The 72,089-nt window shown below is 38.2% G+C and overlaps 2 protein-coding genes across 2 annotated transcripts; both read left to right on the top strand.

Annotated features, from left to right (window-relative positions):
* The first annotated feature begins 236 nt into the window (after window positions 1–236).
* LOC139725060 (antiviral innate immune response receptor RIG-I-like) lies at window positions 237–28,536 on the top strand. Its single transcript, XM_071636149.1, has 8 exons — window positions 237–603; window positions 20,285–20,656; window positions 21,296–21,415; window positions 24,339–24,869; window positions 26,074–26,256; window positions 26,914–27,079; window positions 27,529–27,652; window positions 28,417–28,536. Exons 1-8 carry the CDS (start codon window positions 426–428, stop codon window positions 28,456–28,458), a joined length of 1,716 nt encoding a protein of 571 aa, XP_071492250.1. The 5' UTR covers window positions 237–425; the 3' UTR covers window positions 28,459–28,536.
* A 5,760-nt stretch (window positions 28,537–34,296) lies between these two features.
* Window positions 34,297–45,348, top strand: LOC139725079 (uncharacterized). The gene is made up of 10 exons (XM_071636167.1): window positions 34,297–34,383; window positions 35,085–35,166; window positions 35,845–35,965; window positions 38,707–38,823; window positions 39,408–39,505; window positions 40,559–40,639; window positions 41,478–41,609; window positions 42,727–42,876; window positions 43,945–43,992; window positions 45,184–45,348. Exons 2-10 carry the CDS (start codon window positions 35,089–35,091, stop codon window positions 45,346–45,348), a joined length of 990 nt encoding a protein of 329 aa, XP_071492268.1. The 5' UTR covers window positions 34,297–34,383; window positions 35,085–35,088.
* The last annotated feature ends 26,741 nt before the right edge of the window (window positions 45,349–72,089 follow it).

Consider the following 72,089-nt stretch of genomic DNA (forward strand, 5'->3'; position numbering starts at 1 on the left):
CACAGTGCATTCGTAACACTGCCTTGACGTCGACATAGGCATGTGAGAAGTGGGAAATAGAAAGTCCTCTGAAATAAACGTAAATATCGAATTAAGTACACTAGGGCTACCAAGCCAAGCAACATCTGAATGGGGATTCCCCTGATTGGGGATTCCCCGTGCCACGTCGTCTCGCCGTTTCCTGCAATCAGCTGCGTTGCTGAACGCCACTTGCGCAATACGCGTGGAGGAGTCTGACGTGTGACTGCAAGGTATACAACGCAACTGACTGCTAGCTTCCTACCACCTGCAATAGCCGTGATAGACACAGAAGGATTCATATTAACAGGAAATACGACCGAGGGTAAAGGAGAGGAAAAGACCCGGGGAAGAGACAGACGGAGTAAGATCATTCTGTGAGTTAATGTCACGGGGTTTATGTGAAGATGGCAGCGATCCGGGGCAAGGTGCTACGGGGCTATCAGAGAGAATTAACAGGCCCTGGTCTCAAAGGGTTCAACTACATCATCTGCGCCCCGACCGGATCGGGCAAGACGCACACGGCTGCCTGGCTGTGTCATCGCCGCATGCGTGAGACAGAGGCTGAAGGAAAGCGTTTCAAAGGTAAGCGCGGTAGGAGGTATACATTTGAGTGAGTGGCCACCAAGATAAGAGGTAAACTGTAAGTTTATGTGACAAGTGATAGGGATTTCTCACGTGATTCATCACTAGTGTGGCCTGCAATGGCTCTCATACACGTCTAAATCCACTATGCTGTTTTTGTAGTTGTATGCAAGGATAAAGACGGTTTGTTTTTGTTATTCATTAACCCACTTTTTTTTTTGGTGCCTTGGCTTTCTATGTTTTGTCGGAGTTCAGCAAACATAAATGCTTAATCAAACCGAACGTCTGCTGGTTAATTCAAAGCAAGATAAAAGTCACAGAAGAGAGGTGTGAAATTACATGTAATGGGGGGGGGGGGGAGGGAGAGAGAGCAAACGAGGGTGCATCATAACAACTATAATGGTTATCGTCTGCTATTCAAGCATTCCAGAAACCGTTCAAGAGTAATTCTACCAACACCAGCTGTAGCCGAGGAAACAGAGTTAAAGACAGAGTGAAATTTAGCTTATCCGTATACAATTTTACAATACAATTCTACCATTAGGCCTATTGACTAAAACTTTATAATACCCCCATCTCACTAGACGGCGATTCCGTTACGATCATCAAAAATCGACAAAGCGCGGGGAATCGTGGCTTGATCGCTTTAAATCTTCTCCATCGACGGTATCTTGAGCGGTTCAGAAGCGCGGAGGATCGCCACCATCGCCATGGTCGGCGACCTCGCTATGGAAGTTTTGAAACATGTCCAAAACTTCCGTAGCGAGGTCGCGACCGATCGCCGTGGTTTTAGAGCGTATCACCATCGCCTCACGAGCGCATTGAAAGCGCCACATTCGTAGACTTTCTGACAGGGTAGCAACGCGTTGGGCGTAACTCACGCGCATCGAAAGCGGCCCCCATCGCCCATGAAAATTACCACTTTTACAGTATTACGTAACAGGAACCAACCATGAACGATAGAAGTGTTGCACAGACCAGGAAGGTGGAGATGGAGAAAAACGTATAAAATTCACTTTTCTACGTATATTCAGTACAAATCTACTCTGTTTATTAAATTGTTTGAATGTCATACACCATTCCAAGTCAATGAAAGTGAATTGAGTTGTAATCTTTTCAAATGATATATCTTCGTAGAATTGCCTCATTGTAGGATACAATTTGTAGTTTGCTCGTAAGCCGGTTCTTTAATATTATATACATATATTATTATACCCTTTTAATTGAATTGATGACTTAACTAATACTAGTAGTGCAATTTCACATCAGGTTCTAACTGATGTGTTCTCGAATGCTAAGATGTAAGGGTAAAACCATATTCTGCATGTCCATGTTGGTTTGACACTGACATCTGCCTGAAGAAATTCAATCATAAAACACATTTTATACCCCGATTGCTTGAGATCGTAGCAAGAGCCCGGCGTAAACGTATCACTGTCGCTCCGATCGTATCACTGTTGTAGCGACGTTTTGATAAGCGTACGAATATCGCAACACAGTCGGTTCGATCGCAGAAGCAGCGCGACTTGTCGGCCTGGAAATGCGGCAACAACGTGGCAGAGTCGTATTATCATCGTGGCGCTATCGCCTATAAAAGCGCGGGTTGAGCGTGGAGAAATCGTGGTGTAATCCCCTCGGGGTCAAAAAATGGAGAAGGACGGCTATCGCGCCACGATTTGTTAAATCGTCACAGATCGCAATGGTCGCCATGGTCGCCTTCCTAGTGAGATGGGGGCCTAAGTTTACTAGCCCGATCAGACGCCGTGCTGTTGGCTGTGCGGCGACAGGACTGTGTATAGCCATTTTATTTACAGCTCTAATGAATATTGGAGCCATCTTTAGCTTTCAAACCTTCCAAACCATTTAGAAGACAGGATTTTAGTAATTTATGAGGAAATACTCAAAGCATACGCAGGAATTGTGATTATCAAGATCTTTGTCTCAGCAAAAAGAAGTTCTTCACTTTATTTTATCAATCACATTTGATGTGGATAATTAATTGATAGGTAAAAATTTCGAATAAGTCTGTATAGTCAAGGCGCTAATTCCTGTACGGGCCTTAATTAAGGAGTTCGTTCAACCCACCCCGCAGAAAAGGTTTGACCACACAGAGTGGTAGATGAGACCTCCAGGAACACCCCCAGGTAGTATGTGAGTCGAAATTGTGGTATCAATAAAATTTTACAGGCCATTTTAGTTGCGACAAGACCTTATTGTTCGAAAAAGAGTCTGCGCACGCCAAGACTACTACACGCACCACTAGCACTGCTACAGGCGCCAGTGCCAGTGGTGCGTGTAGTAGTCTTAGCGCACGCAGACTTTTTCCTCGGCAAACAAGGGTTTTTGCCAGCAAACTCACTAGCTGAGGTCAGTGTAGTTTAGTTTCTAGCCGTTTTTATTTCGTGTATATTTTTTCCGAGTTGCAGCAAGCCGAGTGAGGTTGCATACCCAGTGATTGTGACCCCAAACCGTTCGGGCGTCGCAATCACTTGGTATGCGCCTTCGCTCGGCTTAGCACAATAAAGTGGGCTTCTACACTCATGCGCAAGCTGCAACTCGGAGAGATGAAAACGAAATAAAAACGACTAGAAACTAGACTGGGGTGGGTTACGGCTGGCACTGAAAATTACAACATAATCACAGTTTTTTGCAGTTATTTCATGAATAATTCCTCAAAACACCGTAAAACCATATATATATATATGTTGCTAGAGATGTCAGCAAAACAATGGGATACATTGTAAGTTAGAATATTGTGCATGGTTACCATGGTAACCAGATGTATACAGGTGATTGATAATCCAAAAAATGCCTCCAACTGCTGCAAACTTTGGTATTTTTTGTTCAGTTTTTTTTTGTAGATAGGTGAATTAAAAACAAACATTTCTATTGATTATTGTTCAAAAAAGTTGCCATGGCAACCAGTAATATCCAATCAAGATTCAGCTGTCAATACTTAAAGGGAAGGTAAACCCAAAGAGCAATGTGGATTGAGTGAAAGCAGCAACATTAGTAGACCACATCAGTGAAAGTTTGAGGAAAATCGGACAATCGATGCAAAAGTTATGAATTTTTAAAGTTTTGGTGTTGGAACCGCTGGATGAGGAGACTACTAGAGGATATGACGTATGAGTGGACAACAATACAAAGAAAATATAAAGGAAATTCAACAAAAATTCACTTTTCTAGAATTATGAAAGAGCAGTGGACCAACCGCTTTCAGAAAGCAGGGGGAATAATTGCTACCCTTAACATATGTCAATATCAAGTTGATGGAATTTGTAATTTTCATGAAAAATGGATTTTTGTAGTATTTTCTTTATTTTTTCTTGGTATTGTTGTCCACTCATACGTCATAACCTCTAGTAGTCTCCTCATCCAGCGGTTCCAACACCAAAAATTCATAACTTTTGTATCGATTGTCCGATTTTCTTCAAACTTTCACTGATGTGTTCTACTAATGTTGCTGCTTTCACTCAATCCCCATTGTTCTTGGGGTTTATCTTCCCTTTAAGAACTAATGCCCATATTTTCAAAAAGCTCAATAAGCATGTCATTCTGCATAATTGTACCATTTACCGTACTTTTAACACATATTTGACTTCAAATTACAGGCAAATGTTGTTTCCAGCAATGTATGGACACAAAATTCCCTTCAAAATCTATGTTAATACAGAGAGCAAAGCCGACGATATTCTGATATTAGCTTTTTAGAGTTTATATTTACAGAGAAATGGTTATTCGAAACAACCTTGGAAAAGAGCAGAAGAAAGCAATTGATTCTTGTTCTTAAAGGAAATTTATTCAAGAATGCAGATAAATTCCTTTCTAAAGAAGGAATATACACGTACACTGCATTATCCATCAATGGAATTAAAAGCGTACTTTTTCGTTGGTAAGCTAGGGTTAAAAATAAAAAAATAAAATGAAAAGTCATGACATGTAAATTTGTATTAAAACGTGCAGTAATGAATTAATGCTATATTAAGGAGAGAATGAGGGAAAATCTTAGGGGTCCTATCCGTTTTATCCAGGTTAACTTTGTAGTGTTGAGGTGAGTAGTTTAACCCTATAAAGCCCAAGGGGGGGGGGCACATTGTGCCCCCTACCATATCTTCGTTTGCCGCTCCTAAACCCTTTACCCGATTTCAACCAAATTTGGTGGCTTTTCCTAAAATCTTATTACAAACATTTTGATATATAATTTAGGTATGTCCGATATTCCTCTTTGCTATGGCAACCGTAAACTGACAACCATGTTAGTCAGATTTTGTATGATTTTCTGTTTCAATTTCAGTAAACAATGTAATTATGGATGAAATTGGGGTTTTCTTGGCTATAGTTTGCTAAAGGAAAGAAATGTGAAGTAATTATGGTTGAGAATTACCCTGAAATGGTCTTCTTATTATTTCCTTTATTTTTTATATAACATAGGCATCAAACAATAGATATAATAGAAATAATCGAAAATACAGCATTTTTCAAAGATTACCTTTTTATTTTGTGTTATCTTCACACAAGCTTTGCCTGGAATATCATTTTTTTATCATAATATCAATCTGTAAACTTAAAATGTCAGTATTTTGGAAATATAAAATGTGATACAAATATATGCACCCATTCCAAGCAATACGTAATAGGTTTCATATATTTCTTTATATTGTAATGAATTACGCCCCCACATGTTGACCTTGAGAAATTTCAACCATAAAAAATAGTGAAGGTTGACTTGCTCTTCCTTTGTAGTAAATATGAAAATTATTAATATAAAATAACAACATATTTACTGGGGATAAAGAAATAGAAAGAAAAAACATGATTTTAGCATATTTTCTATGTATTTTTTATATTTTGGGAAATAGTGCCCTCAGTGGGTAACCTTGAGAAATGTTGGGTCATGTAGAGCATGAGTTGCTCTACCCATGTGCCAAATATGACGGTCATACATCATATAATAAAGAAGATATGTAGGGGGCACAATGTGCCGCCCCCCTCCCTCCCCCCTTGGGCCTGGAAGGGGTCAAAATAGCTTGGGCTTTATAGGGTTAAGACCCGACCTACAATGGGTGATCATGAGCACGTAAGGCAAAATAAACAAACGTGTCTGGATTCCAGACATTTTTTTTTTCACTTTATCCTACTTTGTTGTGGCAAACTTATAGATGACTGTGGAAAATAGAAAGTTATCTGAGCCCGAAATGTCCTTAAAATACCCTGATCCACATATAAAATTGTTGAACAAAAAAGTTACAAAACTTGTACTGTAATGTATAACATTACAAAGTACTGAAAGTCAGTCACACTGTGAGCTCTAGTAACAGGCATAACAAGAAATTCATATCTAACAAAGAACTGACGATTCGAACTTGGTTATGAAATATCACCATAAGTTGTCCAAATAATGATACCCTATATCGACAGAATGAATCAAATTTCGTGCACTTACAGTCCACGAAAAGCACGAAAAATGTATCTACACTTTAGATATAGCCTATAACAAACAGAATGATTCAAATTTCGTGCACTTACAGTCCACGAAAAGCACGAAAAAGTATTTACACTCGAGATATTTTTTTTCTCACTTTTATCGCACGCTGGTATGGTACAAACATAAATGCTGATGGTATATTTGAGACAGAAAGTTGTCTGATTGTCTGAATTGTCTGACCCTGAGACGTCCTTAAAATACCCTGATTCACAAATACCTCGATCCACAAATAAACTTGTTGAAAATAAAGCTAAAATACTTGTATATATATATATATATATATATATGTATAACGAAGTACTGAAAGTCAATCCATCACACTGTGAGCTCTAGTAACAGGCTTAACAAGAAATGAAAAATTGAATTCATATTTCACAAAGAATTGGTAATTCGAACTTGATTATGAAATATCACCACAAGTTGTTCAAATATATATAGCTTACCAACGAAAAGTACGCTTTCAATTCCATTGATGGATAATGCAGTGTACGTGTATATTCCTTCTTTAGAAAGGAATTTATCTGCATTCTTGAATAAATTTCCTTTAAGAACAAGAACAATCAATTGCTTTCTTCTGCTCTTTTCCAAGGTTGTTTCGAATAACCATTTCTCTGTAAATATATACTCTAAAAAGCTAATATCAGAATATCGTCGGCTTTGCTCTCTGTATTAACATAGATTTTGAAGGGAATTTTGTGTCCATACATTGCTGGAAACAACATTTGCCTGTAATTTGAAGTCAAATATGTGTTAAAAGTACGGTAAATGGTACAATTATGCAGAATGACATGCTTATTGAGCTTTTTGAAAATATGGGCATTAGTTCTTAAGTATTGACAGCTGAATCTTGATTGGATATTACTGGTTGCCATGGCAACAGGAAAAAACTTTTTTGAACAATAATCAATAGAAATGTTTGTTTTTAATTCACCTATCTACAAAAAAAAAACTGAACAAAAAATACCAAAGTTTGCAGCAGTTGGAGGCATTTTTTGGATTATCAATCACCTGTATACATCTGGTTACCATGGTAACCATGCACAATATTCTAACTTACAATGTATCCCATTGTTTTGCTGACATCTCTAGCAACATATATATATATATATATGGTTTTACGGTGTTTTGAGGAATTATTCATGAAATAACTGCAAAAAACTGTGATTATGTTGTAATTTTCAGTGCCAGCCGTAACCCACCCCAGTCTAGTTTCTAGTCGTTTTTATTTCGTTTTCATCTCTCCGAGTTGCAGCTTGCGCATGAGTGTAGAAGCCCACTTTATTGTGCTAAGCCGAGCGAAGGCGCATACCAAGTGATTGCGACGCCCGAACGGTTTGGGGTCACAATCACTGGGTATGCAACCTCACTCGGCTTGCTGCAACTCGGAAAAATATACACGAAATAAAAACGGCTAGAAACTAAACTACACTGACCTCAGCTAGTGAGTTTGCTGGCAAAAACCCTTGTTTGCCGAGGAAAAAGTCTGCGTGCGCTAAGACTACTACACGCACCACTGGCACTGGCGCCTGTAGCAGTGCTAGTGGTTCGTGTAGTAGTCTTGGCGTGCGCAGACTCTTTTTCGAACAATAAGGTCTTGTCGCAACTAAAATGGCCTGTAAAATTTTATTGATACCACAATTTCGACTCACATACTACCTAGGGGTGTTCCAGAGAGTCCAACCGACCACCCTATGCAGTCAAACCTTTTCTGCGGGGTGGGTTGAACGAAGTCATTTTTTCTGGGTCCCTGCGCCTGGACTAGTAATATCACCTCTAGCAATGTCTAATAGTGCTATGTATGGAAACCGATGGATCAAGTATTATGGGAAATAATGTAAGGTCCGTTTGAAGAGACTACATTTGGGGGATTCCAGATCGGTAGTTGTCAAAAAAAAAATCTCCACTGACATCGAATAATGTCACTGCTGACTTAAGATGCCTGACTACGGTAGGATAAGATATAGGAGATGACTGAGACCTTCTGAGACTGAACTGGACCGTAAAACTTTCAACCAAAATTTGCTTCTCCATCTCCCCGACCAGACAAAGAAGTGCACGCCTTTGATACCGCTGCTCTCTCATTGAGCTTGCAACGAGAGCATGAGTGTATCACTCCTATTAGTAAAATGTAATATCAACGCTAAATGTAATATCGACCCTAAATGTAATACACCTTAACCCTAAATGTAATAACAACCCTAGATGTAATACATTGTAACGCTAAATGAAATAATCGAGTCAACCCTAAATGTAATACATTTTAACGCTAAATGTAATAACCGGAGACAACCCTAAATGTAATACATGTCAACCCCAAATGTAATATCGACCCTAAATGTAATACATCTTAACCCTAAATGTAATATCGACCCTAAATGTAATACACCTTAACCCTAAATGTAATATATTTCAACCCTATATGTAATATCGGCCCTAACTGTAATACATCTTAACGCTAAATGTAATATCGACCCTAAATGTAATACATCTCAACGCTAAATGTAATAACAATCCTCAATGTAATTCATGTCAACCCTATTAAATGTAATACTAGTACATTTCAACACTTGATGTAATTACGACCCTAAATCTAATAAACCTCATTATAGAGAGTGTAACCAACGCAGAATATCGGGCTAAAGGTAGGGGGTATACGAAGGGGATATGACGCAACTTTCTGTAGCACTCTTGAAAGAGCAGCAGTACTTGCTTATATTTGTTTTTGTTGTTTACCCAGGTAAAAATCACACAGTTTTATTTACTCCATTGTTTGCTGCAAAGTTAATTTGGTCCATGTGACATACTTTTTAAATCTATTACCTTTATCATACTAGATCACACAAACATTTTATATTCCAATCTTTATTCAGTGTTCATAATTGCTTACAGTTTTGTTGAAAAGGAAAAAAATGGGCAAAAGTTAAGTCAGTTTGCCTTACTCATACATTCATTTATCATAGGAAAGTCAATATACAAATGGTGACTCAAAAATGATAAAAAAGACATCTATTTCCTTTTGCTTTAAGGGCGTTTTTGAAATTATTTCGTGTACCCTCCCCACAACAAATTGTCCCAGTTTCGTGTTACTAAGTATAGTAGTGATTGCCAGGAGTCGTGAACAATGTCATGAGGCTAATATTTCGGCCAGTGATTTGCTGCCATGTCAATGTGTGACAGATATTTCGTCATTGAAACATATAGATAATGATAGTTCATAAAAGTTTTGCGAAATCTTTCTAAATCTTTCTAATTCTAATTTTCGCAATCTACTCGCTCTATCATCCCGTTTCATCAGTAGGCATATGTTTTTTTTCTTGCAATATTATTCATATTCAGAATTTCCTTGCAAATAATTTTTGCCCATTTTTTTCTTTTTCAACAAAACTGTAAACAATCATGAACACTAATTGAAGATTGGAATACAAAATGTTTATGTGATTGTATGATAAAGGTATAGATTTAAAGACTATGTAACATGGACTTAATTAACAACATTAACTTTGCAGCAAACAAAGGAATTAATAAGACTATGTTATTTTTACCTTGGTAAACAACAAAAACAAATCTAAGCAAGTACTGCTGCTCTTTCAAGAGTGCTATAAAAAGTTACGTCATATCCCCTTCGTATACCCCCTGACCTTTTGCCCGATATTCTGCGTTGGTTACACCCAGGTTTTTAAATTTAGGGTCGTAATTACATTAAGCGTCAAAATGTATTACATTTGTAGGGTTGACATGAATTACATTTAGGATTGTTATTATATTTAGCGTTAAAATGTATTACATATAGGGTTGTTATTACATTTAGCGTTAAGATGTATTACATTTAGGGTCGATATTACATTTAGGGTTGAAATGTATTACATTTAGGGTTGTTATTACATTTAGGGTTAAGGAGTATAACATTTGGGGTCGATATTTCATTTAGGGTTAAAAAGTATTTCATTTAGGGTCGATATTACTTCTAGGGTTGACATGTATTACATTTAGGGTTGTTATCACATTTACGGTTGACGCGTATTACATTTAGGGTTGTCTCTGGTTATTACATTTAGGGTTGACTCGATTATTACATTTCGTGTTAAAATGTATTACATCTAGGGTTGCTATTACATTTAGGGTTGAGGTGTATTACATTCAGGGTCGATATTACATTTAGCGTTTTGGGATGATACATATGAGGACAAGCTCGAAAAGGGGGAAATTTTTTTTTGCTCGACATAGACTGCGGCGCTATGTCACCTCGGAAAGCTTTGTATAGTATTGGGGGTTGTTTAGCACACGCAGAGAACAGCCAAATTTATCATTGATAATTGATCATGTACAAACCTATAAAGTTTCGATCACGATATTAAGTTTATTTTACAAAATAATTTGTTATACAAAACTTGTAGAACCATACATGATATGGGTGTAGGGATTCGTTTGGCGTACACTTTAACATTTTCATCGGAAAATGCATGTCGAATTTATACTTTTTTGTATACATTGTATACTGTTGAAAGAAGTGAGAATAAAACCTTTGAATTGAATTGAATTGAATTGAATTGGAAAAGAGAAGATGAAGAAAACATAATTCTGTCACCGTTATTACTGTCCAAATATTCTGGATTTGACACTTTGCATTCATCATGTTTTCTTTCATGAAATGATGGTAGTTTCTTGTCGAACCCACCGTAGGTGAGGGGAGACTAAGGGATCGCCTGCGGCGTCTGTCCGTCCGTCGTCCGTCCGTCCGTCCGTCGTCTGTCCGTAACGCTACAAAAACTTAAGTAACTCTTTACTCTGGGCTTCAATTGCAATCAAACTTCGAGGGAAGAGGAGTCATACAAAGTTTCACGTTTTGCCATATGTGAAGGTCACCTCAAGGTCAAAGGTCACAGGCAGGGGTCAATGAACTTTAGGGCCCAATGTTAAGTTTTTATGGTGCATTTCTATTATGGGTCGTAACTACTGATCCATAACTCCATTCGTGACCAAACTTGGATGGTAGATGTCCCTTGGGGAATGGATGGTCACCACAAGGTCAAAGGTCACAGGCAGGGGTCAATGAATTTTTGGGGCCCAATGTTAAGTTTTTAGGGCTTATTTCGATTATGGGTCATAACTTGTGATCCATAAGTCCGTTTGTGACTTAACTTGGGTGGTAGATGTCCCTCGGGGAGCTGATGGTCACCACAAGGTCAAAGGTAACAGGCAGGGGTCAATGAACTTTTAGGGTCCAATGTTAATTTTTTAGGGTGCGTTTCGATTATGGTCATAACTTTTGATCCCTTGTTTGTTTGTTTGTTTTATTTCCGTCATAAACATACATACAGATATAAAAGACAACATATGAGGTACAGGGAAAATGATACATCATGCATAAAAATGAAGCATACATACATAGCAAATGAATAATGTGACACATCATCGATATACCAAAAAAAAAAAAAAATGAGGAAATAGAATGTACAGTAGGATTATATAGAGAGATAACGGCTGGATAGCCCATAATCAGCTGCACTTTACTGGTGCCGCTGGTCTTCCATGGGGACCAGTTATAAAGGGTTGTGGAAAAGAAAAAAAAAGAGTAGAAGATTACATAATTATATAAATACAACATTATAATACATTTGTAGTCTCATGAAAACTTATAATGCAATAATCATACAAAATCTCAGGGCAAAGTACGCTTTATTGAAAAGTGTAGATACATTTCTCGTGTATCAGACAAAAGTATATATATATATATATATATATATATCTAGATATGTTTACGCAGATGAAATTAAACCAATTCAAAAAGGGACCGTTTAAAATCCTTCAGTGACTTGCAGTCACGGACAGCATGAGGAAGGCTGTTATATAGTTTGGCTCCCCTGTAGAAAAATGCACGTTTGCAGAAGTTTGTCCGAGGTTTTGGAAGGCTGAGGCTATAGTACCGAAATTGGTAGGGTTTGGGGGAATAAAATATATTTTCGTGTAAATAGGTAGGTGTTAAATCATTCAAAATCTTGAAAATCATTACTCCGACATGAAATTTTTGACGGGATTTTAACGTTTCCCACTGTAATATATCATGTATTGACCTGACAGAAAAATGTAATTTAGGATTGACCTTCAGAATAATTCTTCCTGCTCTATTTTGCAGTTTTTGCAATTGATTTATATGTTTTTCACAAGAAGACTCCCAAATAACATTTGCATAATCCAAATGAGGAAGAATAACATTGCGATATATCAAATTCAAAAAATTTCTGTTTATGAAATATGTCAAACGACGAAGGAAGGAAATCATACGGCCTACTTTTTCACACAGATAATTTACATGAACGTCCCATTTGAGTTCATCATCAATGTACAATCCTAAATACTTCAAACTTTTAACCTGATTAATTTCATATCCTTTTATACTTAAATCCAAACTATTATATCTTTTCAACATATATCGATTACCAATTAACATACTCACAGTTTTATCATAATTAATTTTCAATTTGTTCTTAGACATCCAACTATCTAATACAAATAATTCCTTATTCAATATTGTTTGTACTTTTTGTGGGTCTTTGTGAGAAAAATAAATAACAGTGTCATCCGCATATAAATGCACATTACATGAATCAAATATGGAAGGTAAGTCATTAATAAATATGATAAACAACAATGGACCCAATATCGATCCCTGTGGCACACCGAGCTTAATATCCAGTTCTTCAGAGGTACAATTTCCTATACTAGTTACTATTTTTCTTTCAGATAAGTAATTTTCAAACCATTTAAGGGTGGGGCCGTTAATACCTATTGTGAAAAGTTTATGCAGCAGACATTTAGGGTTGATCATATCAAAAGCTTTTTGCAAATCTACAAAAACTGCACCAGTGTATAATCCGTTATCCAAAGACTTCAACCATTCATCGGTTACTTTAATCAGTGCCGTGGAGGTTGAATGTTTTGGCCGAAATCCGGATTGTTCCATTATGAGTATATCATTTCTACTTAAATGTTGAAGTAATTGTTTTTGTATAATCTTTTCAAGAATTTTTGATAAACACGATAAAATAGAAATTGGTCTGTAATTATTTGGAATCAATCTATCACCCTTTTTATGTAGAGGAATGATTTTTGCTATCTTCCATTTATTTGGAACTTTTCCTTGGGTTATAGATTTATTAATCAAAAAAGTTATTGGTCGAACAATTGCATCCTTTGACATTTTTAGGATCTTTACTGATATTCCATCTAATCCGACTGACTTCTTATTTTCTAATTGTTCTATTTCCTTTGAAACTTCACTTTCACTTACAGTAGAAAACGTTAATGGATATTGCACACATGGTTCGCAAGTGGCAGTATCAGTACAGATTCTGTCTACAGGTTCTACTACAGTATCAGCTGATTCAGAAACCAAACTGGTTGCAACATTGGCAAAATGGTGATTAAATTCGTTTGCCATACTTTGACACTGACTGGGTGGAGGCTGAGAGGAAGAACATTTTTTGGGTAATACTGATGATAATGTTTTCCATGAGTTACTATAACTTTGATCTTTAGTTAATTGTTCCGTAAAATATTTGCGTTTAGACTTCATAATAAAAGATGTTACTTTATTTTTTGATTTACGATATTCTTTCCAGATACTCTCATCTTTGGTTTTTATTGCTTTCCTTTTTAATAAATCTCTTTCCTTCATTAGTTTAAAAATTGTTTCGTTTAACCACGGTGATTGAGTTTTCCGAACTCTCTTGGTTTTTACGGGCATATGCTTATCAACAACTTCAAATAATAATTTTTCAAATTTTCCAGTACATTTATCAATACAATCCTCCTCTTCAACTTCCACCCAGTTCTGTTTTGAGAGATCAGCCTTGAATATATCTATATCTACATCTTTGGTTTTTCTGTATGTAACATATTTCACACCTGAATGAACCTGATGAGCTTTCCAGATTAGGTAGCTCATTGAGTGATCACTTACTCCATTGTGTATAACACCATGCGATTTGATCATCTCAATGCTATTTGTTAGCATATGATCTATTAAAGAAGCTGTTTTGTTTGTTATTCTGGTACATTCGCTGTAATTGACGAAATGCAAAGAATAAATACTATTAATCTGTTTGTATCGATTCACAACATAGTCATCTACCTCTTTACTAATGTCGAGATTTATATCTCCCATAACAATCAGATGACAATCGATGCTTTCGGTGAATTCTAAGAATTGTTCATATTGATCTAAAACATCACACTTAGAGTTCGGAGGTCGATACCAATTTGTTAGTAATATAGGTTTGGAATTTTTGATGCGTAAAAGAATAGGAATGGCTTCCAAATCAGAAATAGGAGAGTCATTCAATAAATCAAATTCTAAACTGTTATGTACATAAAATGATACACCGCCACCAGACCTGTTGCGATCTTTACGAACTATGTTATAATGAGGAATCTCAATTTCACTATCATAAATTGAATTATCAAGTCTTGTCTCATTAAGAGCGAGAACATGTATGTCGTTATGATATAAGATTGTTCGTATCTCATCGATGTGTTTCGTCAGGCTAACAATATTCAATTGAACAAATTTCAAACCTTTAACCGAGAGCTTGTTATACACCATAGTTTCGGCTGAATTGGGTAGGGATTGAGCATCGGTTTGTCCTTCTGAATTAACATTGATTACATCATTTTGTTCACTATGATTTTCGATATCTGATTCATAGAATGGTAAAAGTTTCATGATACACTTTGGGCATTCCCATCCAGCGAACTGATGAGAAGCATCATTGTATAAATGCAGTGGTACACTGGCACACGAGACATGTACCCATTGGTTACAAGATATGCACAAGAGACCCTTTTGACCTGTTTTGACAGCACATTTGCATAAAACACAGGGAAAGTTGATAACCATGAGACAATACGAGGGGAAACTCATACACACACTAAAAAAAAAAGATAAGTAAGAAAGTATAAAGCTTAAAAGGGAGAAAAAAAATACTGACACAGAAAAATTGATTATGTTCACAAAGTTATTACTTTCGAAAAAAAAGTGATAAGTTGATAATATCAATATACAAAACAGTTACAATGTAGTCAGAAAGTCACATCGCTTTAGTGAAGCGTGAATATTATTTTTTGACTCAATAAATGATTGCTTAAAACATGATGTCCGACTATCTCTAACGTATACTATACATAGGCTTACACACATTTGGCTGAAACAGAAATGGGCGAGTAGGCCGAATTGCTGGCCTGCAAGGCATGCACATTCAGCGAAACCGGGCATAATCTAATGACAACACGTTGTTACAAAGGTTGTTGACCCCTTGCTATATAAAAGCGGAGGAGATATAGACTTACACGTCTAATTCGACTGTATATTGTCCATAAACTAACGCACAATATACTTGAACGAAAATTGGGCAAATAGGTTGTATTCAGTAGCCTGCAAAATATGTAATACATTCAAAGAAACCATGTAGTATCTATATCACATGTTGATACACATGAGGTATTGACCTCTTGCTATTAAGCAGTGCAAAAAAAGGTTTGCACGTCTAATTCAACCGTATATTGTAAACTAACACACACATTTTGCTTGAACAAATCGGGCAATATATTGTATTGAGTAGTCTGCAAGACATGTACTGCCATAACTTTGATTAGTACGAGAAGACAAACCACGTGTTATCTATATCACAAGTTGATACACATGGGGTATTGACCTCTTGTCATTAAGCAGAGTATATAGAAACAGGCTTACACGTCTAATTCAACCATAGTAAACCAACACACAAATTTTGCTTGAACAAAATCGGGCAATAGATTGTATTGAGTAGTCTGTAAGACAGACACGGTCATAGCTTTGTCAGAACAAAACAACAAAACAATGTATTATCTATATCACAAGTTGACACGCATGGGATATTGACCTCTTGCTATTGAGCAGAGCAGAAATAGGCTTACACGTCTAATTCAACCGTATATAATAAACTAACACAAAAATTTTGCTTGAAAAAAAAATGGAAAATAGATTGTATGAAGTAGTCTGCATAACATGTACGGTCAATAGCTATGTCAGTATGAAACAACAAAACCATGTATTAATTGTAACATAGATTGACACACGTGGAGTAATGACCTGTTGCTATTAAGCAGAGCACGTATAGTTCAGCCGTAAATTGAAAATTAACACATAAATTTTGCTTGAACAAAATTGGGCAATAGATTGTATTGAGAAGTCTGCAAGACATGTACTATAGTCAATAGCTTTGTCAGAACGAAAACAACAAAACCATGTACAATGTATTATCTATAACACAGATTGATACATATGGGGTATTGACCTCTTGCTATTAAGCAGAGCAGAAATTGGCTTGCACGTCTACTTCGACCGTATATAGTACAATTACTCACATCTTTAGCTTGAACAAAAATCGAGCAATAGATTATATTGAGTAGTTTGCAAGACTTGTATGTACACACATGCAATAGCTTTTGTCAGTAAGACACCAATCATTTTTTGGTTACGTCAAATTGACACAAAGTTGTTGACTTGTTGCTATTAAGTGGAACAAAAAAAAAAGTCTATTTGTGACCAAACTTGGGTGGTAGATCTATGTACCTTGGGGAGTTGATGGTCACCACAAGGTCAAAGGTGACAGGCAGGGGTCAGTGAAGTTTTAGGGCCCAATGTACTGTACATTTGATTATGACTCCTAACTTTTGATCCACAGGTCCATTTGTGAACAAAATGAAAAAAAAAAGTGTTGTACGTTTGTGGGCGAGACACATTACGGCACTTGCCTTGTTTTTTTTCCTGGTCGATTTCTGAAGCTTTTTGTCAACCCCCCCCCCCCCCCCCCCAATATTTGCCTAGTGTTCTTCAATTTTCAACCTTTATTTTGCTAGTTTTTCGAAGTATCATGAAGTCCATATTGATATTTCAATAGCTCCATATCAGTTTTTAATTGCATATTCATCTTAGTGACGTTTATATCACAACTATAATACAGACATGAAACAGGCGGATGTGATGAAGAAAATTATTTATCATTAATTATTTTGTTTACACGTATAAATGGTGATATCGTGATCATTCAGTTTAAACCCTTTTTTTTATATATACACAATGGAAAATCAAATGGCTTAGCTTTCAAAGTCATCCGAATGTCTGCAGCTTCCAGGCGTCAATTTCCCCTAACCGATTGATTCACTTTATGTGGGTTTGTACAAGGAAGTGGCAGTCTGTATTACGGGACCACCCTTAATGTCAACATTGTGCACTCACTCTAACTTTTACCTTGTGTAATCGTAAACTCACAAACTTTGATATGACAAAGTTCTCGTGACTCTTTATAGTGTAATTCTGCTCGTAAAATCACATCGCGTTTAATGAAATACAAAGAAATGTTCCAGTGCCATTAATATATAAGGGTGTTTGCCTATAAAGTTAAATTTGCTCAGACATGCATTCTTTACATGATTTAATAGTGTATTCAATAAGGACGTGTTTGTCGATGATCTTGACTTTGAATATCTAATTATTCACGCGCAGTGTCGAACTTTGTGCTATGTTATTGCAAGAAATCGCTATTTTTGTCGTTGGAGTTGCACATCTCCTCGAAACCTTTTTCTACGTCTGACTATACTGTTAATTTCAACTATAGATATAGCAGGAGAGTGGATGGAAAGAAGTACATGGGTTACCGTGTTTCTCGTTTTTGTGTGTTTTAACGCTAGAAAACGTGAGATTCTGAAGATGTTATACGCTGCGTTGATTTCCTTTATGTAATTCAAGTCGATTCATTTTCACAATGCTAACATACACAAGCATTCCATTCAACAATAACAAGACACACACACACACACACACACACACACACACACACAAATATGCATCGGTGAATGAAGTAATCGTGGAAGCAAAATTATTCCGGAAATGAAATTGTGTTTTCATCAGATCCTTATAATGCTGTTAAGAAATTTTGAAAGATTTCATTGAATACAGGCATTACTTCGTCCCAATCAGATTGTAAACCTACAAAAACTGCGTGAATGACGTGCATTAATGTTGAGGCTTTACTGCGTCTCACTCAACTTGAAGATATTTTGGACAGCAGAAAATGGACAATATTGTTGTTTGTAGTTTTGACTGACCTGCATGTAATTATACATGTACTTGAAAATGCAAAACGCTACTTATACTGTGCCATAAAATGATAATTCTACTGAATTGAGACGCCTTCTCAAAACGATTGCATTGACACTTTATGTATACCATAAGAATGTTTGTGTCCGCGTCTCGTGGCCTATTTGCTCTTTATCTCGAACCACGCTTTCTCTTTCTTACCATATTGATTGACTTTGCCGTAAATGTCCATTTCTGGCATTGTACATACCCAAGCTCCATTACCACTGCATCAAAGTTTTCCCGCGACAACTTCTCGCTCTCTCTTCCTCTGTCTACTCTATCTCAACCAAACTAGATTATGTATAATAGGATGATATATGTATTCCTTGTGTGTTTATTCCATCTTTGCAGGTGCTCTCTTCATGCTTTTCTCTGTGAGAGCATTTTTGTTAAATCATGAAAGGACGACTAAATTTGTAAACTTTGTTAGACACCTCTTGCGTTCCCGAGCCATTATAAGCATTGTTTGTATCTCTGTGGTTATATAATTCTTAGTATTCGTCATGTGTCATGATCTAATACTTTCAATTATTATTTTTTCATTACAGCAGATTAAAATCAAGAATGATATTTAGTCAACTAAAACGAGTTCTCCGTCAATAGCCCTTCGTTATTGAAAAGTTATTCATTTGTTTTTGAATTGTAGGATTTGCTTGGATTTCGTCATCTGTTGTGGGATAAATTGTTTTTAAAACAGATTTTTACAATATCAATAAAACATGTAATGAAGTTCGAAGCATTTTGCAAGGTGATAAGAGAAGTATTGTTGTTCCAAACTAATGTTGTACACGATGCCATACCTAACTCAACCTTCCCTACATGATTTGAGTATACATTTTATTTGTGGTTCCTGCTTGTTGTCCCCGCCGAACGAGTTCGAGCAGGGGACTATGAAACGGGCTCCGTACGTGTGTGTGTCCGTGTGTCCGTCCGTCCGTGTGTCCGTCCGTGTGTCCGTCCGTGTGTCCGTCCGTGTGTGCGTCCGTGTGTGATCAAAATGTTCAAAATGCTACTCCTTCGCCATTTCTAACCCGATTTTGATTCTGTTTGCTTTATATGATAGCACTACATGGGAGCTTTGAAACTTCTATACAGAATTTCAGTTGTGACCTTTGACCTTGACCTTTGACCTATATTGTACATTTTGCTTCAAAATGCTACTCCTTCGCCATTTCTAACCCGATTTTGATTCCGTTTGCTTTATATGATGGCACTAGGTGAGGGCTTCAAAACTTCTACACAGAATTTTGACCTTTGACTTCTTTGACCTTTGACCTTGATTTTTGACCTATATTGTACATTGCCTACAAAATGCTACTCCTTCGCCATTTCTAACCCGATTTTGATTCCGTTTGCTTTATGTGATGGCACTAGGTGAGGGCTTCAAAACTTCTACACAGAATTTTGACCTTTGACTTCTTTGACCTTTGACCTTGATTTTTGACCTATATTGTACATTTTGCTACAAAATGCTACTCCTTCACCATTTCTAACCCGATATCAATTCCGTTTGCTTTAAGTGATGGCACTAGGTGAGGGCTTCAAAACTTCTACACAGAATTTTGACCTTTGACTTCTTTGACCTTTGACCTTGATTTTTGACCTGTATTGTACATTTTGCTACCAAATGCTACTCCTTCGCCATTTCTAACCCGATTTCGATTCCGTTTGCTTTATGTGATGGCACTAGGTGAGGGCTTCAAAACTACTACACAGAATTTTGACCTTTGACTTCTTTGACCTTTGACCTTGATTTTTTTACCTATATTGTACATTGGCTACAAAATGCTACTCCTTCGCCATTTCTAACCCGATTTCGATTCCGTTTGCTTTATGTGATGGCACTAGGTGAGGGCTTCAAAACTTCTACATAGAATTTTGACCTTTGACTTCTTTGACCTTTGACCTTCATCTTTTTACCTATATTGTACATTTTGCTACTAAATGCTACTTCCGGCGGGGACATATATTACGCACCGCGTAATTTCTACTTTTCCTTGTTGAATTTGGTACAGCCCTATTCATTGTGCCGACGCGGCACCTGAAGAGTCAACAACGGGACGCTTTCCTGGATCTCTTCGATCAAAGTGCCGCCATCATCGTCACCAAGACGCAGCAATTCCGGAAAAATTTCGAGCACCCGCAAACCAAGGCACTGATGATAACCGCTCAGATCTTGGTCAACGCTATCCGTGAGGGCAACTTCACGTTCCAGGAGTTATCCATGCTAGTGTTCGACGAGTGCCACCACACTACGCTGAATCATCCCTACAATGAGATTATGAGAGAGTACATTCTGGAGAAAAAACGACTCATCGATCAGGATAAGAAGAAAAGAGGCAGTTGGTTAGTCGGGAGACCGTTTGGTCGTCTACCCCAAATCATCGGTAAGCTTCCCTCTCGCCGAACCAACCGATCCAGGATTTGCAGGGGTGGGGGTAGGGAGAAAGGGGAAATTAATACTTTGTTGCAATTTGTTTTGTCCCTGCTCTCTTTCAGCATAGTAAATTTGATGTAGGTGGATGGAATTACTCGACGCATCATTCCAAGATGATTGTGGCGACAACCAATCCTCCCTAGTTGTTTAATGATGAGTCGTTATGTATATGCCAAAATATTAAATCTGTGAATACTTAACGAGTCACATTCATTCATTCTCAAGATCCATAAAATTACAAAGTTGGTCAAGTCATGTATGAGTGTGTTTTTATGGTGTAGCCAGTCTTGTCATTTTACAGCATTATAATGTCATAACGATGTTTCTCGCGGCTGTTGATAATTCTGCACTAAATATCAATTATGCTTAGAGGAGGATTATTGGGCAGCTTGTCTTTAGAATCGACCTAAAATTCATATTTACTTTCATATAAGATTTAGAATTATAGATTTGTAATGAGAAATAAAAAACGTGTATTACTACCATTCAAATTCAATCTTTTTCGGGACAAAACAAACGAGAATTTACTGCGGAATACAATCCATGTACATTATGTATGCATAAATTATACTTAATGTCGTTTATCCAGGACTGACTGCATCAGTGGGTATGGGTGGATCTAAGGACGCAGTGCAACACATCATCGATCTCTGTGCGAACCTGGATTGTTCTGGAGTGAAGACCGTCACAGAAGAGGCCAACCAAAGAGGTAAACAATCGATTTCACTTCTCCACTTAAGGTTGCAGTGATAGATTCAAACAAAAAGGGGAGAAGTGCCATTAAATATGGACAGAAATCAAGAAATATACGAAATTCGAAACTTACACTTGTTCTCACGAAACACTGATCGCAACTATCATGTGCAGTTAGATGAGTTACTGAGAAAGTTATGGAATGTGAAACTTACACTTGTTTAAACTTATCGTTCCATGATGCTGCCATGATTTTGGGGCACGAGAATCTCATTAAAATCATGTGTCGGTAATTTTTTTTTAATTATGACAACCTCTACCTCGTGAAAAGTCATGATTGCTTGGTTATTTTAAAAAAAAAACCTATGACAAAGTGATGAACATGGCTCTGAACGTTCGTATTAGTCTTACTGTACTGAAAAAATAGAGAACCTGAGTGAAGATTTATGTGCAGGTTTATATGCGGAAGCTCGAAGGTGATGACAATCACATCATTATACCCCCGCCACACGTAGTGTGAAGGGGGTACTAGTATATAGGAATCACCGTGATGTTGGTCGGGCAGGCGGGCGGTCGGTCGGTCGGTCTGTTGCAAAATCTTGCGTCGCGAACTCCTCCTACAGTTTTGAAGCAATTTGAATGAAACTTAGGGTAAATGATGATATTGAGGTATAGATGTGCAAGACATGTTTTTTTGTGTGTGTTTGTCGGACAATGCGTTGCCATGGTAACCATGATCTTACCAAAACCTTGTGGATTGAATAACTTCCATAGTATTTAAGCAATCAATTTCAAAATTGGTATCTGTGATGATCTATAGGTGTAGTTATGCAAGACACTCTTTGTGTTTGTACTTGACAAAGCGTTGCCATGGTAACCGCATGTTTTCGTCGAAATCTTGTGGAGTGAACAACTTCCACAGTTTTGAAGCAATTGAATTCAAATTTGGTAGGCATTATGGCCTTGAGGCATGAATGTGGAACATATAATTTTTGCGTTTGTCGAACAAAGCGTTGCCATGGTAACCATAATTTTACCATAACCTTATGGATTGAATAACTTCCACATCATTCAAGCAATTAAGGTCAAATTTAGTGTGTATGATGATCGGGAGGTGTAGTTATGCAAGTCACCAATGTGTTAATATAAGAAAAATGTGTTGCCATGGTAACCACCCATTTTTGTATCAAATTGAACCATTTAATCTATGAAGGTGAAATTTGGTGTGTATGATGGTCTTTAAGTGTAGTTTTGAAAAATGTCCTTTGTATTTGTATCGGACAATGCGTTGCCATGGTAACCGCATTTTTTTTAAATCCTGTGCAGTGAACTTTGCATTGCCATGGTAACCATAATCTTACCAAAACCTTGTGGATTGAATAACTTCCATAGTATTTAAGCACTCAATTTCAAAATTGGTATCCATGATGATCTATAGGTGTAGTTATGCAAGATACTCTTTGTATTTGTACTTACAAAGCGTTGCCATGGTAACCGCATGTTTTCGTCGAAATCTTGTGGAGTAAACAACTTCCACAGTTTTGAAGCAATTGAAATCAAATTAGGTAGGCATTATGGCCCTGACGTATAGATGTGGAGCACATAATTTTTGTGTTTGTCACACAAACCGTTGCCATGGTAACCACAATTTTACCAAAACCTTGCAGATAGAATAACTTTTCCGTCATTCAAGCAATTAAAGTCAAATTTAGTATGTATCACGATCTAGAAGTGTAGTTTTGCAAGACACCAATGTGTTAGTTTAAGGAAAATGTGTTGCCATGGTAACCACTCATTTTTTACCTTCATTCAAGCTATGAAGGTCAAATTTGGTGTGTATGATGGTCTTTAAGTGTAGTGATGCTGGGGGAAAGCATGTTTCCATTTGCTGTAAGTTTTATACTCAGTGTCAACTCTGTAATTGTGCAGTAAACTAAAATTATTCTGTTTCCAATTCGACAAGTGCACAAACTCGACGTCATTACCCTCGACATCACATACTATAAAGCAACACTAGGGGCGGGGGTATTAATCACCTTCAGTGATAATTCTAGTTTCACCTGATTTACATACATTGTGGTTGCGATGGGCAGAACCACAATTTGGAAGACATGTGAAATTTCGAAATCCCTTAATTTTCTGGTTTTACGTTCAATTTTAATGTAACTTCTACCATTTTGCTAGTTGATTTTACTCCATTTATCAAGTTCAACGTGGAGTGACTGTGCCATCACATAACTAAAAAAAAAAAAACTACTTATACCATGTAACTTATGTTCTTATATATCAAAAATATATGAAGAAAATAGTTGCCTTCAAATATATTGAAATAATGCTTCATTCAAAATCCAGCATTGCTCCCTGCAGGAGCACATGAACACTGAGAGGCGATCTTAATACTCAAAATTGACTCGATAACTTTGCCTCTAATTCTCTGTAATAGATTGCGTTTGATACCCAGAAGAAAATTCTGTGGCCGTATTGAAGGGTACACTCTTAACAATTGCGACAGCCACCGACAGGATGACTTGAAGATCAGTTACGTTTTGCAGGCTCCGAATTAAACGTCGTCAAAAATTATTGATACATTATTTCGTTGATAAACGTAGACCGGTGTGGTAAGACTTTTTGTAGCTTCTTAAGGAAAGCTACGAATTCATTTTTTTTTTCAGAAACCAAAAATTTGGCAAAGTCGTAAGATAATGGTTCCTAATGTAATTACGATTCAGTCGAGCCTTGAATCACTATAGGAAAAACTTTTATCTCCTGCACTGAAGCGAATATCGACGCAACAGATATTGATATACAGATATGCTGTTCCTTCAGCGATGAGTTCTAGTTTCAAGAAAACCCCACTGTCATTTAACTGTCAAAATGTATTATTTTGTGTTGAACTTAGTAATGGCTTTAGTTTAATATATTAATTTGTACCTACTCAGAACTTCAAAGTATCAACAACCCGCCGGAACTCGATGACATTATTGCAACAGAGCCTCGGCGGCCATCAAAAGTTTCGAGTACTTTCATTAATCTTCTGAAAGAAACTATGATGGAAATCGAACAGAACCAACTTCGACGATACCTAAGAGTGGACATCACTGATAAGACACCTAATTACGGATCCGAGGACTACCAGTCCTGGATTGGACCAGTAATGGCAAACGCGCGGGAAAAGCAAATTTCTGGCTATCTTGCTGTTGCTTCTTACCTTTTCAAACTCAACCTGGCGTTGATGACTTACGAGGATCTACCGGGACGCTATGTTCTGCTGGCCATGGACAAGTTCCTCGAGCAGGCTCGCGAAGACTTTGACTCTCTGCGTGAAGGTAAAGCCTGTCGCCAAACATATGAGAAGCGGCTTCCACAACTCAAACGGCTTGCCGAAATCGAGCATCCGCTAGAGATACCCAAGCTGAAGTCTCTAGTACAGCTTCTTGAAAAAATGTTCCGACAAAGGGCTGATGCAAGAGGTATCCATCCTAATCTATTTCTGATCGCACTTTGACATTTTAATGACTGTAGGCATGGCCGGCGCAGGTATGGGGGCCGTGGGGGCTCGGGCCCCCACACTTTTTGTGCACCATACAAAGGAATACATAAGGTGTCATCACTTTGGGCCCCCACATTTTTTTTCAACCCGGAAGTACGTAAGTGGTAAGGTTATGCTTTTTCTCTGAAGACCTTTTTTTTTTTTTTTTTTTGCTTGTCAGCTGAAGAAACCCGGAAATGGACGGGGAGAGATGAGCTGAGGACCTGTTTTTGTTTTTTGTTTTTTTTTTTTGTTTGTTTGTTGTTTTTTTGGCTTGTCAGCTGAAGAAACCCGGAAGTGGACGGGGAGAAGAGATGAGCCGACGTGGTTTTTTTTTTTTTTTTTTGCTTGTTAGCTCATGAAACCCGGAAGTGGGCCCCCACACTTTTGAAAACGCTGCGCCGGCCCTGGTAGGATCAACTCGTAGAGCTTAGATTTACTTTAGCTTATCAGGAGGAATTATAATGTTCCGTAATAAAACCATGGTGCCTTCGTCATTTAGGAGTATGCGTGACCCCATTGTTTCCGTTCTTGTTCTTGTTATAGTCTTTTCTCTCTGTCCGTTTCGCCTGACGTCATGATGTCAAGCTTTTCATACATGGAGTCCTTGACTTATCTTGAGATGCCGTTATCTTTTAGAGTAATCCACAAAATTTACAAGCTTTATTTTTTTTCTTTTTCATAGACAGTTCAAAATGTAATTTTAGTTGCTTACGTGTTCATTGATAGAACAAAGACCAAATCACTATGACTGTATTATGTATTATTGAAATTTGTGTGATTTGAAATTCTCTACTCTAATTGTTTTATAAGGCTTATGTAATACCTTGTATTACTTTATGTGGAGATAGAATCATCTGAATTGAATTGAATATAGCTGTACTTCATCATGCCGGATTTGCTGCGGAAATCTGACTGAAATATTACTTTTATTGTTGTTTATTGGATCAAAGGATAACATTGTTGAATAAACGAAAGGAATGAAAGAAAGATAACATTGTTATTTTTTCTGCCATACAAGTTTAATAAGATTGATTACTTCTCTGTTAGTTGGTCATATCGTATATTGGTATTACAGGACGCAACCTGTGTAATTTACTTAGCAGTTTGATAAACAGTCGCTGTCTCTGTACATTTACCTACAGGCATTATCTTGGCTCGTACTCGCTTTGCTACGACTGCTCTTTTGGATTTCATTAATCACAACATCAACTTGTCGAAGTATAAGGTAGTATTGCGAGCAACCAGAGTGGTAGGTCAAGGAAAGGCGGTGGAGGACGCCCAGACACAAGCTAAACAGGAGGCAGCGCTCCAAGAGTTCCGAACAGGTGTGGAAAATCTGGACTCAATGTCGACCAACCTTCCTTGCACTTTCTAGTTATGAAAATATTAAACAAAGAATCAGCATAGTACACTCTAAAAACACAAATGTTGAATTAACATTTAAAAGGGCCGAGGAGTGACAACATTTTCAAAGTGTTGGTTTTCCTGCTAGATTCAACATTTAAAATGTTATTTTAAAAGTTGGATGCAACACTTCAAAAATGCTGTCACTCCTCGACCCTTTTAAATGTTGATTCAACATTTGCGTTTTTAGAGTGTATCACGATAATGAGCACATATAGACACCATACAGTATACACATACTAAACCTCTATCAATAAACATGACAATGACGATTAGAGGACTGTGAGAGTATTTTGTAAATGCAATAAGTAATAAACGTTGCAGAAAACCAATGCTGTTTTCTTTTTTTAAGTTCCCCCAATGTTCTGATTTGGTGTTAAGTTTATTACCTTGATCCTTAGCTATGTACAATACCTATCATGGATTATGATTATGCGTGTATCACATGATCCTGTCCAAGTACCATCAGGATATCGAATGGCCGGGATATGTGTCAATTTTTGGCTTTTGCTTCCCTCTGTAACGTCATTTCATGAACCACTATTGGATTCTTATTGTCATTTTCCACGATGTAACAGGTCGGGCTAACGTTCTGGTAGCCACTGACATCGTGCAAGAGGGACTCGACGTCCCTGCCTGCAATTTCATCATCAGATACAACTTCGTGAGCAATGAAATCGGCACGGTGCAGGCCAAGGGGAGAGCCAGGGCGATCGATTCGCAATGTTTCCTCATCGTTGAAAGGCAAGTCGATCCATTGAGAATTACAAGCATGACTGTGGTTGTAGCCCTTAAATTCTGTCCTTCATCTCCTTACAATCTCAAAACTCCTTTTCCCAAGCCCTCTTTGCCCCATCTCAAGCGAAAAGATTTTAAACACACAAAAACCCTGCAAATTATAAAAATTGAATGTCATTGCTGTCTTGTGACAAAATGACACATATACTTTCCTTGAATCTGATCACTCACTGTCTGTGTGACTGTCTGTGTGCCTACTTGTCTCCGTCACGTATATTCTCACTATGTCTCTCCTTTCAGGTTGTATTTGAACACTATTCTTTCACTTTAACAGCATTTTAGTTTTTCCCTTAAAATTTGACAACTTTGTACTACTATGATGTATGGTTGATCGTAACAGAAGAGAGAGAACTCGTGTAACATCTTTCTGATGGTGTTATTTTACGTTATTGCAGTAATTCGCTGAACGAGCACAGGGAGCAGAAGAACAGGAAGAAAGTCCGTGACATAGAGAGGGCATTGATGAGAATAAATTCTATGGAGATAGAACAGTGGCTCGGGTCGGTGGCGCAGAAACAGGTGCGTATTCGTGACAATGCAAACAGGCCATATAGGGTTATCATTTGCCTATTTATAGGTGTGGTTTAAGATTTCTGTAGCTTCCGAAAGTATGCATGTTTACCTGTCTGAAATGATATTTAGAATTTTGACAGTATTTTAATGTTAGAATGAGGCACATACATGTCCGGTTGTTGATGGGTTTTTTTTTTTAAATTCAATTCTGATAACTACATCACCATCAATGAAGAACAAATAACCCGTCCCATGACTTGATAACAATATTCTACGAGCTTGCAAGAGATTAGAAGTTCCCACAACAGGACATGGTGGGGTAAGCATGGACACCACCATCTCTAAGCCCGTAACTTTGACAGTCTTAACATTCAGCACATGATGTCCCAGCTAATGATCACTACGATTGGGCAATGATTACATGTCATGAGCAACAGTTAACTCAAAATCCTATATTCACAATTTGATTCACAAAGGAAATAAGGGACAAAGTGACGATCGTATTAGAAGAACCCTACAATGTACCACCTTCGCACATAGTCCAAATTCTTATTTCTGAAGTCATCTCCTGGTCATTTTTCCGTCTCAGATGTGTTATTTATGTATAGCTGTAGATATATTCATTGTATACAATACAGTGTTACGTTCACGAATCCACTACTCTGACGAATTATCCGAAGCACATACTTTTATTTATTTATAGCGTAAATGGAAAGATTTAATGATTGATACAAAGCCATTTAAAAGTCATTGTTTTCTTTGCTCCATAGATCACCATTCTAAGAGAACTACAGCGACAGGAACTCTTATAGGTTACGGCTTTCAGTGACACGCTGCGCTAGGGATTACCCATCGAGTGCAGTAGAGAATGATATATGATGACTGTGTGGGGGCCACTATTCTTCAGTGATTCAAGGAAACCTTGACTCCACGTTTTAAGTTGGCTTTATGCTCTGTATGTATACACATTTTCACTGAAGAAACTTTTGGGAGCGAAATCCAAAGGAAAACTCTAAAGACCCAACACTACTATCCACCTCAAGGACTCTTACTCGTAAAGGAGACAAAGCCTTCTCCGCTGCTGTCCCGCGCCTATGGAATCAGCTCCCCAGAGTATTCAGGAATCACCATCTCTGGCAGCTTTCCCAAAGTCCTTAAAGACTGCTTTTTCTTCTATAATTAATCAATCAATCAATTATGCATACCAAACTATTCAATATATTACCCCATCCCCTTAATCTAAGTTTGATATTATTTTGTGAACTGTGATACAGTAATGTTCATGCGTTGTATGTTCAGAGCATTTTATAAATACCAATATTGTATTGTATCGTAAGGTATTGTATTATTGCATTGTACATGACAATATTGTTTTGTAAAAAAGGCTCATTAAATTATGGTGCAGTTCCAATGACATGGCAATGATAAGTTTCATAGGAGAATTTACCTCAAGACTACAGCGATTCCTAATGTCACAGTACGGTAACGTTATAAAGAAAATGTAAAGAGAATTAACAAAAATATATAATTTTCATATATTTTCAAAGTGAAAAGTACACATTCTTCGACTTGTTACTGGTTTTAAAGGATGAAATCATTCCCCCTTCTGAAAGAGGCAAGCAAGTGTGCTTATATTATGTGTAATACCAAAATGAAAATGCTGAATCTTCGTTATATTTTCTTTACATCGCAGAAATAGAAATGTATCCTCCCCTGCACTCAACTTAAAAAAGAAAGAAAACAATTGAACAAGGAACGGTGTGAAATGACAAAGGGTGTCACAACATGCGTGCGCAATAAAGATGTCTTACAATTTGATATTCTTACAGAGATGACAAAGACAAGTTCCGACAATTTTATTATATTTTACTCTGCTTGTTTTCATCATTTATATACAAGTACTACGTACCCATAGATAGTCCTTGCTTTTCGTTTGGGGAGTTCTTCGCTTTTGCAAAACTACGTGATCAAGAATAAATCGAATCAACACATTCATTCTTAACACACTATTTTACGCAATTCTAGTTATTGGTTGAACTCTCATCTGAAAGGGAACCTTTATGTAAGACTTGAATTATAGGGAACAAGCTTGTTCCTCACTTTTGAACGAAAATTCATAAAGCTTTCACAGCTGACTTTGTTTCATGCCTGTAGTTTCTTCGAATCAAATATTATAATTGCATTATTGCAACGGTACAAAATTACGACACAGAAACTGATGCTCTGTTGCAGGAGGGCCGCTATATAAGAGAACCAAAGATAACTAATTGCAGAGATATGACATAAAAGACAAAATATTATTGTGAGTACAGCTATAATGAAAGATATTCACAACACAGATTTAGGTAGTTCGATTTATGAAAACGTGCAGAAATCATGATAATGTAAATGATAATAAGGAAGAATGCGAAACTGATGTCGATTGTCAAGGATCACGGTGCTGTCACGACTGGCACAAAAAGAAAAATGATGACAATTTAACTGATTTAACGCTGACATTAGTTCGTGCAAGAAAGAACAAAGATCCATAATAAATATTGATATTAGACTGATTCTTCTCCTATGAAAGAGGACAAAGACTGAGGCTAATTATCAAAAATTTCGCTCAAACATAATCTTTTCAACGACCCTCCCGCTGTGATGATTGCAAGAGGAACAAGCAGAGGGTTACTATTCTAGAGACCTATCAAGCCACCAGTGAATGTCAAGACCCAGCAAGAGACTCTTATGGAGATCTGTTCAAATCTCTTTAAAACAAATATCACATCTAATCACAGCAGAGCGCCGTTCGGGGGAAGTTATGATCTTCCCACTGATGGCCAACTGACGAATCGAGAGTAATATTCATTGGGAGTACAGAGCGCAGGCGAGTTTGTCTTATTACAACCAATAATGTGTCATAAAGACACAGCCAATGAATAATATTGCATCTTTACTCACATATAAAGTCACATCACCTGACGCACAAAGTCACAGTAGTGATTTTTCTATTAAGTAGTTCACGGCCAAGGAACTAAATGAGCTTGTGGAAATACTAGTAGATATCCGTTTCCAGTCAAGTTGTTACGTGCAATGATAGTGTCTGATCAACAGGAGCATGCAGTTGGTAGTAAATTTAACTTATAAATAGCCATATTGTACCAATGTCTGTTTAAGTTCTTATTGTTGTTTCATCAACAAAAAACAATCGCTTTTATTTTGGCTGTATTTAATATCAGGAAATTATATTGTCGTTATCAATAAAGTCCCTACAGTTTACCTATAGTATAAAAAAAAATATTATAGTGCAGACGGTAGATGTATGATTATTACTTCTGTCTACTCACAGGGATATGGTTATACTTGTTCTCAATACACTGTTTTTAACCTGCTTGTCTAACATGTGTGAGTGTGTATAAGGTTAGTGTGATGGACGCCAACGAAGACAGCACTAGGATTCAGGCAGGACATACTGCTGTTACTACTGCAAGTGTACTACTACTACCATAGAAGGTACTGATACAACTTGGCAAAAGTAGCCTGATTGGCAGAGTGTTATAAACTTTAATGATTACGCCCTTCTTCTAATTCGCCTTGTTCAGATTACATCTGCATGCCTCCTGCCAGGCTTGAAGATTCTTGCAGATGGTTGACGTAGTGCTTGTGGAAACTGAGTTTGGTGCATTATGCAAGGAAGTTGCAGTAAAAAACAAACAAACATACAAACAAACAAGTGATTTTTATAACGGCTCTTTATTACCTTCCGTCATCCTTAGATAGAAGGCTATTGCAGATGGAGCATTTATTTTTCAGGGCCCGTTGCATAAAAGTTACAATTATGATAACTTTGCCATCCAGTGGTAACTACAATGGCAACAATACTCAACAGCCAATCAAAATCAAGAATTCCATTGAAGTTACCATTGGATGGCAAATTTACCATAATACAAGTACATATAGTAACTTTTATGCAACGGGCCCCTGGTTGAGAGAACGCGTTCCATCATAGTGTGTACTTTACCCCATATATCCTTGGAGAGAAGGATTTGTTGGGGTTCTGTCCTGGACAGTGGATGTGCAGTCCACCTTCATGCACTAATCGAGTTCTCGTTCGATCAGTATGTAGTAGGCATGGTAGGGTGATGTACTCTATCGTAGAAACAACAAATCACCGAGGTTATTTTGGAGTTTGTTCAGGAGTACCCGTCGAGAATCGTCTCTGCCACCAAGTTGATCGAGCATGGATGTCGCTCTTGAGATGTTGCGTTATCTGTTCAACACAATTTAGGACACTGAAATGCACGAAGAGAACGCGTAACCCTTATCTGTGAAAATTGTGATATAGATACTAATTCAGGGATTTCCGGGGAATTATTTGTGGGAGCTGACTGAATCACTTGTAAACTACACGAATGCGTGTAATACCTCCTGCACAAACAAACAATTAAACAACGGGTTTTTTTTCTTTTCCCGTTATAAACATCTTTGGGGGGGGGGTTGCTGATGAATGCGTGAAACATAATGATGCCCATACACGTCATGACATTTTCCTGAGAGTCAAGATTAGTGCAGGTCTGTTTTGGGGTAATTGATTATCATAACACAAGTATTCCCTCCAAACAGCGTCGTAGTGTACTGTCTCCCTCCCCCCCCCCCCTCCCACGCTGTCTGATAATGCATATGTATAATAGTTATGTGATTATTGGGTATATAATTTACATGACATGTATAGGCATATTAATGAATAATATAAACATTGTACATAGAAAATATGTATTTCATTTTCAATTCATTTATTTCATTGATTAAGTATCCATGCAAATTACAATCGTAACATACGTACTTACACAGACCAATGAATTGATATTGAAAATTCAGAGTATACAAACTTTGAATAATATGGCATAATACAAAATGGATTTAAATCAGTCTATGTATTTTATATTGGATAATTAAGATTATGTGTGGGGAACCTATACAGAATATATTTGTGGGGGTTTATGGCTATCAATACATACATTCGTGTACGTAAAACAAAGAATATCATTATACAACAACAGTAACTCTTACAACATAATTCAATTCATTAACCAAGTCCATTTTTGATAGGCCTATGTAATTAAAATATGCGTATTATCTTACCAACCCACTAGGCCTAATGCACACACACCAACAAACACACATACGTACACACACAGAGATGCTTACAATGAAAGCGACAGGTATAGAGGGAAAGTTGAAAGTGGAAGGTTTATTTTACTCAACAACCCATATTCTAGGTATCAGAGTCCAATGTAAAAACAATATACATTATAGCACATTATTAATTCAATAATACAGAGTTGCAAATAACTTTAAAAAGATACAAAACAACTATAGGGCTAATAAAATGAGAGTGAAATACGATTGATGAAAAGAAAAAATAAGGAGAAATATACAAGTTCAAGTTCAAGTTCATTTATTTGTCTCTCTTCAAAACAATTATCAACAAAGAATACACATATTCTTGCAAAAGAAATAAACACACAGTACAGAAATTAGACAAAAATAAAAAATAATGTGACAGAGTAGAGTCGAGAGGAAAGAAAGACGAGATAGCCTTGGTTGAAGCAGAGCTTGTATTATAAGGCTCCTCTGAAAAATACAAGGTATGTGATATTAGATTAAACCTTAAGTGGTTTCATTAGCAACTGAGAAAAAAAAAACCCGAATATAAAAAAACCAAAAATATATATAAAGAATACTGCTTATCAAAGTACATACAATTTAGATAGGCAAGAGTATAAAAGGTGGCTTGAAAATAAGCAATCTACACAGTACAAACGCTTAAACATAAAACATATATATATATATATATATATATATATATATATACATATATATATATATAGGAATTTTCCACGTGTTGGACTTCGAATGTTGTAATTATTAGAAGAAAGAGTCTCAAGTACGCCATGGATCCAACGATTACAAAATTTGCTTCAGACCTTCATCAGTGCAAAGACAATGACGCGTCATTGTCATTGTCATTGTCATTGTCATTGTCTTTGCACTGACGAAGGTCTGAGGCAGACCGAAAATTTTGTAATAAAAAATTTTGTAATCGTTGGATTCATGGCGTACTTGAGACTCTTTCTTCTAATATATATATATATATATATATATATATATATATATATATATATATATATATATGTTATACAAAAGCAAGAGTATAAGAAAAGCTTAAAAAAGAAAATACAGATAGTGACAAGAAGAAGAGATAAAAATAATAGAGATTACAAAGGAGTAATATATAATTTTGAAACTATTTACAGAGGTCATAAGAGCATAAATATTTTTTACATAGGGCCTATACACGATACCTATAGGCCCTAGTGAACAAAAAACTAAGGAAAATATGACAAGAAGTGGGGGCGGGGGGGGGGGGGGGAGAGAAGGGGGTAGATACAGACAACTTTATACTCAGAACTTTGTACTATACTGGTATTGCATGCGAGACCTAAAGAAGGCGAACTGATGATGAGCGTCTGCGTTGCTATGCTCACCGACCGTAGCCCTACCATACGCCACGGCGTACGCGTCGCGCCGGCCGTGTGTGTAGTGTGCGTAGTAGCGACAGTTATGCAGGAGGACGCGTCGAAGGCATGAGCTACAAAAATAGTTCTATTATTAATTGCAATGAAAGTTGTGCCAAGGATCGGCTGATGGCCCGGACGGGATGAGTTGATAACTGTCGGGTCATGCACGACATTAATGTAAGTAGAAGAAGATGAACATGAAATTTAAATTTATTAACCATCATAGTCGACTCTTGGAGGGGTTCTTGTAGTTTCGTCGTACCTGGCTGGAATCCACAGCGAATTACTTGGTCCCGCGTACTAAAAAACGTGTGATTTGTAATTCTACCTGTTTCGTAATAGTGGCCTAAGAGTATTAAGACAAGTTATCGTTAATTTAGCAAGACTAGTGAGTGCAGCCATGACCTAGACCTATATAGAGTAAGCCATGTCGACTCACCACTCTGTGTAACGTTAGAGTAAAAAAAAATAAAAGAAAGTCTAGAATGTCTATCACAGCTAAATCGTTGACGTGAATCGGTGTGTTCATGTGATGTGTAAATTTGTGATCTCATCTCCGCCTGAACAACAAATCAAATCATTGTAACTATTCAACTCAGCTGAGATCATGTTTGATTCTAAAACTTCATTGGAAGAAGTTGAAAAGGATTTGGCATTTGTAATATATTTCTGTCCTTATATTTATATTAGGGCAAAACATTTTGTAATGTCAAGGTGTAGAAAGTTTAGATGGGGGTCAGACAACTATGCGCCGTGCTTCGTCTAGATCTTTCGCACGGCGTCTGGTCGGACTAGGTATGGGGGTCAGATTGCTTGCTGCAATTATTTGTTTTAATTCATTCTAGATATCTTTGTATGTGTGTGTGTGTGCAAGACAGCAACATGCTCTCTGCTCAGTTGGAACTGGAGGGCACATTTGATGTCTCCAAGAAGACTCGCTATGACAAGCACAAAGATGAGGTAGGTTCATGAATTCCTTCGTAATCTGACAAATATTTGCTTTACAGCTGTTCTTGAATTGCTAATATTTAATGGTAAGAGCTGTATTTATTGTTTTTGACATGTTGTGTTTCATGATATCTAAATCAATCTGGAATTCAATGACAATGTCTTTATATTTATGTGGACGTTGACCTCATTTTAATCCTTGTAGTAGTTTTAATGTAAGCCAGTATTCATGTGGTCAGATTTTTTATCTCAAGGGCATGTGAAAATACCAGAAGTCTTTACCCAGCTTTGCCATTTTATTCATTGATGCTCTTTATTGGTTGACTCTAGGTCAAGGCATCAATGTCGCCAGGAAGAATTTCCAGATCAGGCGACCTAAGGGCTTAGCAGTTGAAATGTGATTTGTGTGCAATACTTTTTGTACAGTGTGAACGCTGAAGGCATCGTCAACCCCCCCCCCCCCCAAAAAAAAAAAAGAGAAAAAGAAGTAAATGTAGTATTTCTATAGCAACACTATACAGTTTGTAACAAGAATGATGTAACAAGATGATTTGTAGATATTTATTAAGCCTGTTATGTGTGGGAGAGGAGAGAACATAATTTTCATCTTACCCATGGTACTTTGGAAATGAGCACTTGCACCACACATTATTTTGAATGCTAATCATGTTGTATCTGTGTATATTTCAGGTCAACTGTGTGGCTTTCTCCCCGGACATGGAAATGATGGTCACAGGATCTGATGATGGCAGAGTGAGAGTGTGGAACAGACCCCAAAATATCCTTGTCTGCAGATTTTTCGGACATGAAGGTAAAAAGAAAAAAAAAATTATTGTTTTTCCAAATCCATGGCATCCTAATGACTAATGACTTCTCATAATGTGTCATCCAATAATCTCAATTAAGTTGTGTGCATGACTATACCTTGTCTTCAAGGTCATTGATTGCACAAAGGAATCAAAAAATGTGCAACCAAGTTGGCAAATTTCTCTACATTTCTGCATCTTTTATATATATACATATTTTTTATGAGCATAGATAGCTTGGAATATCTTGGGGAATTTCAAGTTTCTACATTGAAATAGACGAAGCTGCTCTCCTGCTTTTAGATTATTCTGCAGCGTTTGACACTATTAATCATGTAATTCTCCTTAACAGATTAGAGACTAACTTCGGTCTTACGGGAACAGTCTTGAGATGGATTGCATCTTACTTACACGACCGCCACCAGATGGGTACCGTTAACGGCACACTTTCTCAGTCGTTCCCTCACAGACATGGTGTCCCCCAGGGGTCTGTGGTTGGTCCTTTACTATTTCTTCTATACACAGCCCCTCTGTCTTCGAAAATCAACTGTCACGAAGATATTCTACATGTTATGTATGCCGACGATACTCAAATTTACATAATCATAAAACCAAATACCCAAGTCGAAGCACTCTGCAAACTTAGTAGATGTGTTGAGGATATTAAGCAATGGTCTTGTGATAATCATTTGAAATTGAATTGTGTCAAATCAGAATTTTTATATGTTTATTCTCAGTTCAGACTGGGTGGTTCTCTCACAGAATTTTCCCTCAAAGACAGTACTATACCCACCTCTCAGTCCGTCAGAGATCTCGGGAGTTATTGTAGATAAGCATCTGAATTTTCAACAACACAATAAGAACTCATGTCGTTCTGCTGCTTGGGGTATCTGTAAAATTGGTAAAATCCGAAAGTTATTGGATCAGTCTTCCACTGAACGTCTCATTCATGCATTTGTTTCTTCCCATCTTGACTACTGCAATTCCCTTCTTGTTGGTCTCCCTGCTTCAAGTATTGCACCACTTCAAAGAATTCAAAACAGAGCTGCTAGGCTTGTGACCCTTACAAAAAGATCTGACCACATTACTCCTGTTCTCCAATCCCTCTACTGGCTCCCCATACATCAACGTATCACCTTCAAAATCCTCCTTATTGTTTACAAGATATGTAGTAATCTTGCTCCATCCTATCTTAACCCTAACTTACCAGGGGGGTGTTTCATAAAGCTGTTCGTAAAGTTACGAACAACTTACGAGCGACTGGTGATCAGTTGCGATGTGCTATACTTACTAGAATTTGAATAATTCACCACAAGAACTGATCACCAGTCGCTCGTAAGCCGTTCGTAACTTTACGAACAACTTTATGAAACAGGGCCCTGGGCTATTTAGCGAGCTTGAATTCCTGGGGGGGGGGGCCATTATGGCCCCCCCCCCCCCTTCAGATCTCAGCCGTTGATCACGCGATCGCTGCAAAATTTTGCATGAATATAAAGCCGGATGTAATCTACAAGACTGTCGTGTTAAATTTTCAAAAAATTTGCATTTTCTATTTCAAATTAATTATTCAAATATATGCAAAAAACCTCATTTTCGTCTGTAATTGGCTTATAAAAGCTTATGGAATGCTGATTTTTGGTGTAGATATTCCTAGTGACATTTCGAACATTTGTGCGCCAAAAAAAAATTCAGTATCAAAATTAATTTCTTATGTTTTTTATTGTTTTATCAATTTTTTATGTATTTCTTTGTTTTTTTGAACTTTTGTTTTTGTTGTTTTTTCAGCAGAATTTGTCATACACATTTTTTAAAGCATAATTAGGAAAGCATAATTATACTAAAATAAATTTATTTCAGCAATTGAAATTAAAACTATGAATCTTTATATGAATTAATTGAAAAAACACAATTTGTATTGACTTTGTACACAAAATCACGCTTTTGAGCAATTTTTGGGTTGCCGAAAATTTTTTGAAGGGGCGTGGCTTCGGAATGGTATGCCCGGGTGCGACAAATTTGGTCTCAAAAGTAGCGCGATACTTGAAAGTAAAAAGTCAGTGAGAGGCGCGATCAAAAAATTTTGCGCGCCGGAATGGTCGCGGAATTCGTCGAGGGGGGGGGGGGCATTATGGCCCCCCCCCCCACGTAAATTAGGGTTAAAGACTTAATTTCTTTCCGCCCCTCCACTTCAACCCGTTCTCTTCGTTCTTCCTCCACTCTCCAACTATGACATGGTCCCCGCACCTGTACCCGCTATGGTGATAGGGCTTTTTCTGTTATTTCCCCGTCTCTTTGGAATAAACTCCCTCTCCATATTCGTAATGCTGAAAATGTTGATAAGTTTAAGTCATTGTTAAAAACTTATCTGTTTACTCAACTTTAATTCTGTTGTTGTTGTTGCTGTTGTTATGTTATAATATTTACATGTACATAATGTTGTGTTTTATTTCAATGTCATACTTCTTTTTTCCGGATCGTTGCGCTTAGAAACATCGGTATTAAGTGCTATATAAATGATATTTATTATCATTATCATTATGTGATGTCCAGTTCTATGATGTAGTGAAGATACCTTATTTAGATGGTTTATTCTTTTTTACTTTTTGTTGTGGTGATTTGTGCATTGAACTCTACTGCTAATTTACAACAAATATCATTGCCTGTTAGAGCATTGCTCATCAAAGATATTGTACATTGCCCTAATACTTTTGTTCTTATTCTTATGATCCCTGTGACACATTTGTAGGGGCAGTAAAAGGAGTGGCAATTTCTCCGGATAGTCGCCTCATTGCCAGTGCTTCCTTTGACAGGACAGTGATAGTATGGAGAACACGGAACTCAGAGATCATCTACAGATTGACTGGTGAGCTCTGCTCCCTGTGATACAGTCATTGTGTTAAGGATGGTGATGCTATAGAGTATATCTTGTCATGAAAGATAGATGTGAACAAACCTGTGAATAAATAGAGAATGGATAGACAGGTATGCCTGTATCATGCATATGTAATCGTTCCTAGGTTATAATGCAAAGCCAATATTATATTCCTATCTGAAAATTTGTGGGTCTCCCTTCTTCATCAGGGATTGTGAATAACAATTGAATTGATAGCCAATACATATCACATATCAGGACTCAACATTAGCGGTGGCCCAGGGCCACTAAAAATTGACATTTGGCCATCATTTTTTTTTTTTTTTGGGGGGGTGGGGGGAGGGGGTTGGCCCAATTGGGCAGTTAAAATCCAAAATGAGTAATTAATGTGGGAAAACTGTTGTTCTCATGATAGCAAACTGAATCTCAAACTCAATAGGTTTGAATATGATCAAATTAAGACAAATGGATCAAGCTTTGGAGGTTTTGACTTCAGAGATCCCAGGTCACTGTTTGCACAATGTAAGTCCTTGTTTCTCCTCTTTCTTTTATTTTCTCCTTCTTTTTTTTTACAGGTCATTGCAGGTGTGTGGAAACTGTGTCATTCTCAAACAATTGTCAATTCCTGTGCTCTGGAGCCTGGGACTCAACTGCAATAGTGTGGAACATGAAGGTCAGTGACATACATTGTACAGTACCTTGGCTCAATGAAGACACTGTGTTTAATGGACAGGTGTCACATGGAAACATGAATTATGTATTCACAAGTGTGTCATGTGATTGCATGAAGGAATATGTGTGCTAGAAAAAACAATCCAGTTTACCATTATGCAATCATTGTACTGCAGCAATAAAACATTTTTTTTTCATTAACCTAAAATGTAGACAAGGGGCTATCTTAACTAAATATGTTGAAAAATCTAAGATGATTGATATAAAGACCACCAAGAAACGAAATGAACCTAGCTTCATAGTGTAATTCCACACCATTTTCACATTGATTTTCATCAAAATAGATCGATCTCATATTACCAGAATATGTGATCAAAATTGATATAAAGTAAAAATAAAAAGTCACAGAGTTTTAAATTTTTGTGCTTTCACCAAACACACACAAATAGGAGGAGGTGATGATGTATCACTATTGGTCTGTGCACTAAAAATTGTTATCAAAATCATGTTTCTGGCTGTTGGTGGAGTGCCTGCAATTGCTCTCACCCTAAAAATTATTGTTGTTAGGTTTTTGCAAGACCACAGTAATATGATCCAAATTATACAATTATTATGACCTTTATGTCAAAATAAGGGAAGACCTGTGTTGAGTTGAATAAGAGGCTTGTACTGTAAAGCAATCATCACTTCTGTAAGTTTGAGTACAGTGCAATCCCGTTATAACAAACTTGGTTATAGCAAAAATCCGGTTACAACGAAGCAAAAAGTAGGGCTGTAACGTTATTCACTCTAGGTGTTTTTATTGTTTCTTTATTGGTTATAATAAAATTTCAATATAATCAAAGAAAACTGCTGGTCCCGAGGACTTCGTTATACCGGGAGTCCGCTGTAGGTGGTTGTGACTATCATTACTAATTTGGTAAACACATTGGAAGCTTCATAATCTCATAACTTGCTTGAGTTATATCCAGTGATATTCCATTGTTCTTGAACTACAGACAAGTTTATTTTTTTGTCATTTTTATTTTTCATATCTTTTTTTTTTTCTTTGCAGACTGGAACTCCAAAGAACATCCTAACTGGTCACAGAAATTTGGTGCAATGTTGTGCATTCAATGCCAATGACAAAATGTTGGTAAGTAGGACCTAAGCAACAAGGAATGTAGATTTGAGAATCATATTACCAGCAATAAGTGTTCATCATTTCAGAAGAACATGTACCCACAGATAATAGATATAGATAAAAGGCCACTGAAAATAAAAGCAGAAAAGACCCTCCACTGAAAGGGAAACATGGTATTTGTGTTTGTTTGGTTAAAAGATAATATAGATTGGGTGTAGAATATAGGGGGAAGTATATGGTAGTGATCATACCATGTAGTCCTCTTGCACCTAACTCCAGTCCATATAATGCTGTATTACCTGGCTCTTATTCTTGAAATATACGTCAGCAGTGTTACTGAAATTCTAGTCCCCAAACAGCCTCTTTCTCCTATTATTTGTTGGGGGTTTTTTTAAGAAAAAAAAACAAAATTTGTCCTGTGTTAGGAAATAAAGTCATGGTTTATGTATAGCCTTCTTCAGAAAATCAAATGTGATATGTCACATAGCATATCGTCGCTGGGGTGACAAGACCTTGTATCTGCAATTTTAGGGAAAATGACTTTTTTTGATTAATAGTCAAATATTGGGTTAAGTGATGTCCTGTCCAAATCCCAACTGTCTTACTCCAAAAATGAAGCCACCACAGCATGTCAAAGGAAAGGCTATCCCATTCGCTATAGTGCTTTGGCCGCCATGTTTTTTGGCTCTCCTGAACATTTGACATTTTGTAGATACGAGGTCTTGTTGCCCCAGCGACGATATATGTGTTCGTAGCAGTGTGTGCATCTTGTGCTGTACAGTACAGTGACGTGAGTGTCAAGAAGTCTTATGTTGACGATAAGATTCTTCTACCATGAACCGTTTGTTAGGCCACAGGCTCGTGGGACCACACAGTGCGGCTGTGGGGCCTCTGTCGGGAGTCTGGAATGGACCAGGTCCGAGTCTTGAAGGGCCACACGGGCAACATTCATGCTGTAGCATTCTCCAGGATGGGGATTCTGGTGGGTGGAACTTGCTTACTTTTTTTCCTTTTCTCTCTGCAATGTTGTCTAAATTTAATTTCTTTGGTTTTATGGGATGGAGATGGGTAGTGTCTTGCCACTGAAGCCTTCCAAAGATTTTGTCAGGAAAAAAAGAATGATACTTTGACAGTAGAACAATGGAAGTTGTTCTTCCACTGCTTAAAAGTCTTGCCACTGATTATCATGTCAGGGAATAAATATTTTCTTGTAATTTTATCACAAGAATACCTGTTTCCATTTATGATCCCATTTTCAGTTAAAGGACAAGTCCACCTTCATATACATAAGGATTGAGAGAATGCAGCACTATTAGAAGAACACATCAGTGAAAGTTTGAGGAAAATTTGACTATCCGTTCAAAAGTTACGAATATTTTAAGTATCTGCGCAGTCACTGCTGGAAGAGAAGCCTACTACAGTGTATGATGTCACATGCGTACAACTATATAAGGAAAATAAAAAGAGAATTTCACAAAACTTTACTTTTTGAATAAAGTGCACATTTCTTTGACTTGCTACTGACGTATGTTAAAGGTAATATTATTCCCCCTGCCTTCTGAAAGAGAGAAGTCGAGTGTTTTGTTATGCGAGAAAAATGGAAATATGTTGAATTTTCTTTATTCTTTCTTTATATCGTTGTACTCATGTGACATCACAAGCTATAGCAGTCTTTTCATCCAGCCGTGACTGAGCAGAAACTTCAAAAATTCATAACTTTTTAACGGATTGTCGGATTTTGCTCAAACTCTCACTGATGTGTTTTACTAATATTGCTGCATTCACTCAACCCACATGTCTATGAAGGTGAACTTGTCCTTTAAGTACATCTTCAGTTGTATTGATCAAGTTTCTCACACTATTGTAGGCTCCCTGCATACATCAAAGACACTGAAATCTTGCAGGTAAAACATTTACCCCTTTCAATATCACATCTGATTCCCAATCCTCTTTTTGTATCTGAATTTCTTATCCAAATTGTTATAGTAATTATCAGAAAACAATTTTTCTCTGTTTTTGTCCTTTTCTCTGTAAAGTCAATATAAGATAGAACTGCAGAATCAAGTAGATTAGATTTTATTTTGTCATTGTGCCATTAGGCATCAGGATCCTGGGATAAGACTGTTCGTTTGTGGAACTCCAGGAATGCCCAGCTCATCATGGTGCTGTCGGATCACTCAGGCTGGGTGAGGGCGCTAGCCTTCTCTAAGGATGGTGCTATGCTGGCCAGTGCCAGTGATGATGAATCGGTGAGTACAAATGCTCTCATGATCTCAGTATGAAGTACACATGATGAAGGTACATGTACTGTAAAACGAGCATTTTGCCGACATGAAACTATCGCAAAAATTTGGGAAGAGCCAAGATTTGCAAAATTGAAATGCATGCAAAAGTGTTAGTCTACACAATGCAGTGAATGCCAGTGGCAATTCGCAGAAGTTTCATGCCACAAAAAAAGGCTGTCAGCTCCAATTTTGAAAAACATTCATGCTGCGAATGTTTCTTGTTGATACATATATGCTGTTTGATGACGATGATAATGAAAATCTTGATAGTTGTCTAGATCATATTGACAATGAATTACTCTATTAAATTTGTTGCAATGAAATATTCATCTTTTAAAGCTTAATCTTTCTTAGGTATACCCAGTGCAAGCTATATGTAGTTATGACTATATTATTGTGGATTATGAGTTTGATGTGAGACCTGTATATATGTGTAATGCTCAGTCTAAGCTCATATTGACAATCAGTATAAAGTTTGTTGCATTCTTGCAGGATGTATGAAAGTGTGATGTATAAATACTCCTCTAAAGAATTGTGAATTACTACAAGGAGAGCAAACATGGGTCACTAATTGCAGACTGTCCTCAGAAACACTTCAAAATAGCAGTAATGTTTTTTTTTGTGTTTTTTTTTTATGAAAATATTCTTTCCCCTAAGGAGATAAGAATTGTACAAGTGGACCCAAATTTCATGTGACTGGCAGGTTTAACATCACGCACTATCACTTTCGCTCATAGGATTATATATTTTTGTCATTCTTTTTCATCTTTCTGCAAGAGAGAGAAAAAACATGACTGAAACAGATTCATGCAATAGGCAAATATTGCAGTCATGTGGAGTGCCCAGCAAATATCATTGAAAGTGATTGATAAGTAGCAGTATTCAATTGATGTCCCTTCTCTAATGCATTCAGAACATAGTCCCAGGTTTCACTGATCTATTCATTTCACTAGAATTTCTTAAATAAAACCCTTTATTGAAGTAAATGTAATGTCTTCCTTGCCATATCTTCGTTTCTGTTTCTTGTGACAGGTGAAAATCTGGGATGTGAGAACAGGGGAATGTGCAAAGACTCTTGAGGTAAAATGATTCACCTGAAATTGTATCAATGTTGTTTATTTATGTGTCGGTTTCTCTGTCAAAGTAATGATGAGAAAGAAGTACATATTGTAATTGTTATATTCAACTTTGTGCTGAGCATCAGTTTGTTTTCAGAGGATGCCCAAGTATATTGTGTTTAAACTATGAGACCATCAGTGGTAATGATGACTATCATTTTGATATGTAACCCATTTTACATGATGAATACTATATGCTGTGGTTTTGTGCAAAAGATCACATGGGAAGACAATCACTCACTGTGTATTTAGCCGTTGAGGACGAGTCCCGAGTATACTCTGGCAAGTGTCTATGGAAACTGCGTGTTGTAGCAAAATCAGCCCATCCTCAACTGGTTAAGACAGTTGCACCATACTTATTTCCTGAGTGGATGCTGTAACTTCAGACATAGAGTAACTTTTTATAGGTGAATGTTTATGATTGTTGATTTTCAAAAGACAAAGAGATACAGTACTATCCTATTAAAACAGTTTGTTAAGTTGTCAAAGAATAGTATCCAGATTCGCAATGAGTTTCTGTTTGATTGATATTCATATCCTGTATAAACGTGACATACACAGAACTTGTATGGGCTCTAAATGGAAGATACTTTAGATTTTATACTCCTTTCATCTGTAAAAATAAATCAACTGAAAGGGGAAAGTTGAGATCGACTGAAAGAAGAGAGAACCAGCAAGATATAGATTTTGTTCTGAAAGTCATAGAGTCACAATTTTCACAGTATTTCAAGAAACATACTCCTGAGCAGTATACATTGAAGCAATTGGTAGTCTGTTTGTGCTATGACATCCTCTGGTGTTTCACATGCAAGAAGTCTAATCTTGTATTCATGCCATGAAGAAAAATTTTATTAGCTGAAGTTTGAAAAAATGCTACTGTAAAAGTGGATATTTTTGTGCAACTGATAAGAAGAGTTTCGCGTGTCTTTAGTTCCGCGGTATGAAGACATCAACTACAGGAACATATGGCAAGCAAAAATATTCGCGTGCTTTTATTTTCGTGCTAGTTTCTGATTGCGCGAAATGCGCGGAAATTTCAACACCGTGAAAATTTCCACTGTTACAGTAATTGGAAAAAAAAAAACTAACTTCCTTCGCTGTAATCAACAAGTGTGTAATCATAACACCACAGTGCATTCATTTTTTATTTCAGAGCGACCTTGAGCAACTCCAGACTTGTGTATTCTCAACTGAGGGGGCGCTGTTTGCATCGGGAGCTGCCACCATGGCAGTCATCCCAAGGAAGGAGGAGAAAAAGGGGGATGACGCAGGGAATGTCAAGGACAGTGTGGATGGCAGTGGAGATACTGGGAGATGACTCCACCAGGACACATGATGCATCTCTCACTGAACTATCATTGGCCTTGTGCTCTCTAGTACAAACCACTGTGCAGACGTTGGGTGTGTTGGGGGTCAGGGGACCCTGGTGGTACACCATATCAATCCAGTGCCATAATTTAGCAAGATGTTTTGAATAGCAGGCATTCAGCCAATGATGTGACAGTTTACCTATGTGTCTTGTTGTTTTTTAGAGTGACTGCATTTAACATTTTGCATAACAATTATTATTCAAGCTATTGATTTCCTTACAGTAAACTGTATTTCAGTAAAAGAGGTTCATGAATCAGATTTTCATTTCTGAATTCATGCGTGATACGTAACCTTCCAAGTATGTGTGTGGACATGATACAATATCAAGTTGCATGTATGATACACTTGTTTGTGTAAAATTCACTTTCCCATTCATTTGATTCTTTAAGCTAATGCACCCTTCAGTGTTAGTGGGAAGCCTTATTGATAGTCAATAGCTGCATCCAGAAGGATTAAAGAATACAAGAATTTATAGAGGTTAAATGTTTCTATTTACACCTATCATTGTACTGGTGCCCATCACTAGTGTTGTCAAATTGAAGGGATGGTTTAGTTTTAGTTGAGATGGGGCTTTGGGTTTCCAGCTTTTTTTTTTGGGGGGGGGGGGGGGGTAATGAAAAACATCTGTTGCAACCTCTTATAAAATATGAAAAAGCATACCATTCTAAGAGGAATTCAAAGTTTATTTGATAAAAATTGCTTGTAATATGGCTGAGATATCCAAAAACAATGAGGTCCTAATAAAAGGTGGGGCTCACCTTTTATTAGGATCACTTTGTTTTACTTTGTTGTTGTTTTTTAATATTTCAGCCATTTCAAAAGTGATTTTCATCAAATAAATTATAGATTAATTCCCCTTAGAACAGCATGATTTTTAATAGTTCATGTAAGTTGTTTCTAAATGTCTCACAAAAAGTTACAAAAAGTTAAAATGAGAATTCCCATCTCGGTCAAAACTAAACCACATCTAAAGCACCAAATCTACAGCACAAGACTTCAGCTGGTTTTATTGAACTTGCTTTGCTGTGTACTACATGTAGTATGTTAAGCTTACGACGGATTTGTGTTTAAGCATCCACTGCAGTACAACTTTGGCACACTCCAGCCAACATGAGTAAATGGTCCACTGAGGTGTGCATTTGTGGCCAATCTGGTACATTATGGATTATGACTGCATGCTGGCTGAAGGTACCAGCATGCAGTCATGGTTGAAGTTTAGCTCAGTGATACGATGTTATAGTATGTTTTAAAAGTGTGTTGAAATGCAAAACGAGAAGCTACTTACAAGAAGTGGGCTTGGTCATATCAGTGGTAAGTGAAAATGAGGGAACTGTCAGAAGGCCACACCTAAAGAGTGACTTTGACAGCTCACACTGTAGTCTGGTTTTTAGACCCTTTGCTAACTTTAATCCCTTCCACAAAATGCACCCTCAGTGGAAACAAAGGCAATGCCACATCCAGCTCAACCTGCTATTTCTTTCTACCTTTATAGAGGGCATTAATATTCCAGGAAGCAAATTTATACTGGCAAATGGTCTGGAAGCCAGACTACACAGACTGATATGTGTTCCCTGCTGCACTCTGTAATACAATAGTATGGACCATTCCATGTGATACAGACACTGGTGTCTTGCTTGTAACTTGCATAATCATGTTAGATGTATCATTTCTGACTAGGTTTTGGTACACTAAATGATCTAATCTCTGTCATTAGACATGTAGCATTTGTAAGATTCTGTGAGCTGACTTCCTTTCCCACAGCATGCCTTAGATGAATTGTGAATTGTAATTTTTTGTCCAGGAAAAGTCACAATGATTTTAATTACAATTGATCAAATATTTATACCTGGTATTACAAAGAGTATATTTTTTCATGTACTTACAGAAATTGTTTAGAATTTGTATATGGGATGAGCAATAATTGTTTAGAATTTGTATATGGGATGAGCAATAATTGTTTAGAATTTGTATATGGGATGAGTAATTTGTGTTATTTGTGAAGTACATTCACTGGTTTGCTTTGTTTTCCAGATGAATTGAAATTATTATTCAGTGAAGTGAGCCAAGATTGTTCTGTTTAACAGTGTTCATTTGTTTTCATCTGAAATTTTTGCATTGTTTCACATGTATATGTTGTGCAAATCGAGTTACTGCAATTTTTTAAAGGGTTCGTTTCTTTGCTATATCAATTTTGGTTTATTTTGAGTGTTTTTTGTGTGTTGGGATGGAGAAGGTTAACTAAATGCCAAGAAAACAGCTTGGCGAGGATTATCCAAGTTCATTAGTATATTCAAGCTTACTAGGAGGACTGTCATGAAGAAATGCAAAATAATGATGACACTTCCTCCATAAAAACAGAAAGCAAAAACCAACATAACATAAACTAACATCAATTTGAGTCATCCACATTTCTGTGGCCATCTGTATTAGCAGGATTGTTCCAAGCAATCAAAGACTGAATAGTGTAGTCGTGAGAAATTGTGAGGTTGTTTGCTTCATGTCTCCTGAAGCAAATGCTAGAGGTCTTTAGACCTTGTACCCATTCTTTACAGATCTTTTTACTTTCATTTCATGATTAGGAGGGCATATGGGTGTGTCAAGGCCAAGCTCCTGATGAATATTTTCCATGTTACCTGTGCCTCTTCAGTAGCATCTTGATCTTCCTAACACTGTGCCTTTCCATACTATCAGGAACTCAATTGACAAGGGAATGCAATTTATCATTTTGACTGCTTTAGACATTGCCTTATTTCAATCAAACCACAGAATTTTAAACTGTCAGAGCAAGAGCCAGATTATAAAGGCAAGTTGATTTTGAGAAGACTTCTACTTCAAGGCTTAACTTTGTACATGTAATAATGTGCAATCAGCTACATGTGTCTTAGTACTCCAATGTCCATTACAAATATTATGTCTCTGTATTATGACAAACTTTCTACCTCTATAAGATTATATGCATGAGTGGAAACTTCAGTTACAATAAACTGAAATTTGTATATCATACATATTATATATGCCTCAGCCTGTGTTGTAAAATTACATGTATAGCATTGATATTTTTGTGTTGACAGAAAAGAGAGAGAGAGAGAGAGAGAGAGAGAGAGAGAGAGAAGGGGGAACCTGAAGGGTTGAGAGAGATGAGAAGGAAGAGACAGAACAAACATTCCAGCGGTGAATTTACTGATGCCTGAAAGGTATGTCAGGAAACAATTTAAGTCAAATATACAAAATGTTAGATACCTGTAAACTACTTCCCTGCCTAAAGGGGACCTCTCTAGATGATTTTCAGATTTTTATATTTGAACAACTATAATTAGTTATACTGAGGGCGGAGTTTCAGAATTTATGATAGTTGGGATGAAGTTTGAGAATATTTTCGAAATTTATAACAAATTGCAATGAACAAGGATGATGACATGGCAGAGTCATGATAATAATACATCAGTTGGGGTTCAAGGAAGCAGAACATAAGAAGGTATGCATAGATTATACACAGGTGAACTCGCAAGCAAGTGGTATTGTAATGGAATTACACTCTTACATTCTGAAATATGTGAGCTTCTATGTCATCATCCTTGTTCAGTGTAATTTGTTTAAGGTTTTTCAAAATATGGTTTCTCTGCTCAAAAACCACAGTAAATTCCACGAATCTATACATGGAGCTGTCGATTTATGTACTACCGTATATGATGTGAAATTATGAAAATCGTCTGTTAAGCTGTAGACCAATTTGGTTTGGGTACTGTTTTTTTTTTATGGTAATTTCTAACTGGAGGGCTTCAAGTATGCCTACCAAAAGATAATTTATGCACTGACATAGCAACCCACCTGGCTCATTGCATAACCAATTGCAAGTGGTTTCGTTCTTTTTTAAAGCCCCCAGTTATGGCCACCATAAGTTACAGTGCTGTGAAGTCAGAGTCATCTATTTTAGATATTCTGCTTTCTCTACAGCACAATCTTATGGTCTGCTGATATTGCAAACTCTGAATTATAGTTTGAGGAGAATCATTTTTAGTTCCATATTCAATAACACAGTCTTATTTTTTTCTTTGTTTTATGCGATGGAGTTTTCCTGCCTTGATAAATCCTAGAAGCTACAAATTCGGTTATGGGTATGACTACTAATATACGTGTACTGTGTTACGGCACATTTTGGTAAATTGCACATTTTGGTAAATTTACCAAAATTTGCAGGACATTGACGGCACATTTTGGTAACTTTCTGCTCCTCCACAACCATCACAAAAACAAATTGTCACACCTTCCCGGGCAAGCTACGCGGGCTTGTTGCGAGTAAGGTTTTTCCAGCACGCAGGAAAATTATCTCACCCGTAGTTGCCCGGAGCTGCGCACACAAGTCCGATTTACCGGCAGCCAAGTTTTGAGCAGCACCTCGCAGGCAACTCCCACCAGGTACTTCGCAGTCCCCGTATACGGTCAGCGCGGCCAAAGTAATGACATTCTGTCATTTCTGTTAGACTTCTGCCATTCCTGCAGGTGAATTTCTGAGTTGTCAGCCCCCACGCGCCTGGCACGCAGGTCACACAGAATACCCGCAAGAAGAACATAAGTAGCACGCATCCAGCAAGTAAGACACATGCACAACTCGCCCAAATCCTTGTCCGCCCTCAGAAATTGTCCGGTATGCTGGAAAATCCTCACACGCAACAAGCCCGTGTAGCTTGCCCGGAAAGGTGTGACAAGGCCTTAACATGGCAACGGATAAAAAGGATTTGCGTGCGCACCTCCGGGCGACTACGGGTGAGAAACGTGCTAGGTACTGTTACGTGCAGGTCATCTGCGGGGACCTCCGGGTAGTAAAAATTGTTCTTCGCAAGTCACACTCAAGGCTTGCCCGGAAAGATGTGACACGGCTTGTAAGGCCTCGTCACACCTTTCCGGGCAAGCTACGCGGGCTTGTTGCGAGTAGGGATTTTTCAGCACGCAGGAAAATTTTCTGCGGGCGGACAAGAATGTTTACGAGTTTCGCACTTGTGTCTTATTTGCTAGAGGCGTGCAATACTTACCTTCTACTTGCGTGTATTCCGTTTGACCTGCGTGAGAACTTTGAAACCGATCCGTTTTCTGTTACGAGCGACTTACGGGTACTGGGAACTACCTGCGTTGGAGTTGTCTGCAAGGCGCTGCCGGTAAGGGTCTCCTACTGGTGTTCTGCGTGTAACCCCACAACTCACCCGGAACATATTTTGAATATGCTCAAGGCCTTGTCATACCGTATCTGGGGAAGTTTGACTTGCGGGGAAGCAAATTTGCTACCCGGAGCTCTCCAAAGTTGGTCCGCACCTGACAGTACCTAGCGCGTATCTCGCCTGTATTTGCCCGGAGGTGCGCACGCAAGTCCGATTTACCCGCAGCTAAGTTTACAGCGTGACCAAAACTTTTTCCGGGTGAGTCGTGGGAATTGCCCGCAGAGGTACACGCAGAACGCCATAGTAGGAGGCCCTTAGCTGCAGCACCTCGCAGGCAACTCCCATGCATGTATTTCGCAGTCCCCGTATGCGGCCAAATTAATTACATTCTGTGGTACTTCTGCCATTCCTTCAGAGGAATTCCTTCACTGAGTTGTCAGCCCCACGCACCTGGCACGCAGGTCACACAGCATACCCGCACGAAAAGCAATCGCAATAGCTTACTCGAGCCTTCAGCTCGGGTGAGTTAAATAAGTGTCTTGCCTGTCTTTACTGCAGGACCATATCACCTTAACTCCTTGACCGTATTATAAATCTCTAGCCCATCCATGGGTTTTTAGTTCAGTTATCAAAATGTGCAGATTGTCCAAAATGTGCAGGCAAATCCACTTTTAACTGCACATTTTGGTAACAGTTGATCCCGTCAGGTATAGGTGCACTATCGGCACATTTTGGTAAATTACCAAAATGTGCAATTACCAAAATGTGCCGTGACATAGTGACGGCACATTTTGGTAACTTGCACATTTTGGTAATTTACCAAAATGTGCCGTAACATACTGTGCTGGAGTTCAAGCAGGACAGTGATGTAAATCAGTTCGATTGCAATGTGCCTTGTAGACGTTCATCTGAATGGATTTTGTGGTGTTCTTTAGGACAATGTGGATATCTCCAGGGAGGTGTGCTCCTAGAGAATGTGGAGCAAACACAGCACAGATGAGATCATAATGATATGTCTTGTACAATTAGCGTTTGTCCCGCTGCTGCTGCATGGTTGGAGAAGCAATGTGACCCTGGCGTATCCGGGTCCTTACCCCGGGCAACCACCCTCCGGATAACTACCACAAGGATAACTATCCCCCCCCCCCCCGGGCTATTCCCCCTAGGGCAACTACCCCCCCCCCCCCGACAACTACCTTCCTAGGGCAATTACCCTCCAGGGCAATTACCCCAAGGGCAACTACCCCCCCCCCCCCCGACAATTACCTTCCTAGGGCAATTACCCCTAGGGCAACTACCCCCCCGGACAACTACCCTCTTAGGGCAATCACCCCCCAGGGCAATTTCCCTTAGGACAAGTACCCACCGGATAACTACCCATCGGATAACTACCCCCGGATAACTACCACCCGGATAACTACCACTCATATATCTACCCCCCCCCCCCCGGAAAATTACCCCCTAGATGACTATACCCCCCGGATATCTACCCCTGGATAACTTCCACCCGGATAACTATACCACCCAGATAACTACCACTCAGATAACTACCACCCAGATAACTACCAACCGGATAACTACCACCCGGATAGCTACCACCCGGATAACTACCCCCTGGATAACTACCACCCGGAAAACTACCACCCGGAAAACTACCCCCTGGATAACTACCCCTTGATAACTACCCCCGGATAACTACCACCCAGAAAACTACCACCTGGATAACTCCCCCCTCCCCCCCCCCCATAACTACCCCTGGATAACTACGCCTGGATAACTACCACCCGGATAACTACCCCCCCCCCCCCTTTTTTTCCTTTTCCCCGTATACCTACTCTATTCTCTATTCCCAGAGACAATTATTCGACACGAAGTCTACGTTCACCAACATGGATGGGGTGATCGTGCTTTCTCCGTTATAGGACCAAAATTGTGGAATCAGCTACCTATTCAGATAAGGCAACTGTGATGTCATCTACAAAAATATTTAAATCCAAACTTAAAACGTATCTGTGAAGAAAAATAGCTGAGCGATCAAGAGATGTAAGGCTTTATCACTTTGACCCTCATTTAAAAAAAAAAAAAATAAATTGGTCACTTACATGTTTCCATACACTCTTCATGCACCGCTTGACAGTATTTGAAGTACATTCATTTATCTGCTTAGGAGTTTATATTGGTCGGTTCTTTATGCATATTATGTGAGATCTTTGTGCTTTAATTCTTCATATAATCATATCCTTTTGACAAATCCTGCCGTTTTTGTTTTCCGTCGCCGGCTCTTGTGTATAAACTGTTCCAGTGGCCTACTGCTGTTTTTTTTTTCTTCAAATAAGCCAATTGTTGTTTTGAATATTTTCTTTCCATTTTATTAGAAATGTTGAAAATGATTCGCTTACTCCGATTAAACCTTTAAAAAGTAATATCTTTTTAAGTTAATGTCGACAATTCTACCTTTCCCTTATTATTCATGATAACTGATTGGTCGTTTTGAGAATGAAAATGAATGAAAACAATTTCTTCTTTTATTTGTATATGCATTCAAATTCGAGTTTCAGCACTTGCATAATGTATTACAGTATACGTATTCATTTTAGGTCGTTTCTTTTTTCTTGTTCAATTCTATATCAATTCTATATTAATTTCTACTTGATATACGGTTTTTAAGTGCAACTGCTTTTCTTGTATTACATTTTCTTGTTGAATCGTACACATTTGCAAACATGCAAGTCGTTTCACAAGTCTAATGTTACTGACCCCATGTTGGATACTATATGTCGTCTCATACGAACCAACATTACACGTTCAGCATGTATCGAAATCTTATTACCAAGAACATCTCTGAGAATTAATAAGCAAGCTGGTGTGATACGTACCTATACACACACATACACACACACACACACACACACACACACACACACACATATATATATATATATATATATATATATATATATATATATATATAATAAAATGTGTCTGTGTGTTTGTGTGTGTGTGTGTGTGTGTGCGTTTGTAAGGACCTTCAATTGGGGATATACGTAGGTTCACACACCTTCCAAAGCGGAAAGCGGGCATATCCCCGTTTTCTGAAGGTGCTTGGATGATTTTCAAATGACCTCAGGAACCATTTTTGGCCTATACCCAGTGCTCTACGTGCAGTTTTAGAAACTGGCCCGGTTGCGTAACTGACCCGATTTGTGTGTAAGGTGGTGTGTGTCGCCCCCGCGCAGTTTGTGTAGGACATTTTTCAGCGGCTCCCCGGTTGCACTGAGAAAAACCCACGGCACGCTCGAGAGTAACATGTGAGTTCCTAGTCCTACGCTATCGTGTGTGTACACTCACATTTCTCTGGGAGCGTTTGGTCATGGGTAGAAGAGAGCACAATTACACGAAGGAATGAGAAAACATTTATTTTATTTCATCAATCAAAATATGAAAGATCAAATATGAAAACACAAAAATATAAGGCCCTCAGACCCGTGGATTTCCACGGTAGGTACCAGTTAAATATCTACAAGCAGGTAAACGCCAGGCAGGTACATTGTCCTTTCGTTGTGGTATGCTCCTTTTCTTCTGTCTGTCCACGGAGGTGTTCAATACAGAAGGAGAAGAGACAAAAATCTCTCCTTTGTACTCATGCTCCGTGCAGGGAAGAATTAATGAGGTCTATCGCAGGTGCTGATGAGTTGCTCTGACGAAACACAGCATTCCTGCATTTCTGTATAAATATGCATCGTTCTTCAATCAAAGCAAACCGAGCGAACAGCAGTTCGATGCCCCTTTCAATACTTTCTGCAGCAATGTGTATAGAGAACAAAACACGTGAACAAAAATCAGTTAAAAAATGGTAGGGCACTGCTTTATCCATTTATATTTCATAATCAGAAAGATTTCACATTCAACTTCTAAACTTCGCAAACAAAGCCATCTTGTGCGCAAGGTTTTTGATCGATTTTTTTAAAATGAGGTTTATATTTCCCTTATCAGTTCTGGGGTTTCAATAACATGAATATTATGAAGAAAAACTGAAGGGATTTGTTCCGTGCCATATTACCCCCAAGTTCCACACATAAATTCCACATTTCTTCTGAACGGATGTCTCCAAAATATTTTCAAACTCTGTAAAAGAGCGGCTTAGAGCACGGGAAGTCAAAGACAATGGAATGTCTATAAGCATTCAAGAATATTGTCATGCAATGAACCTACAAAAAGAATTGCACAAAGTGCGAAGAGATTTCGGTCCAGGCCTATCGAGACAACGAATGCCCAAAGAATTAAAAAAAAAAATGAAGATGCGTTCGCATCCGTGTGCTAATCATAATGATCACCGAGTTTGAGAGATACGCTGGAGCAGTTTTTTTTTTTTCTTCCTCTTTTTGTATTTTTTATTTTTTTAGCATGTTCAAAATACAAGTAGGTTCCGGCGTATCTCTGCAGGTCTTATACAGCATAGCAACAGCCCCGAGCTTAACATGCATTTGCATGGTATTCGACGGTGGAAAGGCTTCATTTGACTACAAGAATCATTAACCGTTTTGGCGAATGACACAATTACTGCCGGGATTACACGTCATTGACATTAGCAGGGAGGTGTTAGAGAAGGAGAAGAAACGAGAATCTTTTCTTTTGCCCATGCTCCGTGCCGCCGAGAAGTTTTGCACTCTAGCGCAGGTGCTAATAAATTGCTTTGACAAAAGACAGCACATCTGTTTAAGCATGGAGGTACTTACCTCCATGTTCTACCTAACAATACCACATTACTCGTAACAGATAGTGTATAGCGATGTTAGCACTCCCGAGGGCAAGCCGCCTCATATGGTAATAGTGTAGATAAATCTGACTTCAGAGCACTGTAGCTTATGGCAGCCATAAACTGGGAGCTTCCAAAGAAGAACAAACGCACTTTCAATGGGTTATGAGATGTTTCAAGGGGCCCTGAAATCCAAATGCATGTTGATTTGTGTTGATTTATGATACCCTCAACATCACTTCTGTGGTGAAACGAATATCTAGAAACATTTCATATATTTTTAACGATTTTTTTTCAAATTTTTTTTTTTCAGATTACTTGGGAACGCCCACAAAAATCCTTCCAAACCAATATTCTTGAGATGACCTCATCTGTCAGTCATAGCTAAAGTACTGAAATGTTTGACAAAAAAAATTGGAATGCACCTTCCCCTCGACTGAGTATAACTTGTACAACTTGCACGTTCCCTCGCCATGTCTTTTGTTAGTCACATTAATATCACAGAAACTCCCGGTTAAAGATTACCATAAAAACAGCTATAGTGTCCAAACCGAATTGGTCTACACGAGTGCCTCACATACTGGCAACCGAGAGTTAGTGAGCATTGATTTCGCATGATATCAAAGAATCTATTCTCCGTATAGAATTTTTTATGACATACGATAGAGTCTATCTGACAGGGGGTTATACCATACATGCGCAGTTTGGGCTGAGTGGTGGAAAATCTAACGGAATCGCTGATTTGTTAGCTATTTGAATGAAACAAGTACCGTAATTAGTCACTTATTGAACGATTTATTCCAAACTCTTATACACTGCAGCATAGATGGACGAATAGCAAATGGAAATAAATGGACGAGTAGTAAAATGGACAATTACAAATGGTGTGTTTGCTTCAAATGTTTATTGCAGACTCCTAATGTCTGGAAAAGTATACCAAACATAGCATGCTTGTGAGGTATTATAGATTCAGAAATTCATGCATGTGCATGTACACTCGTGTATAATAAGACTGGTAGTGGTGCAGATAATGTAGCTGTAAGGCTGGGTTCACATAGAAGTTTACGGTATACGGCATACGGTATTTGCTGTTCGTTATTCGCTATTCGCTATACGGGCATGGCGGGTCACAGAAGGTAGCACCTGTGTCCTACTTGGCGCCGTCAAGTCGATCCAGCTCAGTACACGTCCACCACCCACACCATCAACTCCATCTCCCATCATGCAGGGATGATTTCTTCCTCCTACACAACCATCCCAGCAATCTTATTAACAGTTTCTGAACTGAGAATACATTAGAATGTCCATCTTTTATACAACAAATTTATTTCTTGAGTACATGAATAAAAAAATAAAAAAACTGACCCAACTCCACTGGGGTCATTTTGGGTAAATCAATTAAAACGGATTATTTTTAATTTTTTTTTCATCATTATTTTTCATCATGATACACAACAATGCATCAGAATATCAGTCTACATGCTTGTTTTTGCTAAAGGGCAAATCCAGACCAAAATATTCATCATTTCATAAACGAGAGATGGTATACGCTGTTCGAAAATCGAACAAACACGATTCCCACTATACTATACTATACTATACCCAGCTATTCGGCATTTTCGAATAGTGCCCTCTTATGTGAACGGGTATTAGGAAATCCTATCGTTCGATTCAAGCTATTCGCGTGCCCTCGAAAACGTGCACCGTATACCCGAATAGTATACTCCTATGTGAACGCAGCCTAATGGTCGAGATGCTTGCATCGGCGGAGAGCATTACATTTTGTTTTTAAGGTATTTTGGGTCGCTGGTTTTTTTTAAAAATGCCTTATCCAAGAGACATGAGCACTGGGTCGGCCGCCATCCTGAATTCTAATATCATGGCCGCCATGAAGAAACAATTAGGGCTTAAAGATTCTTGTCTTGGCTTCTAAATGACTTGTGGCATTAATATTTCGTACACAAGGGCTTTTGGACATGCTGAATTCAAATTCATGTGACGGATGGATTTGAAATGTCTGACGAACATAATGGAAAGGCCGCCATTTTAAATTTCAGTATGCCGCCTCAACGAAAAGTTGAAAATCTTAAGTTCTAAATGACGAATGTTGCTGAAATTGGTTGCACATTAATATTATAACAAGCTTGGCTAGAAAATGGAATAATGTAATCTGAAACGGTTTAACGAACTGTTTGCCAGCCATTTTGAATTACAATATGACTGCTAAGACCAACATTACGAATAATTACATGAAATATAATAGGAGCTTGGAGGGGGGACTGTTGATTCAATTTGCATTGGTGAAGAAAAGGACTCTGTCATGAGGGCAGGGAGTAGGTCTACACATCTTGCCCCTTTGGTTCTGTCTACAGAAGTAGGCCTCAAAGGCAACAGGCGCCGATAGTTGCTTGAGTAATCATAGAATTCAATTTTTTAACAGTATGCAGGATTCATATGACAGGCGCCATGTAAAGCACAAGCTATTTTTATTGCGTAATATACTGTATGAAATCTGCTGAATCTCTGGTTTGTTAGCACTGAAGACGACAAGGAAATCGTCTTGCAGGAAAAGACTTGTTTGTTTGTTTGTTTGTTTTCCTCCTTTGTAATGCTCGCCGTTGCTTGCCTCACAACAACAGGCAGTCAGAGTTTGCATGCATTTGAATAAAATTCAGCTTTTGAAAGCATTCACTTAACTAGAAAATGTTATCTGTACTCAGTTTTGTGGCGCAGGCAGGTGGTTACTAGAAAAGAAGTGACATCTCTTCGCGCTTTTGCAAATTTATGGGTAGGCCCTGTAGCATGACAATTGAAAAAGTAGCATTTCTTCTGGCTTTGGTGTTCCATGTTCCAAACCGCTCTATAACGCCTCCTTGCTTTCCTTCAGACAGGCTGTCGGCGGTTAATGGGATCCCTCACAGTATATCGGAAAAAGACACATTTGATTCATAATGATGTAAATGTATGTATGGACTTTTTTTTAATGTTGATGTGCAATAGTTGTTTGATTGTGCACATCAGGCGTGTCAGGGCATCAGTGAAAGGAAGCAGATTTTAGCTGTGTGTATGGGGGAGGGGTGTAAGGAATATGTGCAATATGTGTTATAATTTATGGATTATGATGTTGGGATGGTTTGTATAAAGTAAGGTGTTTCAAAATTTGTGGTTATGTATACCTCTTGCAGCAATTAACTCTTCCATAGTTTTTTGCGTATGTACACAAATACATTTATTTTCCCCTCTTTGCACGTTCAACACATGATGCTACTCTGTGTCGTGATGTATGTTTAGTTCCCTGAATTTTTTGAGTATTCATTGTTTTGATGTTTCATATGTAATGTAATTTGTTATTTGTCTGTTGTCAATATGTGTTATGAATGTGTGACAAAATCAAATTTCCATGTCATGTTTTTATACATAATTTGGACAATAAAGAAATGAAATAAAATGAAATGAAAGCATGTTTAAAATGTTATTGTAACGCTTTTGACAGAAATTGTAATTAACGGGTGATGAATGTCCATGGTCAAAGCAATTCAGTATAAAACCTGCGATGGAGCGTGTAACTTCTGAGCGACACGGAATAATCTGGGGTATAAAAAAGAAAGGATAGATTGTTTAAATGATTGTTTTTTTTTCTGTAAACACCTCTCAGACGGACGTCGTGATAGGCATCTTTCAAGAACGGCTGATTTCCATCGCACCAATGAAGACACGGGGAATTGTCCATATAGGGCACCCAGAGGACATCTTGTTCTTTTTGTATTGTTCATAGTGGCTTGCCTCACAATTGACATAACATCAGGTGGCGGGAGTTTGCATGCATTTGAATACGATTCAGATTTTGAAAGGAAACACTTGACTAGAAATGATAACCTCGCCCAGTTTGAATACTTGGGTGACATTAGGCGTTTTCACATCAACCCGATAAAAATCCAAGCTCGAAATATTTTCGCGATTGCGAACTAGCGCGCTATTTCATTTCTTATTCACATCAGCCCGAAGAGAATTAGCCCGAATTTTTTCGAGCTAATTCGACAGCTGAGTATGTGCAAACAGCATAAGTAATGTATGTGCCCTCTCAAAAATTTCTCATGATTTGTGTGCAGTTTGCCTCGATCGATCGGGTCACACACGCTAGGCATAATGGGATGCATCGCGCTAATTTCTCGAGTCGTTTTCACATTAGGCGTTTTCACATCAGCCCGATAAAAATCCAAGCTCGAGATATTTTTCGCAGAAAATAGTCAGCAAAATAGCGCGCTATTTCGAAACATCGGGGCTGATGTGAAAACGCCTATTATCAAATAGCGCGCTACTATCCCGCTATTTCAGAAATTTCCCGAGTTGGACTCGAGAAATTTTCTCGATCAGAGCGATACAATTAGCGCATTAATTTGTGTTCACATTATCAAATAGCGCGCTATTTCGCTATCGGGAAAATTTCCCAAATCAGAAAATAGCGCGCTATTTCGAAACATCGGGCTGATGTGAAAACGCCTAATGAGAAACTGCTGATTTCGATAGCACTAATGAAGACACGGTATTTTGTCATTAGGACAGGGAGTGATAAGGTTACCCCTTTTGTAATGCTCGTGGTAGCTTGCCTCGCCTATCACCAGGTGGTGGGAGTTTGCATGCATTTGAATAGGATTCAGGTTTTGAAAGGGATCATTATGATTAGAAATGTTAACCGCACGCAGTTTGGATTCTTGCCCAGTTTGGATCCTTGTGCGACTTTTTTTGTGTGGATTTCGATAGCACCAATGGAGACACGGTATTATGTTAATGTGCCAGAGAGTGGTCACGTTGCCCCTTTTGTAATGTTAGTAGTAGCTTGCCTCACATAGCACCAGGTGGTGGGAGTTTGCATGCATTCGAATACGATTCAGGTTTTGAAAGGAATCAACTGACTAAGAATGTTAACCGTACCCAGTTTGGGTCTGTGATAGGCTACGCCTACTTTGAGAAACTGCTGATTTTGTTGGCACCAATGAAAACACTGCATTTTCTCGATAAGGCATCGATCGAGTGGTCAGGTTGCCTATTTTGTGATGTTCGTAGTAGTTTGCCTCACACAGCATCAGTTAGCGAGAATGCGTATGCATTCGAGCTTTGAAAGGAATCATTTGACTAAGAATGTTAACCGCACCCAGTTTGGTTCGTGCATGGACCTACAACACATGGACATTCATCGCTCGTTAATTAATTCGTGCACCTGTTTCTGTCAAAAGCGTCACAAAAACATTTTGAACATTCTTTCCTGCTTTGATCCAGTGTTGTCCACCGACAGCCAGCCTGGACAAAAATAAGACGGCGCTTTGAGAAATATAAAAACTACATGCGCAGAAGCTAATAACTCTCTTAAATCAAGAAAAAATTAATGCATGTGCAGTTGTAGTGTATATTGCGAAATCATCGCTAAAGCAATTTCATTTGCGAAATGCAAGTACTTTACAAGAAAAAGCAACTAACTAAGCAGATTGACTGTGATTTGTAATCTATTTTTCCCCATTTGTCGCACATTGTTTCAGAGTAAACATGGGCAGTGACAGTAGACAACATGCTTGTCTTGCCATTCAGGGATGTGACATGCATGGCCGCAAGTGGCCGCTTCAGTAATTACAAATTTTGTGACGCAAAATTTGTCCTTGTTTCAGGTTTGCTGCTCCCCATCATTGGTGTTTATTCAAAGGCAGTTGAGTCTGAAAAGGCACCTCAGCCAAATAGGACCGAAATGAGGGAAACCGGGTTCTTTTGTCAGTGATGATGCACGATTACACAATCGTCATTGTCCAAACGTCTGAAAATACTCATTGAGATGCACATAATCAGGTGGCGGTGGTGAACATTGGATCAAAGAAAGACCTCCGTTCATGGTCCATATGTGTAGTAGGTCCATGGTTCGTGTGACAGGCCAGGCCTACCCTAAGAAACAGCTGATTTTGTTCGTAGCACCAATGAAGACACGGTATTTTGTCAATAGGGCAGTCAGTGGACATTTTGCCCCTTTTGTATTGTTTCTAGTATAGTCTGTCCCACATAACATCAGTTGGCGGGAATTGCATGCATTTGAATAAAATTAGACTTATGATTGGAATCCCTTGACTAGGAATGTTAACCGCACCCACTTTGGGTCGCGTGACAGGATATATTGAGAAACTGCTGAGTTTGTGAGAACCAATGAAAACGAGGGATTTTCTCATATATGGGCGTTGAAGAGAGTTTTTTACTCCTGTCATTGGCTAGGGGGTAGATTCAGTGAAAACAGGGAGGTGGGACCACCTCCCTGGTGAAAAGTATAAAGGGGACAGCGTGGATAGAGACCAGCCTGTATCACCGCTGGAGGAGAGTCTACGCCACATGGAGGAGTCGTGCATGCTGAGGAACAAGTCATTTTTCCCTGCAGCAAGGCATCCGACATCATGCCGGTGAGGAGCTGGGAGGACCACACGGCCGTTTCGTGGACATCATCTCTCCCAGGAGTTGGGTAGCTGTCTACTTTGGTTCCTTTGTACCGGCATTCAAAGCAAATACGTAGAAGTAAAACACATTTAGCCCTCTATATTCTATTTATCTATTTATTTACTTCACGAAATATCTGTAGACTAGATCTATGGTCTTAGTGAGGGAAAAAAACTACACACAATGTGTGCATCCAATGCTTTTTGCATGTTTACAAGTTATGTTATGTAACATTGTTTGTGTGGAAACTGTATTAACTGGTTACTTACATTTTTTATGCCTGTCGTATCAAAGGTGAATGCTAGTCGACAAGCCCACCCAGTGTCCCAACAGCACTTATGGGGGACGTGCAGCCAGTGAGACCAATCCAAGCTCGAACACCTGCTAGACCGACCACGGAGCCATCCCCGGCAGCAGACACCAGTCCACCTGTACCCGCCATGAATGGGCTATTGGTAGTTTAGTCTGTCTCTTTTAAATCTATGCTTGCAATATGATATTGTGTCACTTGTGTTACGGTATAGGGCGTGTCCAACATGCCACTTTGTCTCTTTTATCTCTTGTGCAGGTTCCGTAACCAATCTAGCAGTTAGCTCAAAACGAATATCATTTTAGCAGTACACGGTTTTAAGCGGTGATAATGTACTGGCTGTAAGCTCTCATTGCTTTGTGTTTTTAATTCCATATTTGGGACAAAAATTACAGAAATTTACTACGCTACTACATGCCATGTGCCACGATTTCATCTATATCCCCGACTTCCGTTTGATTTTTTTTTTATTTGAAAAAGTGAAACGAAAAACAATGAAAAGTAATACCGATTCTGATCACGGTATAGTGAGATGTAGATTGCGGAAACGTTTATGATCGATATCATGTTTTTATGTCTTCATAGATCTAGACTTCTACAGGTTAGCCGAGCATCCCATTGCCTTGGCGGGGCATACAACCAACGGGACTAATCCACGCTCAAACTACCCATTACTAGCTCACCTCCCGTTCTTCACTTTGGTCAGCACGGTGCAGACGACCTTTACGATCCTGGGTAATGCATCTTGAGTGTCTTGACTGTCTTTTCGGGTGACAGGCTGCCTCTTTGCTCCATCCTAGATAACTATCATTCCTCATGATAAAATCTAAATGTTCTTAGAAGGCAAATGACTGCGAACAAGGTTTGCTTTTAATTGTATATACTTTCGGGTGGAACTGCTTGTACAGCAAGTTTAGATATTTAGATTCACTATCAATTCTGGTATTTCCTGACAGACGGTATTAATCTACTAATATCTTGAAGCATAAGACTGATTGGAGGTTCTCCTCTAAATGTATTTAGACCCTTTTGGATTTAATTCTCTTCCCGAGAAACCGACAAAATGGCTTTGTAATGTATGCCGTATAACGTATTCCCCGTTGCCTCGAGACATTTAGCTGAATAACATGACTTGCCCTCTAATGACGACAGCTTCATCTTAAAAGACTTGAAAATCACCCAATATCGAAAGACCTGGTCAAACATCAAATCTTTAGTGGAAATGCAGATTGCTTCATGGACTTCTTCGAGATATCTTGTACAGTTGATTGGAATAAAAGAAATAACGTTACGAAATGAAAATAAAAAAGTATTTTCACAACCTGTTTGTCTTTATTTTCAGATTGCCCATATTGAAATGTGACATCCATCTCATTTTCTATGCAGAGTATATAAGATAAAATATGTCAAAAGTGCAGAGTGTACAGACCCCAGGGGGTGTGCTGTCATAGTGCATACCCAGTCGGCACTGTGACAGCACACCCCCTGGGGTCTGTACACTCTGCACTTTGACATACCGTATTTATCTTAATATGGCATACAAAATGAAATGGAAAATTCATTTGTTCAGGCTTGTAATTTCGGCAGTGTTGTGAAAGTGAAAAGTGTGAAATGTGACATCCACTTCACTTTTTATACATCACAGCATACAACATGATTTGAAAGTGTGTGTTGGTGTGACTGCGTGGCGTGTCCCATATCACGTAGTAAACAAAACTCTACAAAACGATATAAAAAAATATTGATTTCTTAAAAGACACAAACACTCGACCAGACAAGACACAGTTCAGTATAAGAGTATGTAGACAGACACGCAGGGGGTGGGGTTCAGAGCGAGCAAGAGAGTATGTAGACAGACACGCAGGGGGTGGGGTTCAGAGCGAGCAAGATGTTTCTGTGATATTAATGTGACTAACAAAAGACATGGCGAGGGAACATGCAAGTTATGCTGAGTCGAGGGGAAAGTGCATTCCAATGTCTTTTGTTAAACATTTTAGTACTTTAGCAATGATTGACAGGTGATGTCATCTCAAGAATACTGGTTTGGAAGGATTTTTTGTGGGCGTTCCCAAGTAATCTGAAGAAAAATAGAAGAAAAAATCGTTAAAAATATATGGAATGTTTCTAGATATTCGTTTCACCGCAAAAGTGATGTTGAGGGTATCATAAATCTACACAAATCAACATGCATTTGGATTTCAAATCCTTCAGAATAACAAATCTTCGGAATAACGAAGCTTCAGAACAACGAACCTTCGGAGTAAAGAACCTTCGGAATAACGAACCTTCGGAATAACGAACTGTAACCTAATTATGGGATATTGCGGCTACTCCATGACCTTTCATCCCAGGCAGAACTGCCCTCGAGTAGTTGTCTTGTCTTGTCTGGTTGGCATTCTGAATATAAGCAGGATGTGCGCAGTGTACTCAGAACATCCGAACGGCAAAAAGAGTCGCTGCAGATGTAGAATGTTTGTACACCTTTGTACCTTAAGCTTTGTTATATCAAAGCTAGATCATTGATTTTGCAGTGTTGCTTTACATACTAGTCTCTATCAAAATGCCTTGCATTGCCAATAATAAGACTTGACCTGGGCCCTGTTTTATGAAGAGTTAAAATTGATTATATAGTTGATTTCAACTGTAAGTCTATGGCAGCCTGCCTGGTAAGGAAATTTAAAATTGATTTTATCTTTTGACGCCCCTTCGCTGGTCATACCTCCCCCAATCATGAACATAAACCGACACCCTTGACTACCTGTGGCGGATCCGGGGGGGGGGGGGGGGACGCACCAGGCGCCCCCCTTAATTTCCAAAGCGAAAAAATATAGCTACAAACGGCAGTTTTTGGACTGTAAAATGTCAAAATTTTCAAGCTCGCTCGCATTTAATCACTATGCCATTTATTTAGTACAGTCTACTATGTCGAAATATTGGGTCCCGTGAGATTTTCGTGCCAAAATTGATTTTTTTTTCTTTTTTAGCTGACTTGGTCAAATTGGGGGTGCTGAATCCAAAAACCTTTGGTTCCATTTTTCCGACTACGTCTTCAGTCGCCATTTTGAATTTCAAAATGGCCGCCATAGCAAATTATATTTTGACCCAATTCTCATAATGTGAGCATCATAGAAGGTTGATTTGATGCAAAAAGCATGTTTCTGATGTCAGACATTCTGATACACCATTTTCTAATATTGTAGATAGCTTTGATACAATTTTTAGGCAGCCATCTTGAAATTCAAAATGGCCGCCATATCTAATATATTTTTACCCATATCTCAGATTGTAAGCATTGTGTGGAGTATAAATTTTGGGCAAAAAGCATGCTTATGATGTCAGTCATGCTAATATATACATTCCTTCATTTAATGATGGATCATTTTCCTTAGCGGCCATCTTGAAATTCAAAATGGCTACCATAACAAATGTAATTGGACCGGTATCTCATATCGTATGCATTGTGTAAGGTTCTAATTTGGGGCAGAGAGCATGCGTATGTTGTTAGACATTCTGCAACATCTTTTCCTGAAACGATGGTTCATTTTGATATTAAAGGTGGCCATCTCGAAATTCAAAATGGCCGCCATACCAGAATGTATATTTTGACCCATATCTCATGTTGTACACAATACAGTTCACATTTCGGGCATAAACCGGGCTCATGATGTTGAACATTCAGATGCACTTGTTCCCTCCCTAAAATTTCAGATCACTTTCAAGGCTGCCTTCTTAAAATTCAAAATGGCTGCTTTTCATCTAATATCTCTGGTTACAAGCAACTTTAAGACATATCAATGTTTATGATGGCGTACAGTGTACATTCTTTAAAACACACACACACACATAGGACCTATACATTCTGTAATAATGGATTATTTGTATTGGTCGCCATTCTTGAAATCAAGATGTATTTCGACCATATTTGGTGCTGTAAGATCTTTAAACTGCAAACCCACGCATGGTGAAACACTCATGAATAAGTCAATCACTTCATGGAATATTGCGTAAGCGGAAGTGTTTCCTGTCCTGTAGGTACACTGTTGTGTTGAAATGCAAAAAGGCTGCCATCTGAAACATTCCTTTAAAAGCATAGTGTTTGGGTGAAATTTGTGAATGGGAAATCATGTGATTTTGATGTTACAAACAAATGACTTTCAAAAAAAACCCCTCTTAATAACTGTGTCTGAGTGACTAAATAATGCCCCATTTAGACGATTTAGTTGTAAGAACTTACAATATTAGCCCTATATACTCTAATAATTCGTGGGATAGTCACTTAGATAATTAAATGTTTTCTAGGCTCATTCCCTGCACGTGTTTTTAAAGAAACAGCACTCTAAAGCTGTACACAGGGGAGAACTATAGTTCTAAATTCTTCCAGAAATAATGACTTTTGCATTTCTTGCTGTTGAGCATGATAATGAATTCTGTGGCTACCGTTGGTGTAGGAAGCTCGAAGCATTTTATAATAATTGAACAATTTATGCATACCCTTTGGAAATATCTACAATCTAATATATCATATTTATATGTATTAGAGGCACAAATTAGGTTGTGAGAGTTTACGAGGTTAGTTCTCTATTGTATCAAGTCTCTACGAGGGTAAAGCGGGAAATTGTCCTGGTTGAAGTCATCCACGCCAAACTTCTGGAAGGCACGGACTGTGTCATAGCACATTCTGCATGATTCAAGGCTTAGAGAATTCTTGATCCATCTGCTCTTGGAGACATCCTCAAATTTTCAACTTCAGGCAGCACCATGAAAGGCATGAAAAAGCAGACCTTTAGTTGTTCCTGTTTTTTCGCAACAAATTGCAGAGCATAATCTCTCAAAATTGTCAATTGTATCTTTATCATTTCCTTTTCCAGTGATGGAGCAGACAACATGCAAGGCAGTAAGTGACGCAAACCTACAAGATCCATCAGGATAATTGAAATGTTAGAGTCTACGTAATAATCGTCAATATCTCTGATTTTCCCGTTGCTCTAATACATACAATGGAATGAGGCTATTTGTTGTGAGTGACGGGTGACAGTAACTCCCATGGCATCTTTGATGATGCTTACTCTTGTTTTTTTTTTTTTTCTTTCCATGATGTGGTCTCTGTGTCAGATGGAATTGACTGCTCAGTATTTCAACTTTCAGGCTGATTATTTGGCTCAGTTTTGTGAGTTTCTAAGGCATGGGTAGGAAAAAATGAACCTTAAATAGTGAGAATGAGGAGAAGGCCATGAAACAATGAGATGAAGAGTGATTGTGGAATTACTTAGAACTTATACCTTTCAATATTGTATCGTTTAGCAATGACTGGATAATGACAGGTCTATCAGGCTGTAGAACCAGTAGAAATGTTATGAAGAATTGGTGATCCCTTAAGCTTAATGACTTTGGATCCAATCTGACATGGTGTATTTTTTTTTTGGCACTAGCTGAATGTCTGGCCTTTCTCACAATATTCCAGAGATTGATATATTCTAATTCCCTCAGATACAAATTCTTGGTACAGAACATTAAAACTGCCCTTTTCATCTCTTTCTAGAGTATCTTCCTTGAAATGTTTCTCATACCTGACTACCAAACACCACATTCATCAGCTTCAAGGCAGTGACAATTTCTTACATTACCCTCGTGTGATGATCTTCTAAGTTGTGGAGGAATTCTTATGGATGCAAGCGCCACAAAACTGAACTATCATTACTCCTTTGTGGTTTTAGAATCATTGGCTGTACAGCAGTAAGCATCTTGGAAGTCTTGATAATTGAAGATGACCCACTCAAGGGCAATCAGGAAAAAGCCTACTTATTCCTTCTTCATTCTGTGTTATTCCAGAAATATATCTAGCAAACCTTAAGTGTGTAAGTTTATGGCCAACAAACAAGCTTGTGAATGGGATGCCTGGTAGGGTGACCATAGCATTTCTTGCCATTGCGAGACTTTTCCTTGTTTGTCTTCATTCTCTTGAGGCAGCATCAAGTTTTTGAAGATCACTTTCAATTGCATCAATGCTTTTGTACAAATATTCATCGACTGGAATTAAATATAATCATTAACGAGGTTCCACAACGCAAAATAACGCGTTGCCTGAGAGGCAAAAACGAACCGTTTCAGCGCGCAGTTTGCGAACCGCATACCCGCATGGCTATATAGGATGTAACGTTAACACGCTTGCCCACACTATCGGACAGTGGTATGCCCCCCCCCCCCCCCCCCCCCCTCCCTACGCAGTTTTTGCCCCTCAGCATCTCTTGATGAGGTAATTAGAACCTCATCCTTACATTTTGAATTGAAAGATGGCTGTCATTCTGCGTGAACTGGAAATAAATTCAGTCTAACTATAGGACAATTTAGGCACATTCATCTAAGGTGCTTACCACAGTATTATAATTATGTTTTCTATGGCGGCCAGCTTGAATTTCAACATGATGGCCTATCTAATGATCCACAATTAGGAAACAGCTGTACTGGACCGTTGGACACCACAAGCAAGTGCATTCTTGAAAATTTGATGCTTCTACAATAATTGCAAACTGAGATATGGGTAAAAACGCTATGGCGGCCATTTTGAATTTCAAGATGGCGGCCTACAAACTCTACAAAGCAATCCACAATACCAGAATATGATGTATCAGAGTGTCTGACATTATAACGATGTATTTTGCACCCAATTTGATGTTTCTACAATGCTCACTTTATGAGATATGGGTAAAAATACAGCTTGCTATGGCAGCCATTTTGAAATTCAAAATGGCAGCCTACAAATTGTATCAAAACAATCCACAATATCAGACAAAGATTTATCAGAGTGTCTGACATCACACTCATGCATTTTGCACCGAATTTTAAGCTTCTACAATGCTCACTTTATGAAATATGGGTCAAAGTACAGTCTGCTAGGGCGGCCATTTTGAAATTCAAAATGGCGGCGGAAGACGTGGTCAGAAAAAATGGAATCAAATTTTTTTTTTGATTCAGCACCCCCAAACTGACAAAGTTAGCGAAAAAAAAAATCAATTTTGGCACGAAAATCTCACGAGATTACATAGTAGCCTCTACTAATTCTCCTGATGTTGCTGCCAGGTAATTGCCAGCAGTTGCGCCCGGTGCGCCCCCCCCCCCCCTTAATTTCCAAAGCGACAAAATATAGCTACAAACAGCAGTTTTTGGACTGTAAAATGTCAAAAATTTTCAAGCTCGCTCGCTCGCATTTAATCGTTATGCCATTCTCCTGATGAACTGCCAGTAATTGCCAGCAGTTGCGCCCGGTGCGCCCCCCCCCCCCCCTTAACCCTATAAAGCCCAAGGGGGGGGGGGGGGTCACATTGCGCCCCCTACTATATTTTCGTTTGCCACCCCTACACCCTTTACCCGATTTCAACCAAATTTGGTGACTTTCCCTAAAATCTTGTTGCAAACATTTTGATGTATAATTTAGCTATGTCCGATATTGCTGGTTGCCATGGCAACCGTAAACTGACAACCATGTTCGTCAGATTTTGCATGATTTTCTGTTCCAATTTCAATTAACAATACAATAATTAATGAAATGGGAGTTTTCTTGGCTGTTATTTTGCTGAAGGACCAAATGGGGAAGTAATTATGATTGTGGATTACTCTGAAATATTTTTTTGTTATTTCCTTTATTTTTATATGACATAGGCATCAAACAATAGATATAATTGAAGTAATCGAAAATACAGCATTTTCCAAAGACTACCCTTATATTTTGTGTTATCTTCACACAAGCTTTACCAGTAATATCATTTGTTTGTCATATTATCAATCTGCAACTCAAAATTTCAATATTTTGGGAATATGAAATGTGATACCAATGTATGTATCCATTCCAAGCAATACATCATAGGTTTAATAATTATGCTTTATATTGTAACGAATAGCGCCCCCATATGTTGACCTTGAGAAATTTCAACCATAACACATAGTGAAGGTTGACTTGCTTTTCCTTTGTGGTAAATATTAAAATGATTGATATGAAATAAAAACATATATGCTCGGGATAAACAAATACAAAAAAAAACATGATTTTAGCGTATTTCCTATGTATTTCTTTATATTTTGGTAAATAGCGCCCTCAGTGGATAACCTTGAGAAATTTTAAATGTTGGGTCATGTAGAGTATGAGTTGCTCTATCCATGTGCCAAATATGATGGTCATACATCATATAATAAAGAAGTTATATAGGGGGCACAATGTTGTGCCCCCCCCCCCCCCTTGGGCCTGGAAGGAGTCAAAATAGCTTGGACTTTATAGGGTTCATTTCCAAAGCGAAAATATATAGCTACAAACGGCAGTTTTTGGACTGTAAAATGTCAAAATTTTCAAGCTCGCTCGCTTCGCTCGCTCGCATTTAATCGTTATGCCATTCTCCTGATGTTGCTGCCAGTAATTGCCAGCAGTTGCGCCCGGTGCCCCCCCCCCCCCCCCCCCTTAATTTCCAAAGCGAAAAAATATAGCTACAAACGGCAGTTTGGGGACTATAAAATGTCAACATTTTCAATTAATCGTTATGCCATTCTCCTGATGTTGCTGCCATTAATTGCGAGCAGTTTCGCCCGGTGCGTCCCCCCTTAATTTCCAAAGCTAGAAAAATATAGCTACAAACGGCAGTTTTGAGACTGCAAAATTTTCAAGCTCGCTCGCTCCGCTCGCTCGCATTTAATTGTTATGCAATTCTCCTGATGTTACTGCCAGTAATTTGTCTTTCACACCGTCATTCCATAATCCATGTAAGGAAAACTTACAATGTTGCTCAATGACTGCGCTGTGGAGTGTATCACATTCCGTTATGTATTGTAGTCCCCATTAAGTTTGCAGACTGACAGCGCACACACAAACGCGCGCACACACGCGCGCACACACACATACACTTTTTTTTTCCATGATATTTTATTGATTTCATTCGAATCATTCATAAATCAACCCATTCTGGGTGTAACATCAACATAAACGGTACAAATGTCATTCAAAACACAAACAAATCCATTTAATAATAATAATTTATCAACTTATATACTGCCAATCATCTCTCTTCAACATAACAACTCGATTACAAATCAATCCTACTGACAATTTCTTCACGAGAAAGTATTGACATGTACAAAAACATATATTCTTTGACTATAAAGAATCATGTTACTCACACTCACAAGGGTATATACATAAAAAACAACAAAAATACGTTATACAAAACTAGAATGAAATCATTTCATTGAAAAAAAAAAAACAACCAACCAACCCTTCCCCTATCCACCAAAACAAATCTACATCTATTCTAAATGATAAATTCTACCACTATCTTTCATTCAATTTACAACTATTCTTTTTCAAATCAAATCCCCATCCCCACCAACCCCGATTCACTAAAATCTACCCCACACCCAAACCCACAACCCCCAACCCACATACACCAACACATACACACCAAATACCAACACACATACACTTTTTTGTTTTATGATATTCTTTATTTGAGTTCCATTCAATATCAAATCCATATCAACAATGAAATCAATATTACCAACAACAAAAACTTATGCTGCTGAATCATTTTTCAATCATACAGTACATTATATTTGGGTTTTTTTCCAAATCATACCATGTTTTTATAAGAAAAATGACATGAAATTCTGCATACACACGCACGCACGCACAAACATACACACCCTCAAAATTACTTTTCCGCGAGGTGTCCCCCAATGTCTTGACCCACGGTACGCCACTGGGTTCGGGGGTGCCCTATGGGGAATTGTCCTGGGGAATTGGTCTGGAGGATAATAAGTTTGATATCCGGAGGTAGGCTATCAAGAGTAATCTACCGATTGATGGTTATCTGGTTGGTAATTGCCCTTGGGAAATTGACCAGGTGATATTTATCGGGGGGGGGGGGGGAGGGTGGTTGTCGAGGAAGGGGCGGGGAGGAGATAGTTGCCTTACTGGGAATAACCCTGGGGGTAAGTTGTTCGGGGGCATCCCACGAGACCGACAC

Source organism: Diadema antillarum, unplaced genomic scaffold, assembly GCF_040938485.1.
Source record: "Diadema antillarum isolate AM-2024a unplaced genomic scaffold, OU_Dant_1.0 seq00000014_RagTag, whole genome shotgun sequence".
Classification (NCBI taxonomy): Eukaryota; Metazoa; Echinodermata; class Echinoidea; order Diadematoida; family Diadematidae; genus Diadema; species Diadema antillarum.

Bases quoted from the DNA above. Each gene is read 5' to 3' on its own strand.
- LOC139725060 (XM_071636149.1), top strand. From the start codon at position 426: ATGGCAGCGATCCGGGGCAAGGTGCTACGGGGCTATCAGAGAGAATTA. The intron at 21,416-24,338 runs GTAAACAATCGA...GTACCTACTCAG, and splicing joins AGAAGAGGCCAACCAAAGAG to AACTTCAAAGTATCAACAAC. The intron at 24,870-26,073 runs GTATCCATCCTA...ATTTACCTACAG, and splicing joins ACAAAGGGCTGATGCAAGAG to GCATTATCTTGGCTCGTACT.
- LOC139725079 (XM_071636167.1), top strand. From the start codon at position 35,089: ATGCTCTCTGCTCAGTTGGAACTGGAGGGCACATTTGATGTCTCCAAG. The intron at 42,877-43,944 runs GTGAGTACAAAT...TTCTTGTGACAG, and splicing joins GTGCCAGTGATGATGAATCG to GTGAAAATCTGGGATGTGAG. The intron at 43,993-45,183 runs GTAAAATGATTC...TTTTTATTTCAG, and splicing joins AATGTGCAAAGACTCTTGAG to AGCGACCTTGAGCAACTCCA.